This window comes from Chiroxiphia lanceolata, chromosome 10 (assembly GCF_009829145.1).
Source record: "Chiroxiphia lanceolata isolate bChiLan1 chromosome 10, bChiLan1.pri, whole genome shotgun sequence".
Lineage (NCBI taxonomy): Eukaryota > Metazoa > Chordata > Aves > Passeriformes > Pipridae > Chiroxiphia > Chiroxiphia lanceolata.
The window spans coordinates 2,249,732-2,321,397 of NC_045646.1; the positions used below are offsets into that span (position 1 = coordinate 2,249,732).

The 71,666-nt window shown below is 43.1% G+C and overlaps 2 long non-coding RNA genes across 6 annotated transcripts in view; both read left to right on the plus strand.

Moving 5' to 3' along the window:
- The window catches only part of LOC116791629, a 13,461-nt gene extending 8,998 nt beyond the window's left edge, over positions 1–4,463 (plus strand). For all 3 annotated transcript variants that reach the window (XR_004358800.1, XR_004358798.1, XR_004358799.1), the window contains 3 exons: positions 1,074–1,183; positions 2,750–2,855; positions 3,718–4,463. This is a non-coding gene — a long non-coding RNA (uncharacterized LOC116791629). The remainder of the gene's footprint in view (positions 1–1,073; positions 1,184–2,749; positions 2,856–3,717) is intronic.
- A 2,347-nt stretch (positions 4,464–6,810) lies between these two features.
- On the plus strand, positions 6,811–45,814 carry LOC116791902. Of its 3 annotated transcripts, XR_004358901.1 has the most exons (9): positions 6,811–7,524; positions 8,695–8,799; positions 9,716–9,782; positions 9,988–10,041; positions 11,540–11,668; positions 25,767–25,770; positions 28,467–28,629; positions 43,911–44,064; positions 44,432–45,814. It is a non-coding gene; the product is annotated as an uncharacterized LOC116791902 (long non-coding RNA). The 3 variants fall into 3 exon arrangements; XR_004358899.1 differs by having other exon boundaries at positions 6,811–8,799; XR_004358900.1 differs by lacking the exon at positions 9,988–10,041 and having other exon boundaries at positions 6,811–8,799.
- Positions 45,815–71,666: the final 25,852 nt, after the last annotated feature.

Here is a 71,666-nt window from a genome sequence, read left to right on the forward strand (position 1 = left end):
TTTTTTTCCCCTTTTGTTTCTCTGGTTCCCTGCTGGGTTCTGCCCTTCTGACTTGAATCACCTTGAAAATTTCTCCTCTTGCAAAGATGCTGAACTAATTTAAATTTTCTAGGAAAACGCAGGATTTATGCAAAGCCACATAATTATAGATGGATAACTTAACATGGACTTTTCCTTCTGTGGAGTCCTTTGCTGATTAAACAGACTTTCTACCCTTTCTAGTGTCAGGGATGGAAGGTTGGGGGTGGAACTCTGTCCTTTGCCCAGGCAGGGCTTGACAGCTGCTCTCAGCCTCCCTCTTTTTACTCTATCTTTCAAAATAAAACTTAATAAAAGCTTTCCAAGGGTTCTGATTACACTTGAGGTGAGTTTATCACTCCAACCTTCCCATCAGCTCTTATCCTGCTTCCCTACAGCCTCCAGTGAGGTTGAGATCCCTTTGCCATGGGAGCTTGATGATGGATAACAATTGCAGACTAAACATGTCACTATTTATTATTATTGTTGTTATTAATATGATAGTGGTGTTGTTTGGGGTTAGATTAAAAAGCAAAAGGGTGTTGTCCTCTCTGAAATTGGGTTTAGTGCCCCCTGGGCTTTGCAAAGCCAATAAATAAGTTGTTTTCCTCAGCCAAGCCTGTGACCCAGATGACTTGAGCAATCCTGATGTGTTGGCAGGTTTTCCTGGAGCACAAAGGAGCAGCAGAGGCTGGGAAAACACTGATCTCAGTGTGTCAGGCACTGCAATGTCAACAGGGTCCAAAATGAATCCTGTGGCACCCGAGAGTGGTGTCTCTGTGAAGGTCCCCACGCAAAAAAAATGAAAAGTGGGAGATTTCAGGGACACAAATGGGAGCTGAACTTTTGACAGCTGGACTTGATCTCTCAGAGGTCTTTTCAAATAATCCTGGGTATTCTGGATAATTTCCAATTATCCAAAAGCTGTTACCTTTTGGTGGGAGGTAGGTGGGAGGTAATTCCACATAAATAGGTTTTTCACTGGGAAAACAAGGGATAAATTCCCTTCAAAATACAAGTCATACTCAAATCCTGAATTCTGTTCCCTTATCCAGGTTTTCAGGTGCTAAAGGTGTGGTAATTAAACAGCACAACCCAATTTTCATGTCACCATCCCCAGGAAGCTCTGTGAGGACTTAAAACCTCGAGATGGGACAAAACAAAGGTGAGTTTATGATGTGTTGCCATGAAAACACCTGTAAAGATCCAATTATCTTTCAATTTCTTAAAATGGCTGAATTCTGAGGTGGAAAAATGGAAATTTTTGAAAAGAGAGGCTCGTGTCTTTTCCTCACCTGCATATTCACAATCTCCAGGGTCAAACTGTCCCCAGGCTTCTCATTCCTTTGGGCAGGGAGGTTTTTGGCCTCAGGTTTGGAAGATGATGGTTGATTTTTGGTGAATTTAGGTAGTGCCAAGGCTCAGGAAGGAATAAAAGCAGCTGAAGTAGAAAGAATTTTCATCTGTGTGGATGAAAAATCTGAGCCTGTCATTTCTGGGAGAACTTGTAATTTTTTGTGTGTTATTAAGATGCTCCTCTGGTCTTTTTGAAGTCCCTTGAACTAATAAACTCTGCCTCTTACTTAAAGCACAAAGCTGACAACATCAGTTCTGAAGAGTAGAGGAAGGAGGAAGCTGGGAAAAATATTCCCTGGTGAAGACATGTCTTTTTTTTAGCTTAAAGCCAAACACTAAGGCACGTATGACCCTGTGGAAAATTTTCTTAAAATGCTCCTTAAGATGCCAGTGTTTACAAACTGGCTTTCAGAAATAATTAGAATTAGCCCAGGGAATGGAATCCATGGGGATGGATTTAGGCAGGGAGCCCACATGGAGCCCAGTTGACTCTAGTGGTTCAAACAGACAATAAACTGGCCGATATTGGGGATGATATTTCAGAAATATGTTTCTTGAAGAAACCTCTCAGGTCTTTTGGGCACCAACAACATTTTAAAGTATTGCAGGTAGAGCATAAAAGAAGCTCTAATGAGAGGGCTTTCTAAAAATGTGCAGGGGATAATAAATGATCACCAGAAGAAAAAAGAAGTTTAAAATCACCTGAAGCGATTTTGCTGGAGAGCCACGTCTGTAGGTGATGTTATAAAATAAGTGATATAAAAATCTACTGAAGATAAATTGTAAACTTCTGGCATAGTGGTTTTTTTTTTTTTAATTCTTTAAGTACCATAAAAGCATCCTAAGTATAAATAGGATTAGAATTTTCCTGGATCCTCTGTTCCAGTGGGCCCAGAAATGAGCACACAACCAGTGATTGTCTGCTTCATCTCACAGTGGATGAGCACTGGGATATTCTAGATATTCTAGATTTTTTGCTGTCTGAATAATTCAATCTGGTGCTGCAAACACAGGTTATTCTGGTGTGTCAGGGCAGCAGGAAACCACGGTGATCCCAGACACTCCCAGTGTGCTCCTTGTAGGACAGGAAATGAAATATCCCCGGTGGAAGGATGGTGAGGGAAGGAAAACTTCTGTCAAAGGAGATTTGCACTTACAGTAAATCAGGCACTGAAGGGACCTCCAAATCCGTGGCAAAAATGAGGGAATCAAACTTAGTCTCCACATTGCAGGCTTCTAGAAGGGGTGTTTGTTTTTCCCTGAAGCAATGTTCAAACCAGCAGAGTGATAACACGATGTTCCAGGCAGCAATTCCACCTGCCATTTGGAATGCTAATTACTGCAAAACTTCTTTGTACCCCTGTTTAACTCCAAGGCTTGATCCCTGCCTCGGGAAAACTGGCTGGAATCCCCTGGGTCGCTGCTTGGACACGTCTGAGTCCATCAGCTGGGAATGAGCAGCTTTCCTGTGTATGGGGCAGGTATTTAGTAAGTCACAATTTCCCCAGATGAAGGAATTTTGCATGGGAATTTATTGCAATCAGGCTCCTTAAGCTGCTCCTTAATTCTCTGTATCCCATCAACAACCGCACTGATGGTTTGCTTAATAAAAGGAAAATTAGGATCAATCAATCAATCCATATTTTCCATTCACCACAGGCAAAATTTATTGGTATTAACACTTTTCCAATAGGGCTAAAAGAGATTTCACACAAAGAGAACTCAAATTGTTGTTTCACGTCTCTAAAAGTACCAGATTAATTTTTTTTTTGCTGCCTCTCAGTGTTTAAAACCCAGGAGAGGTTATAAAGCATCACACACATCCATGGGAAATGGGAATAAGGAATATTCTTGGACACACTGGTGTCCAATAAGCAAATAAAGCACTGAAATGAGCCCACAGTGTGATATCTCCAGAGGAGACACGAGGAAGGTTCAATGGGGGCGAAGATAAGAAAGCAAAACACTATTTTCCAGCTTCAAAGACAGTGGAACTAATGTTGCAGGGACATTAATTACATGGGAAAAAATTTAAAACTCTCAAAATGCACTTGACAGAATCCCTTTAAACTAATATAGTGTTAGAGCCTCCTAATGGGTTGTGGCTCCAATAAGTTTCCACGATTTTCTCTTTATTTAAGTCTTAAACTCCCCAAATGAAATGCAATTGGAAAATCAGTTATCTTGTTTTGCTTTATGCTCCTGCTAACTCAGCATCGTTCTATGAGCTTGTTTTCCACTCTCTGAGTTTTCCCTCTCTGTCACTGCCACAAAGTTGGGTTGAAGCAGAGCTGAATTAACCCTGGGTTGAAACAGGGTTTCATTCCTCTCTTCTGTCCACAGGCCCAACTCTCACTGAACTCCAGAATTTATCAACTACCACAAAATTATTCCTGGGCTGGGCCCAGGAAGGGGACTCTGAAGTCTCTTTGGAATGGGGACCACAGGGAAAATTAGAAAATCCAGAATGAGGGGACCTCAAAGCTCATCCAGTTCCACCCCTTGCCGTGGGCAGGAACTCCCTCCACTATCCCAGAGTGCTCCAGCTGGCCTGGGACACTTCCAAGGAAAATGTTCTGCTGAAGCTTGTTGGAGGCTGGGAATGTTTTGTGTCTGTCACAACTGCACAGTCCTTTTCTCACGTTGGTGTTACTTTTGGGACCTGTATTAACCATATTTCTATAACTATTAATGCTTAATTAAAGGAAAGCAGTGTCTCCATATGGGAATGTTCTGACCCATGGCTAATCCCTTTTTAGCTCAGAAAACAGCACTTAAAACTGCTGAGGCTCTTTTATACCTTCCCATGGGTCAGTTTTAAATCCATACAATATAAATCGAGATACTGATCTAAGAACTCATATATATATATGAATAGATGGGGAAAAATCTGTTATTTATGCTACCAGATGTGATCAACAGAAGCACAAGGCAGTGGGGCTGCCATAAAATGAAGTTCTGGAGGAAAATATTAGTCCAAAACCCAAAAGGGTTTCCAGCCCTTCTCTTGTCTTTACTCAGCAAGTGTCAAAGGGAAAGTTTGTTCTCATTTTGCAGCCCTGAGAAAAGGTACCTCTGCTGAGCTCCTGCTGAGCTGGAAAAGGTTATGTTCAAACTGCTCCACTGCAGAAAAGGCACATTTAATTGGGATTCTCCCCTCCTGGGAGCTCTCCCTCAGCCAGGGAAGGGAAATCTCTGCCTTTGCTGCAGCATCAGAGGCAGAGGGGGGGACACCCAGTGCTGGCACCAAGGAGGGCAGAGGAGCTGAGTCAGGGTTGCTCCAGAGGGTGGGAAGTCTCCAAGGACCTTCCTGGGAAAGGCCTGGCTTGGAAGATGGTCTGGGAGATGCTGAAGGAAGGAGGGATGTGCTCTAAGGCAGTTTCTTCCTTCCAGCTTGTAGGACAAGATGTAACACCCACAGAACTGGTGTGGGAACAGCAGAACTGCCTTAGTGGGGGTTTTCTGAGCTGACCTTTTGTTTGCTGGTGATTTTACTGATTCTTTCCTCTTTTTTCCCCCCAAAAAGCTATACAGCTCATTGCAGCAGTCTGAAAGTTATTTTCTTTTGAAGCATTTGCAGGGTGAAGGGCTCTGTGTGCTGCTCACAAGGCGTTTTCCTGATGGATGTCCCACATCATCTTACACATCTTCCCAGAAAATCTGGGAATGGCTGCCCCATTCCTGGGAGTGTCCAAGGCCAGGCTGGACAGGGCTTGGAGCAACCTGGGCTAGTGGAAGGTGTCCCTGCCCATGGCAGGGGGTGGGACTGGGTAAGCTTTAAGGTCCTTCCAGCCCAAAACATTCTGTAATTCTGTGATTTTTATCACTTATCAAAATTTAACAAAAACCTCAGGCTTTAACGAAATGGTGACCAATGATAATGTTTTAAACCTACATTTTCCTAGTGAATCATTAGTATGGATAGCAGTTTAGGACCCTGAAGTCAGAACTAAAAGCCTGGTCAAAGGAAGTGGAGGAAAGGCTGCAAAGTAAACCCAAACCTCTCAGAGATTCCGTGATCTTGGCGTGTTTTTTTGGACAAACAGGAGCTGCCCCCAACTTCTCCCCATCACAGAAAAGCCACAACAACATTAAAATTCTGCTGTTGTCGTGGGCAGAGTGTTCTGGAAAGCTGGGGAAGGAAGGAGCAGCTGTAATGAAGTGATATATTGTTGGTCTTGGGGCTACAGTGGTTAAGGAGAAGTTATAGCCCTGCCTAACAAGGAAAAAAGCAATTTCTTAGACTTGAACTTTGCAATAATGAAATGTGAAACCCTGTGTTGGAATCACTTCTGTAGCTAAGGGCCATCTGCTGCTGATGGATCAGAATGTCCTCAGCTCCAAAGACATTCACAGAAAAGCCCAGAATAGTTTTTTTGGAGTTTTAGAGCATCTCGGGGTTACTCATAACCAGCAATACCTCAAGCCATAAACCTGCTTTTATTTGCAGGAAAAATAGAAAGACCAACTCAGAAAGCAGAAAAGAAAAAAAAAAAGAGAAAAGGTGAAGTTGAATTCAAGTCTGTATTCGAGGCAGCAACACCAGGGAACGTGCAGAGCTGTGTGTGGCTCAGGGAACATCACGGCTGCAGCAAAAAAACAGGATTTTGCAGAGCTGCTTCTGCAAAACACGGATTAAAAATAAGAGTATCACCGTTTCCAAATGTTCCTTTTTACATCAGGCTCACCAGTATTTAAGTGTGGCCCTTGTGTACTCCCCCTAATGTGGCTGTAAGGGGATCTAGCAGAGTAATTAGAGATAAGCCACTTTTCAATTATCTGCTACCTGCTGCTACCCACTGGTGGACATCAATTCCTGGCAGATAATTTTATCCTTGTGTTACTTGAGAACCTTTGGACATCATGTGCTTGACCTAAATTTTTAATGACATTATGAAGGCCTAGTTAAATATAAAAATAAGGATTCTGGAGCACAGCTCTCTGTTAAAGTTCCTTGGGCTGTGTTTTTCTTGTGTTCGGCTCAGCATGGGAGTGTTTTTTGTTGTGCTTTGGCTACAGAAACTGGCTTTTAAACTTGAGCATGAATTGACTGACACAACCCATTAGAAGCTGTGTTGGAGAATGGGAGAGAGCACAGAAAACTCATCAAAGGGAGTTATGACCATGGTTTTGACAAAGGATAACAGTGAAAAACAAAGAATAACAATCCATGGGACTGAACACAGCCCAAATCTCACTCAGGATACATCATTTTTTGAAACCCTAATAGCCCTGAAATGCAGGATGTACAGTGTTTCCAGTGAAAAACCCAATATATTTCACTTTTTCTATTGAAATAATTATGAGGTGTTTTTTAAAATCAAATCTAAACTCAGTCTCATCCAAATCATGGAATTTAATACAGAACGAGGTTTCTACACTTAAACATTCTCAAATTTTCTACTTATAAAGTTCCAGCTAAGAAAGAAAATGTCACGTTTATAAAGCTGCAGCTGTATTTCTTATTAAATAACTTTGCCGGCATTTTAATATGCGATTAATTCGGTGTTAAAAGACCCGAACATCCCTCTGAGCGTTTCCATGGAATGCAGGAGCCGTGGTTTCGATGGATGCCGGAGGGAAAAGCTCCCTGAAATGCATTTTGTGAACACCAGATGGCACTTGGATCCCACGGACGGGGCAGGAGCCCAGCCTGGACGTTCCCTGCACCACGGGAGCATTTCAGGGAAGGATTTCATTAGAAAAGCAGGAGAAACCACAAGAAGGGAGAGGGAACCCCAGAGCTGGAGGCAGAACTGCAGGTGGAGTGTCCCTAGAGGGGACAAAAATCCATCCCAGGACACAAACCATATCTAAGGCCATAATGCTACCCAGTTCTAACATTCCTGCAAGTTTCTGTGGTTTTTTGCCATTAATACAAGTTTGTAAGCTGAATTTCCCTCTTTTTCTTATCCATATTATCTTGTCTATTATTTTCCATTCTCTTGTCCTGTTCCTGTTGCAGCTCTGAGCAGGTCCACGGGCTGGGGAAGGGCAGAGAAATCAAGTGTTTGTTCACAGAAATCCTCCTGGGAAGGGGCAGGTCTCCCATTCCCCTCTTGTCCTTAATATGAAGCTACAGAACTCATGTGAGCTGGAAACTAAACACGCTTGGAAGGGGGAAAATGCACTACAGATGGTTTTTAAAAGGTAAGTTCAAAATCTCTCTCTTGAAAAAGGAGGCAAAAGCTCTGCCTCGTACTGAGGGAAGGGTGACATGAAAACCAACTTGATTTCCCTCAAAATGCAGGATAAAAAAAGCCAAACATTCACCTCTGCCTGCTTTAAATAAATCAGGCTTCGAATAATAAAGTCATGATTTGATCTCAAACAAAAATTTAACTCGGAAATAGAGGAAACAAGAAGGGGAGTGATTTCCCATTCCAGTGAGTTATGACAGGCTCATCCATTACAATCAAAACACAAGCAGGGATGGGAAATGGAACTCTAAAAGTGGAAATGCCAGCCCCAAAAAATTGCTCCTCGGTGATCCCATTGTGCTGTAAATTTGATTGGGCTGTAACTTCTCGACAATTATGAACAACAATTATGCATTTTTATTAGTCCCTGTAAATTAGGGAAGGTTTTACTGTTGAGTTATGGGAGAGAGGGAAGCCCAAACATATGGTTGAGATCTTCAGAGTTCTCCACATCAGAGAAAGAAATGATCATCCCTCACTTAATTCATACCATGTTTAACAGTGGATTATTTTCCTGCAGAGATTTACCACACTCTCAGGGACAGCCAGAGGGGTAACCTTTCCTGGACCTTTGGGAAATATTTGCTTTAATCCTCACTAAAAAAACAAACTCTGCTTTAGTTTTCTGTCTTTTCTTCTTTTAAAATTTAGCTCGATTACTGAATATTGAAAATCTCCTTGTAAAATTTATGAACATCTCAAGATGAACCCTTCAGCTTTCCCAGCTTTTTAATTATCTCAGCTGCGCCTTTCCAGGAAACTTGATTTTATTCCTGAGCAGTTCATTGTTAGAAACCCAGAATTTTTCTCTGCAAACCTATAGTTTTCAGCTCCTTTTGTGTCCCTCTGATTCCTGCCTGGAAAAATAAAATTCCAGGGGACTCTAATTACCCTGAGAGGCATTTTCTTGGTGGAGGGATGAGGATGGTGATGACCAGCACAGCCATTCCTGCATCCAGCTGGAGGCACTGGGATGCAAATGGGATTTACAGAGGCTGTGCAGTGTCTCCTTCCACTCTCAGGGAAGGTGCCAGAGGTTGGGTAACCTTTCCTGGGCCTTTGGGAATAAAGGTGCAGCCAGGGTGTGATGATTCCTGGGAATGAGGTGCTTCCTCAGCAGGATTCTGCCAAATTCTGGGATGAGACAAGCACGAGGAGAAGACCTTCCTGGAGGGAACTGCTCAGGCCTCAGGAGCAACCACTGGGACAAATTAAATCTCTTATGGTGGCTCAGACTTTATTCTCCTCTATCCTTGGCAGATCCAGAATATGCACCCCAAATTTTAAAAGAGTTTCTCTAGATTTCCACAATCTGAAGCAGGAATTGATCTGCTGTCTGTATGCACTGTTGTTCAGGGGAAATCTTCCCATGGGAGCACCAGTCTTCTTCTGTGGATTTTGGGCTTTTGGGGGGTGGATAATAATATTTTTTTTTCACCAATATCCAAATAGAAAAAAAAAATCCCAAATATTTAGGGCTTTGGATCAATAATTAAAACAATAAACCCAAAATATTCAAGATAATTGGAAAATAATTAAAAATACAACTCCACAAGCTTGTTTATCCCAGGGGAGCCTTGTTCTTCCCCAACTCTCGGTGGTAACTGAGTCCAAAGAGTGATGGTGTGGCTGTTGATAGGGATCAGTCTTTCCATCAGGCAGAATAATCATGTCAAATGAAAGAGAAAAAACCCCAGCCTCTAAATGTTTCTCATGCATGAGGCACCTTGAGCCTGTCAGGAGAATAATTGCCAAACGATGCAGCAACACCGACTCGCTGGGCTCTGTGTCAGCTCCAACTGGGAGGGAAATAATACACTGAATTTAAGGGTCGAGGTTCCTTGAATTCCAACGTGGTTTTAATGAAATACTTCACCTGTCACAAGTGCCAAAACTTGTCATTATTATACAGTCACGTCAAGGGAGGGCTGAGCATCCTTTACCCAACTTGTTCCTGCATCCCAAACTACCCGGAGCAACCCTCTGTCAGAGGGAATCTGATCTTCCCAAAGGAAAAACAACAGTACTCCAAATAGCAGGAAAAGAGGAGCCTCAAAGGGAAGGAAGAAAGTTTTCTGAAGTGCCCGGTTCTTCCCCAAATTTATGGGCTGGTTTTAAATCTCACTTTTGTGCTGTTGTAGGATTTCAGTCCCCAAATTTGAAAACTCCTGAGGGATGGACACGTTGAAAACATTAATCCACCTACAGGTGAGCAAAGGTAGAGCTGGTTTGCAAGGGAGGAGATGAAGGGATGTCATGGGAAGTTATCCTATCAGGTTTTCCTATCAGGAATGATAAGTCAAGATTGTTTTTTCCCTGTTTGAAAATGAGTGCTGGGGATTTGCAGAGATGAAGAAATAAAAAGGTTCCCAGCCCTGACTCTCCAACCGATCACATTTTGTGCTTCCTGCAGGAATATGATCCTATAAATTTCAGCCTCGCAGGACAGGATCCTCAGACAGCATCAGTAAGGAAAACTCCATGAATATCGGGGAGATAATGTAGTTTTGGGCAGTGAAATGTCTGACAGAATTGATATTTTGATGTTCACAGATCTGTTGGTACAGTCTGTCTTCCCCTTAAAATCTTTGGGGCAAAACCAGCTAATAAAGGCTGCAATATTCACAATAATGGGGCAAAACCAGCTAATAAAGCTTGCAATATTGACAATAATGGTGCAAACGAGTCCTGTGCTGACCAGGACAGGGAAATCCAGCCCTCACTCCCTTGGGGAATATTTGTTCACCAAGAAAATTTCCTTGTAAACCTCTTTGATTGTAAAGCATTGCATCAGCCTGTCTGCTCGTCATTCCAATCATCAACTCCTCTGTTTCTCGTTCCAGAATCACTTTAGAGCCAAATAATGGGAATTACCCATTAATTTGCTCCACTTCTCCCACGCTCAGCACCAGGAGGAGTCCAATCCCCTGCATCAAACCACAGCCAGAGCAGAAAGAATCAGTTTTCCTTCTTTGGAAGCAGCAGTAACGATGGGAAAACAGGGAAAGGGCAGGCAGGGAGAAAATCTTTGGTAGTGAGCCTCCCCTTGCTACCATTTCCAGAAGGATCCAGCTGGAAGGTTTAGGAGCAGCAAATTGGCATTTCTGTGCTGTGGAGCATGTCCAGGGGGTAAATCCAGAGCCAAGTGAGCTCATTAGAGCTGGCACAGCATGGAGCAGGGATGGCCCTGCCCTGGGGCAGCAGGGAATTGGCATTTGGATGCTCCAGCAGAACTCCAGGGGCATCACTTATCACCGGGGGTGCTGGTCAGAGGTGCTACCTCGGGAAATCCGGGATGGATTCGTCTGGTGCCAAATTCCCTGGAGATCTGCAAGTCTGGTGGGAATGGAAAAATTCCATGGGGGGGATAAATGGAGATGCTGTGAGAGGAAAATAAGTTGGAGTGGTTTTGTGTGGTAAAACAGTTCACTTTGACTAAGGAACTTCATGATATATCTTAGTGGACTTGGTGGTATCCAGCTGAAGGTTGGACTTATCTTGGAGGTCTTTTCCAACCTTAATGAATCTGTGATTCCATAGCAGACACCAGCAGGGACCACACCTGGAGAGGTCTTTCCATTTTTTTCCGTTTTCCCTGGATAAATCTTCCTGGAGTGTCTCCATCCATGGAGATATTCAAAAGCCACTTGGACAAGGGCCTGGGCAGCCCAGTCTGGGTGGCTCTGGCTGAGCAGGGGGGACCTCCAGGGCTCGCTCTGGTGAGCCTGTGAAAGGCAGGGCCTCCAGGAATTCCCATTTTGGACTCCTCTGCCTCTCTGTGCCAAAAGGTCACACTTAAAATGCAGCTTTTGGTATCTTCCTTTTTGAGACTTCAAAATTCTTCAGGTCACTCCGTGTGAGTTATTAAAATGTGTGCTAAAAAGTGAAAGCCCTTACTAATTACGATGTCCTGATTAATGTCAGCAGACAAGTCTGGCAGTTCTAATGAATATTCATATTTTTAGACTGGGAGGCAAGAGTAGCAAGTTTTCCACCCGAGTAGAGACGTGGGGTGGATCAACATCTCCTTGGCTTTGCCTGGTGAGGATTTTGAGTCTTGTTGGAGGCATCAGTTCCCCCTTTACAAACTATGAGTAACCACACACGAGCTATGAGTGTTTATTGCCTAGAATCCCCAAAATTTCTGCCTGAAGGATGAGTCAGGGTTATATAGATATATAAATAGATATATAATATATAAAAATATAATGTATAATATTTAGTGTATGATATAATATATAATATTTAGTGTATAATATATAATATATATATTATATAGTATATAATATAATATTATATAGTATATAGTATATATTATATAAAATTATATATTATATATAATAATTTTATAATATTATTTACATTATACATAAACCTAATGTATATGATATGTATACATTTTTATATATATATACACATATATATACATATATATATAATGAGACTGTTCTTAGCAGCCTGGATTTGTTAAATTCATCCCTGATACAATGAAAATTAGCTTTAAAAATTTACGTGGAGTTTTCCTAATGACCAGTGCAAAATTCCAGCTATCCAAAGTGTAAATTTGGAAATTCCCAAGGTTTTCACCCCAAATCCGAGGGATTTGTGCCATCACCTCTTTCAGGGAGTGAACACCAGTTCATCCTGACAGGTATCCCTGTCTCTTTTCCCACTGGAATGTGCTTGCCAGTCATCTGGAGGTTTTCCGTGGATGTAAATAATTCCTATTGCTCCTGGAATTTGGATGTAGGGAATCCTTCTCTGGCTGCTCCAGCTGCCTCTCAGCTCCCAGAGCCACACGGAGCAATTAGGCTTTTCTATGGAGCCAGATGGATGGAACAGCAGCTCCCATCCAAAAACTCGGGCACATTCCATGGAGCAAAGTGAGACAGGAGAGGCTCCAGTGCTGGGGGAGGTTTGCTGGAAGGTTTTGGCTTTTTTTAATCAAAAAAATATGATTTTTATCGAATTTAATAGATAGCTAATGACAAACCACTCATCTAATTCATGTACATTGTATTAAAATAAACCCCAAATCACCTGAGGAGCTGCTGACCCTCCAGAAATCCTTGTGATTCCTTCCCTCCTTTCCTTCCTTTCCACCCTCTTCTTTAAAAAGAAAAAAAGAGCCACACTTTTTTTATGGGCCTTGAATTGAACCTGAACACTTGGTTTTTTATGAAATGGTCTTTGAGACAGAATGGCCTTAAAAAATAGAATAAAGAGTCATAGAACTGACTTTTTATAGAATGGGGAATTTCTAAGTCATAAAATGACTTTTAAAAATCCTGTAAGTTAAGTTATTTTTGAAAGGTTTTTTTGGGTGCCTGATTAAATATTCCATTTCTATGGATTATTCCCAGCTGTGAGATGTTTCCAGATTATGATCTTATTTCTATCAATTTTGGTTTGTTTTTTTTTTTTTTTTTTTAATTCCTTTGGGATTTGGAGACACTGAAGCAGCAACACAGGGAAAGCCAAACCCAGGAGCTGCAATAATTTCGCTCAGCTTTTTATCCTCACCAGCCTTAACCCACTGGAATGTGTTCCCATTTTTTATATATCATGGAATCACAGAATCATGGAATGGCTTGGGTTGGAGTGGTACCTTAAAGCTCATTCCAGTTGCAGGAAGGGACACTTTCCACTATCCCAGGTTGCTTCAAGCCTGTTCCAACTGGCCTTGGATGCTTAAATAGTAATATTATATTATTATATTACACAAAATAAGAAAAGAGTGATTTGCAGGCAGGCAGCTGCACCATTAATGCCCAAACTGAGCATTCCCTGCATGGAGCCTGCAGGTGATGGTGGTTGAAATGCTTGGGATGGAGGCAGGAATTCCCAGGAACAGGGCAGTGTGTGTCCACAGCGTGCTCCGGGTGAGGAGGCCTGGGGATTGTGCTGGTTATTCTGTCCCTATTCAGAATTCCTTTTGTTTCAGTCAGGCAAAGCTCCTGCTGGAGACAATAGGACTTTTTCTGGCAGCAGGGAATGCTAAACAGGCCCCTCACTGAGCAAACTGCAGCTCTTTTATTCCAACCCGGAGCTGGATGCCACCGATATTCATCGGGACCATAACGGGCTGTTCTTCCAATCACAGGCTTTATTTAAAAGAAAAAAAACAAGTTTAGCTTAAATATTAGCACTTCTTCCTCTCTTTATCCACAGCATCCCTGCAGACTGTGGGATCCAGGGGGGTTGCAGCCCCCGGCCCCTCTCCTGTGAAGTCCTCACCTCCCAGGCTGCTGGGAGAGCAGAGCAGAGATTTGCTGACAAACCTTTTCAGCCTAATCCTTTATTATCTGAGCACAGTCAAGAGCCCACTTCACATGAAATATTTGCTGCTACAGATGGCAGAGCCTGAGCCTGAGCCAAGAGCAGTGTAAAAATACATTTATTCCAACACAGAGCCCTTGGCCAGCCCCGTTTGCTCCATTTGTCGTGGTACAGGAGGGATCCTCCACCATGGTTCAAATTCATTAAAGGACCACATGGACAAAACTGGCCTGTTTTAATCAAATGTCACAATCACAGTGCACAATTTGTGTGCATAGAATAAGGAGAAAGCTGGTTATGGGCTCTTGGGTTGATTGATCTGTTGCTCTCCACCATGTTCTTGTTAAGCCATTCCTTTTTATAACTCTATTGCTGGGAAACTTTCAAACTTCCTCTCTCTGAAAACAGTCCTGATCCAGATTTGGAATTGTTTGTCCCTCTTTCCAAATCTGACTGATTTAGCAAACAATCTGGGTGTATTTTTCCCAACTGTAACCTTGTCTTTGGCCACTGCACTGAGACCTGGGAAGATGCAAAGCTCTCCGTGCCCAGCTTCAGGTAATTCCCCAATATCTTGCAAAACTGGAGCAGCTGAGCTTGGGGTTTCTCCCAACCCACCTGCACAGCCAAAATTGAATTTCCCAAGACTCTGAGCTGCATCCCATGAGGATGATCTTTTAATTCCTCTCTTCAGCTGTGTTGTTACATTCCCTCCTGCAGATCCATTGCTCTCACATTTACTGTCACAGTGGGTGGCTACAATGGTGACAAAGAACTGGGCAAAGGGAAAAATTCCTGTGTCTCATATTCCATAGGTGTGGTGCTTTGTCAAAACCCTTTCATTTCCAGAAGCAAAACACCTGATAAACGTGGTTATTAAAATATCCTCCAGGTTTGGGGTTTTTTTTCCCCCCTCTGAAGTGTTATTTCCACTTTCTGTCCCTTTAATGAAAAGCAGCAAACAGCTGTTGAGAGGTAATAACATCCCAGACCTCTGCTTTCATGCATCAGTGTGCCCAAGGATATGGAAATCTTTAATGGAATAAAAGATATTCTTAGGAAATGGACTCTCAGGCTTCAGTTATGAGAAAATTTAAAATTGCACCCATATTTTAACAGGAAAAAAACCACAAACTTTTTCTCTTCTTATCTTTGTGATGGTGTTTCTTAATGCCATAGGAACTCATGGTTGCTTTATTCCATAAAGTAATTACCTTCTGAAGTCATTCATATGTTCAGATAAAGACAAATAAGCATAAAATTGCTTATTATGTTGGTTTCTACAAGGGCAGAGTTCATGCCTTTCCCACTATCTCTACATTTTATAGGATCATAGGATGGTTTGGGTTGGAAGAGACCTTGAAGATCATCATATCCCAGCCCCAGGGACACCTTCCACTATCCCAGTTTGCTCCAACCTGGCCTTGGACACTCCCAGGGGTGGGGCAGCCACAGCTTCTCTGCCCAACCTTCTGTGCCAGGGCCTCCTCACCCTCCCACGGAAGGATTCCTTCCTAATATTCAATTTAAAGCTGGTTTTGACAATCCCACTCCTTGGAGTTGTACTAAGTTCCTTTGGAAGTGTAATTGTTGCAAAAAAAAGCAAAGGAAAAGGCCCCTTTCCAAATGATCAGAACAAATGCTCTGATAAACCTCATCATGGTTTTTTTTTCCCCCTTTGTATATTTAATTAACGATTTTGTCTGAGATGCTGATGGTTTGATTTAAAATCATTATGAGAAACTGAATACTTTCCCAAAAAAGAGAGAAACAACTCACACAGCTCCGAGAAATCCCCCAGGCAGGATTGGGAATGAAAGTGCTCCTGGATTTCTTTTCCTGAGGTACCTGAATGCATCCCAATAATTATGCCCTTTTCCCAACTGCAGCCCAGCCCTCCAGCAGTTTGATTAGAAAATAAAACAACTTGAAGGGAACAGACTGGAAATATGAAGCTGAGGGACACTGAGCTGCACGAGAGCAAGGCAATGATGGAGGAGGTTCCTCCTTCTTCAACCCTGGGTTTAATTCCAAACTCTCTTCCCAGAACAAAAGCACACACTTGACAATGATTTGTCTGATTTCTGCACCACCATATTCTGGGCAGGAGCCCAGCTCCTACTAAAAATGAAGCAGTAGCTGCAAATGTTCAGACAATGCAAATGTAACTTCTCCATGGCTTTATTTTCTCCTCTCCAGGTGAGAGGCAACTTTCAAATAAATTAAAATTATGACGTTCCAGGAGTCATCCCCACTGCAAACAGAATTAGACTGGCAGCAAATCACAGGATGCTGCTTTGGAAAAGGCCTCAAAAATGATAATTTCCCAGGAATTTTCTTCTGTGGGGAAGGCTGAGACTCTTTAATCAGCTCTGGGTTTCCCAGTTGCGGTTTAGTAAGAGCAGGATTCCCGTTTCTGCTGGGCCAGAATCATCCAGAGCAACTTTGCTGCTCTTTGGGGGGTTCCTTCAGCTCCCCAAAGCTTCTCACAAGAAGCAGAATTTGGCCCCAGATTGGCTGGAATTAATCTGGGATAATGTCAGTGGTTGGCTGTGATGATTTACCCCATAAAATGCAGCTGGTTGGGAATCAGTCACTAATGCAAGAAATCTGGGAATTAATGGAGGGAAAGCAAGGCCCTGCATTTTCAGCTGCTTTCACTTTTGGCCTAATTAAACGTCTGTAATGCAGCCCAAAATTAAAGGGAAACCTCATAATTGGTGTTTGAGACGAGGGGAAGTTTGAAGAAAAGGCAGGAAGGGTTTTGTGCTTCCAGCCCCAGCTCTCAGCTGGTGTTTTAGGATTGGAAAAATAGAGTGATCTGAGGAGTTTGGAGTTCATTTCACTCACAGCAAATAACAACTTTTGCCTGGTGCAGGAAGGTGAGTTGTAATAATCTTTCAGTGCTTTTGGACTAGAATATGATAAACTCATATTTAGCTCAATTAAACTCAAGAATGGGGGAATTGCTCTTCCAATATACAATTTTATTCAGATTTCTGACTACCTGACTCCTCCTACATCAGCTGCTTCATATTTTCTGTTGTTTGTTTGTTTGTTTTTTTTTAAAGTACAATTCTATTCCTTTTCAGATGTGACCTTTTACATTTTTATTGTGATTTAATAATAACATTAATGTGCTTATTTTACAAGCACCTCTCCAAGTGACATTGTGTTGCTGTAGTTGTTAAGAGTTGATTTAAAGAACAAGTTTTTGGCTTCAACTATTTATTTAAATGTCTCATCTTTAAAAGTTGTAATTTTTATAGAATCCAGGCCATCTTTCTAATAATTATATCCCAAATCTGCTGCCTTATTAACAGTGGGGATCTACTCAGAGACGTTCATTGTAAGGTCAAAAAACTGGGATCTTACTCTGGATCTCATTTAAAAAAAAATATCTGGAATCTTTTTTAAAAAATGCAAAGCTCCCTTATTTTTATAAACCAGGTTTTCCCTGGAATCCCAAATTGGGATTGACTACATTTAGTCATCTGCAACCTATTGGCCTTAAGTAAAATACCATTGTAAACAAATTTGGAAGGTTAATTTTCAGTTTGGAGTTCATTCATTGACTTTTCCAGACGATCCAATGCGGGAAACCAACCAGGAAATGTCTCTTTAATTTACTAGTTATTGACAATACTCTCTACATAATTACCATGGAAAATGTAGTGTTTCAGTATTTTTATTCTAAAGGAAAAGACCCCAAATTTAGATATAATTGCAAAGCTCAGTTGAGCATAAAAAATGGGGAATTTCTTTCCAATACACAATTTTTTTCAGATTTCTGACTACCTGACTCATCTCCTGCATCAGCTGCTTAACACTTTGAGTTTTTTTGAAGTACAATACTTCTGTGTTTCTTTCTCAGTATGACCTTTAACATTTTTATTGTATTTTAATAATAACATGTGGAGTATTGCAGGAGAACTTAACCAGTGGTGGTGGAATATTTTGCTCTCCTCTTTCTCATCGTGTTGTTCCATTTCTTTAATGCTGTAGCTGGTAAATCTTACCGAGATGTTGTAATTAGTAACGAGCAGTTAATGCATTGATTGAGGAGATGGTGTGATTGGAGAAGCTGTGCAAGCTCTGGGAGTGTTTATTCCCAATAATTGAAGGAGTGGGCTGTAATTTCTGGGAGAGATTTCCTGCAGAAACATCCCAGTGATCCAATGAAGGAAGTTGTGTCAGCTCGTGAATATTTACAAGACTTAAAGAATAAATTATAGAAAAAATAAAAATAAAAGCAAAAAAAAAAAATCCACCCTTTTGGATTCCCACCAACACTCAGTTTTTGGTTGTGTAAGAACAACTAGAGGGAAGGGTAAATAGTCTGGAAATCCAGATGGTGCTGAAGCTGCTCCCAAAATGGGTGTTTGTGTCTGTCATCTCTGCAGTGGTTATTCAGCACATCTGCTTTCTTTGGGAAGAAGTTGGAAGCAATTTTTTAAGGCTCCTGTTTGTAATTTCCAATGGAATTATTCCCTCTCCTGAGGGTCTCTCCTGCAGGACAGCCCAGCCTGAGGATGGTGGAAAGGAGGAGTTACAGAGACCTGGTGTGGGATATGTGGGATTTGGGGCTGCCCAGGGCAGAGGGAGTCTCTGGAAGAGCAGGTGAAATGGGTTTTGTCACCTGCAGCAGGAACCTGGATATTTTCAGGAAAAAAAAATAGTCTCTCTGGCAGCATTTTTAATTTTTTGGCTTGCTCAGGTTGCTATATTCCTGCTGATTTTTAGTCTCAATTCTTAAATTTCTATTATTTTTATGATTTTGTTAACAAGGACAGGGAGGTTGTCTGCAAATATCTGATTTTTTTCTTTTGCTGGGTGGAGAGAATGGAATGAGAGAAGAGCAACAACGTCCATGAGGGCTGAGAGCTGTTCATCTCCTTTTCCCACTCATTGTGACAAAAGTTTCCCACTCATCCCAACAAATCTTTGCTCAGTTACAGTTAATGCCAGGCTGGAGAATTACCTGGATAATCTCAGTTAATATATGAATTTATTAATATTTCAAAGGACAAGAAGGCAAAGAAACTCTTTTCCATATCCAAAAGTGAGACACACGAGCCCAACTCTACACAGTCCTCACTCCTACTTTTCCCACAAATGACATTACTGATAATCAGCATTATTTAAATTATTGATGTTCTACCTGAGGGTTTCTGGCGTGTGCAATTTTTGAGGGGTGTTTTTGAGCGAGGAGGAAAAGTCAAGCTGGAGATGTTTTGCAGCCAAACTTTAACTATGTGTCCCCAGCCAGCAAGAGGCTCTCCAGGTGAGGCGTAATGAGATATCTGAATCTTTTGGAATTAATAAATGCTCTGGAAGCAGCCCTTGTATAAGAGTAGAGATGGCTCTCAAGATATCAGAGGGGGAAGATTGATGGGCTATGCAGATGCTGCTGCCATTAAAAAGACCTTCAGAAAGAAACAAAGTAGGATTGCTGAAAGTGTGGTTTGAAAATTAATGCCTGACTTTGAAAACAAATTGATGCCCCCCCAAGATAATTGAAAAAGCTCGAAAAAACAATCAGGGAAGAACCAAGTGAGACTCTGGGAGGGACAAACAAAACCCCCAGATAGAGGAAGTATTTAAATTCTCTTTCCAGAGCACTGAGAGATTTCTCCTGTCTGAGGCTAATTTTTTTTTTTTTTTTTTGTTTTTGTGGTTTTTTTTGGGTGTGTGTGGTTTTGGTTTTGTGTTTTTTTTGTTTTGTTTTTGTTTTTTTGTTGTTTGTGGTGTTTGTTTTATTTTTGGTGTTTTGTTTTGGTGTTTTGTTTTGGTGTTTTGTTTTGGTGTTTTGTTTTGGTGTTTTGTTTTGGTGTTTTGTTTTGGTGTTTTGTTTTGGTGTTTTGTTTGGTGTTTTGTTTTGGTGTTTTGTTTTGGTGTTTTGTTTTGGTGTTTTGTTTTGGTGTTTTGTTTTGGTGTTTTAGTATATCAAAACTGCCAATAATCTTTATGTAATCAAACATTATTTGTGGCATTTAAATAAAATGTAGCCCTGCTAAAATGTCAGTTGACTTCAGCAGGAAGGGAAGGCTCATAAATTATGGGGTTGGTATAACACTCTCCTACTAAGACTGTCCACACTTTCCATGATAACTGGCCAGGAATTATTTCTACTTCTTGAATTCCCATCTTTTCTAACTTTTTTGGGGGTCAAAAGCCTTTTCCAGCCCAAAGCTGAGGCTTTCCCTGAGTCTCTGGAGAAGGGTGTGGGATCTGCAGGTGCCCATTGCTTTCCTGACAGCAGCTTCATGACTCCAAGTCTCCCCCGTTCCCTGGGTTTTATATTTTACATGTTTTTCTTAGTTCAGGCTGAGATTTGAGAGCATCAGCACATTTCCTAAAAGTCTGAGGGTTACCTGAGGCAGGGCTGAATGTAAAAGGGAATATCTTCATTTAAACTCTACACTGGGAGCTGATTTAGTGTCTGTAGTAATTTAAACCCCCTAAAAAAGAGAGAGAGCCCCCACTTTAACCTGCCCTTCAACACTTGGAAAGCCCTGGTGAGTTTTTTTTATAGATTTACAACAGGAGAAAAAACAATTTGCCACTCTGAGGATGCCCCTGGAAGGGGGAGCTGGGAGGGTGCTGGAGGCATGAAGGCAGTTTTAAGCTCGGGATGCTCTGGGGAATATTTTGAGCAGTGTCAGGGCAGCAGGAACAGGATCTGCTGAGTAATCCCCACAACAACTATTTGTGTACTTATTTTTAAATGCATTTCTCGCCTCAACCCCGACACCTTCAGGGAATCATTTAATTTCCTATTTAATTTGAGATGTTGCAAACGCCTTAAGGTTGCTCTAAATTATGTATAGAACTATAAGTTCCAGTTTCTCTCCTTTTGCTGGGCGTGGATTTCGTTTGGAACTGAAGATGCTGCAGAGCCCCAGTTGAGCAGGACACGGGCTTGTTTCCTTTGCAGGATTTTTGTTTTGCTCTCTGCAATCAGCAGCTCTGAAAGGTGTGAAATGTTTTATGTTTCACCGCAGAGTAATCTCCATGTTAAACAGCTCGTTGTGAAATCCTGCTCATTTGGGAGGCATTCGAACAGGGAGGCACAAAGTCCTGTATTTAGACTTTTACAGATGCTATTTCCATGAGTTCTTTGCTGCTTTTCTGAACTAATATTGTTAATGCCTATATTCTAATTATTCTATTATTTCTATTCTAATTACAACCCCAAATTGTGAACCTCCTGGGTTCAGAAATACAGTATATTGCATTTTATACAGGAATTCCACTGTCTTTTGATGAACTCAGGGTAATTAATCTCTACAAGGCTCACTCAAACAAGTTTGAGTTGCTGTCAAGACATTTAAACTGAAAGTTTGTTGTTTACAGACTCTTAGGGTTTTTTTCTTTTTACAAACCTTTTTTTTTACATATGATGAAAAGAGAATTAAACCAGTGCGGGTTTCTTATATGTGAAGGAAAACCTGGATAAACAGAGCTTATATTCTCTCTTCCCAATACTTAATGTTATCAGAAGCTTTGCAGACATCACAAAAGGAGCAATCATGAAGCTCTGGTTTATACCACTGCTAAAATAGCTGTAAAGACACTTTTTAATATCTATAAGTCAGTTTTGAGTCTGGATGTTTCCATGTTGTTTCCCTGCAGCTGGGGTTGGTGCCACAGGAGCACTTGGATGGAAACAGATCCCCCTGAAAGGCTGGAGGCATTAAACACTTCTTAATTCCAGTTTAACTGATCTTATAAACCATTAGCAAAGCCTCCTTATACTCTGGGATAATAGAAGTGAAGAAAAAGAATGTGTGTATATATATATATACACCCAAAAGAATGGAATGTTTTAGTGTGAAATGGCATCAAAGGCTGAAAAAATCACTTCTTAGTAGATGCAGTAAATAATCCTGAAGATGAGGCTGAGTGAGGTCAGGGGGATTTACTAAATCTTGCTTATTATTTTGATGAGATGATCTCAGGCAAGTGGAGCTGGTGAAGAGTCTGCACTAGTGAACATTGATTAAAAATGATTGCAGGGATAATACCAGTGATCATCATTAGCAGTGGCTGGGCTGTTACCTCGTTAAAAGCACTTTGTTTTTAGCATCTCCTACTTCAGTCACAGTGGTAGCAGGGAGAGTTGATATCATTTACTAATCAAATATCTGGTTGGTTCACACGCTAGGAGCTGTTCAGCAGCTGCAGGGTGAGAGCTGAGCAGCCTCTCTGCAGGCAGGCTCGGGGACTTGGCCTAATTAGCAAGGTGGAGTATTGGAACACCGAGGGCAATCAGAGAGGTGCTGCCTCAGGGATTGACAGGTAATGACCACGAGGAGATCGTTTGCAGCAGTTGGCAATTAAAGGGGGGATCTCCACCAGCAGAAAACACTGTGGGGGGATGAAAACACTTTGGGGATGAAAATTTGTAGATGACCCCAAGCTGTAGATGACCCCAAGCTGGGGAGGAGTGTCGATCAGCTGGAAGGCATGAGCCACTCCATGCAGGGACACTGAGGTACATGCAGCTCTGAGTTACATCAAAAGAAGGTAAAAAAAATAACTGCCCTGCAGTGGGATTTTCCTGACATCCTTATCTCAGGAAATCTTCCAGGTTGCTTTAGGATTTAAGACTTTGGTTGAGCTGTGCTGAAAACACGTGAGGCAGGTGATGGAACCACGGTCTTCTCAACACAAAGTGTGGGGCATCAACCAAAGGGCATCAGGAGTTTCTTCCAGGGAGTAAATTATCTTTATCCTCTTTTCTTAACGTAAGAAACACCTGGTGGGAGTGGGAAAAACATTGCTACAACGTTTGTACTCTGCTCCAATGATGTTCAGTAGGTATTTCACTAAATATTGTGATGTCGTGGTTGGTTAATACAGAAAGAAATGGAGATACAGAAGGAGGAGCTGTTTTTTTGGGGGGAAGTAATATTTTTAATTTGCATATAAAGACTTGCAATGAGTACAGATACACCCAACTTTCAGGGAGTGGATATGGAGGAATGTAGATTTGTTTTAGGTGATGATGTAAACATCAAGTCTCATATCTGATCTGGTTTTGAGTGGCTGGCAATTGGGAGTCCTGTGCAAGGTTCCAACAGACCACCAAGTATTTTGGCCCTCCCAGGAGCTTCTCTATTAACTAAAGAAATATTCACACAAATTCTGAAGCTTGAGGAGAAAAAAAAGTGTCCTTGTTTCAGCCATGAAGTCACGATGTAGTTGGTATGTCCACGTTTCAAATGGTTAAAACCTTCTGCCTTTGTGTTTTTCTGAAAGCAAATGGAATTTTCTAACGTCTGAAATCCAATATCTGAGAGGTTTATTAGCTCTTTAAAAATGGAGCAGCACAGAACCAGTTTTCCTTCTTAGATTCCTCTGCTAAGAAAGGTTAGAGTGAGCTCAGCTGCACAATAGCAGGGAACACTGTTCTTGCAAAAAAAATCAGCTTGAAAACATTTTCAATGTTTTCATCAGGCCAAGCAGCAGCCAAAAATAAATACAGCATCATTTTGCCTCCATTAGGCAAAAATCTTATTTGTTGCTGCCAACACAGGTTTGTGACTCTTAAATGCGAGGGAACCTTGGTCAGTGGAGAGTCTGGGGTCAAAACCAACTTTTTCTTCCATGTTTTATTCTGGTAGCCTTGTGTTTCCAGGGCTTCCAGTGCTGAGGCAAAACAAAGCTGCTGGGAGCAAATGCTGGAGCAACAATCCTCTGGTAACAGGAGTGTGACAATTTTTCTGAAGCCACAAGTCAGCCACGAGCCTTTTCAATGTTTGAAAAAATACATTTGTAGAAACCAGTGAAAAATGGAAGACCCCATTTCTCTGGTTATCTGTCCACCTATATTTATATAGATTTTATATAGTTTTTTTTTATTTATGTTATCTATAAATACTTAATAGCACAGAATTCTGTGATGCTGTGATATGATCTCCTGCTTGCTCCTTTTTAAGGCTGTAAATAGCATTTTTTGACCCGTGACATGCCACAAGTTGAGCCTGTTGGTGTGTATTCCAGATTAATGAGTCCTTTTATATCATATAAATAAACAGTCTGCTAAGATAGCTGAGAGCATTTGTTAGTTGTAAATGATTTAGACAACAATCTTTAGTGAATAGTTCTTTGGAATGCACTCGTGGGTTGGAAATATTCATGTTGATAAAGACCAGTGAGAGGAGCAGTTCAAATGGAAGGAGAGAGAAAGGAAATATAATTAGCACTTAATGATTTATTAATGGTTTATAAATATATAAACAAGATCATTAGACTAATATCAACAGTTGCAGGCAGTGAAAGGCAGAGAAAAGCCAGCATTGTGGATCTGGGTTAATGTTCCCACAGCTACTTTGGAGTGCTCCCAGTATCCCAGGGGGCCCCAGAGCTGGGTCTGGGGAGCTGAAACTCCTTGGGATGTGTTTCATGGTGTGGTGTGTCCTGCAGCCCAGCTCTGGTGGCCTCAGGGCAGGGGGATCACGGATTTGCAGATGACACTGAGTTGGGGGGGAGTGTCAATCAGCTGGAAGGCAAGAGGGCTCTGCAGAGGGACCTGGACAGGTTGGAGAGTTGGGCTCATTCCAAGGGGATGAGGTTCAACCAGGCCAAGGGCCGGGTCCTGCACTTTGGCCACAACAACCCCCGGCAGCTCCAGGCTGGGCCAGAGGGGCTGGAGAGCAGCCAGGCAGGAAGGGAGCTGGGAGTGGGGATGGACAAGGAGCTGAACAGGAGCCAGAGTGTGCCCAGGGGGACAAGAAGGCCAATGGATCCTGGCCTGGCTCAGGAACAGTGTGGCCAACAGGTCCAGGGAAGTGATTCTGCCCCTGGACTCAGCACTGGTGAGGCCACCCCTGGAGTGCTGTGTCCAGCTCTGGGCCCTCAGCTCAGGAAGGACATGGAGGGGCTGGAGCAGGTCCAGGGAAGAGCAACGAGACTGGAGAAGGGACTGGAGCACAAGTGCTGTGAGGAGAGGCTGAGGGAGCTGGGGCTGTTCAGCCTGGAGAAGAGGAGGCTCAGGGGAGACCTCCTCACTCTCTGCAACTCCCTGACAGGAGGGGGGAGCCGGGGGGGGGTTGGTCTCTTTTCCCAGGCAATGATCAGCAAGACAAGAGGGCTCGGGCTTCAGCTATGCCAGGGGAGGGTTAGGTTGGACATTAGAAAGAATTTCTTTCCAGAGAGGGTGATCAGCCATTGGAATGGGCTGCCCAGGGAAGTGGTGGATTCTCCATCCCTGGAGGTTTTCAAGATAAGTCTGGATGTGGCATCAGTGCCATGGGCTGGGAACCACAATGGTAGTTGATCAAGGGTTGGACTTGATGATCTCAGAGGTCCCTTCCAACCCAGCTGATTCTATGATTCTATGAATTTTGGAATTGTTCAGGTTGGAAAAGCCCTCTGAGATTGACTCCAACCACCCCCCAACACTGCCATCTTCACCACTACCCCATGTCCCCAAGTGCCACGTCCATGTGGCTTTTGACTTCCTCCAGGAAAGTTGACTCCCCCACTGCCCTGGGCAGCCTTTTCTGTGAGAACACAGAACTCTTTTGCCTCAGCTCCTGTACATGATGGATGTGTCCTCATTAAGTTAAGAACATTTAGGCAGTTTCCTGCACACCTGGGGATTGCCTTCCTAAAATAGAAATAACACTTTTCCTGTTGTTGGTGCTTTGGAGAATTTCTCAGCGCTGAAAATTCCTCCAAGACCAACTAAACAGTCTGAAAAGTAACTGAGTTAATTAAACACCTAAATGATATCCCACTTCTGCAGAAATACACCTCTTTGGGCATTAAAAATGGGCCTGTGATGTTTGTTTCAGGAGGATAGAATTCCTTGGATTTTTAGAGGCTTTGCAGAGCATCAGGTGACCAGGAGAGTGCTGATGTACAGAATAAAACATAACTAATTATGGAGTGTAGGTTGCTTAGTGAAGTAAAATTTCCATTTTGTGTAAGGTGGTTCTTGCAGGCCACATCAGGGGTGTGATGCAGTTGGGGATGACTCTGATTCTCAGAGTCACTGTGGGATATTTGACCCATCCAACAAGGCAGGGAAGGCATCCAGGATTAACTGGCCACTTGTTTCCATCAGATCCTCCCTCCTCCCTTTGCCTCCTTCACAACCTGGCCATAAACAGCACATCCCTGGAGTGGGGTGTGAGTGGGCACTGGGGGCCACTTCCCTGAAACTGGAATGGTTTGGGTTAGAAGAGACTGTAAAGACCAAATTGTTCCACCCCCTGCCATGGGCAGGGACACCTTCCACTAGCCCAGGTTACTCCAACCTGGCCTTGGACACTTCCAGGGATGGGGCAGCCACAGCTTCTCTGGGCAACTTGTGTCAGGGTCTCACCACCTTCACAGGGAAGAGTTTCTTCCCAATATCCAAGCTAACTCTGCCCTCTCTCAGTGTGAAGCCATTTCCCCTTGTCCTGTCACTCCAGGCCCTTGGAAATAGTCTCTCTCCACCTTTCTTGTAGCTCCTTCAGGCACTGGAAGGCCCTGAAGGTCTTTAGGTCACCCCAAAGCTTTTCTTCTCCAGGCTGAACAATCCCAATCCTCTCAGCCCTTCCCCAAAGGCTCACTAGGAAGAATTTCTTCCTAATACCTAATCTAAAACTCTCACCAAAAGGTTGTTATTTAATTTTAATTTCCTTGCAGGGTTAAGCCTGATACTTGGTGCTCCACCTGGTTAGTGCAGGGGTTTTATTACCTTTATGACTATATTTGTTCAGCTCACAGCCTGGTCCCCTTTTTGCCTGATAAAAAATGCAATGAGTGTGAATCCATCTGAACAGACATGAAGGGATCAGAGACAGGAGGGGATGTGAAGAGTGAGTGGCTGCTGAGGGCACTTGGTGTGTTCAGCTGGAGCAGAGGAGACTGAGGGGAGACCTCACTGCAGTTCCAACTCTCTTGGGAAGGGAGAGGAGGGGCAGGGACTGAGCTCTGCTCTGGGGGGACCGGGGACAGCACCCAGGGAATGGCTGGAGCTGTGTCAGGGCAGGCTCAGGTTGGATCTCAGCAAAAGGTTCTTCCCCCAGAGGCTGGTTGGCACTGCCCAGGCTCCCCAGGGCAGTGGGCACAGCCCCAAGGCTGCCAGAGCTCCAGGAGGGTTTGGCTGATCCTCTGGGGCACAGGGGGTGACTCTGGGGATGTTCCTGTGCAGGGCTGAGGGTTGGACTGGGTGATCCTTGTGGGTCCCTTCCAACTCTGGGATTCCATCACCCTTTTCTGAGCAGTCTGGTGCATCTGCTGAGTTTGTTATTCCCCTCAGCACGTACCAGAAATGCAGAGGAACCCAAACCCAAAGGGATTTAACTCTGGGACTGACGTCTGTTACTTCAGCTCTGCAAAGAGAAATAAAGGCAGACAGCAGGGACATGATTTGGTTCGTGATTAATAGGGGGAATCATTACAGAATAACCAGCCCTGTGTCACTTCCCTGGATTTAAATGCACCCTCTTCAGCCTAAGCTGCAGTCTGCAAGTCAGGTTGACTTAAACATTTTATTATTGTCATAAATTTAGCAACTAATAACTAGTGGGAAGCGAGTCAGAAACTGCTCCCGGAGAGGAAAAAACCCTCTGAGAATTTCCTTTGAATATTGACTTGGATTCTGATTTTTAAAAATAATATATTACAATTAATTCTGGTCATCTGTCCATATGTAATAAAATCTGAAGCCCAAGACATGAGACAAACTTTGGGGATTTTTGACAATACCCTCAAATTGATCTGAGCCACATCTCTAGTCACCAGGAGTGTGTCAAACAACTTAATGTTGTTCTGTTTGATGAAAATCCTGCTTGCTTACAATGAGGACAGTGGATATATCCTGGGGAATAAGGCTCATCATAAGATCCTACTGCAGAATTAAGGGTGTTCACCACACCTTGGTAGAGGGTTTTAGATCCTGCTTGATGCTGCAGATGTTGCAGTGAGATGAATTCATCCATTTGTCTTAAGGAATAAGCAGGGATCCATCATGTTTCACTGACAAAATTGCCATCTAAGGTAAAATAATAACATTGATTACTGGGGATGGAGAAGAACGAAGGAAAAAAATCGATTTTTAAACATCCCCCGTGCGATTTGGAGAGATTAAAGTTAGATAATTCATAATAAACATAGAAATGGAGAGAATAAATAAGAACCCTCTTTAGACCAATTACCCAGGCTCCATTTTCAGCCTGTAATAAATTCCAGATGACTCCTTAGCAAAAATATAGTTTATGGAGCTATAATATAGGAGCAAGTAGAGAGGCTGGATAAAAACCCTTCCTACATTTCAGCTGGGCTGGGAGGCTGAATAAAGTGGTGCAGCTCATTCTGAGTGTATTTCCATTTAAAAAATATCTGTGCCCTGAGGAGGGTTTGACTCGATGTGTTGCTGTGGTTATCACACAAAATGTCTGACAGGAATATTCCTGTAGCTCTGCCTAATTGCTGGGGCTACCTTTTGATGGAAATCTGAGCTCAAACTACTTGGAATATATCCATAGAAAATACCTTCTTGGGTAAAAAAAAAACAACTAAACACAGAAACCTAAATGCAGCTTTGGGAAATTAGACTTGGGTTTTTTCAACACTTTTTCATTTTTATATTTGTTTCCCCCAAATTAAGAGAGACTGGGGATGAAAGCCATGGTCTAATTTCATTCAGGCTGCAAAATACATCCATTTCTGAGGCAAACTCTCCATCTCTGTGAAGAGCAGATTGGTTTTCAGCAGCAGCTCGTTCCTGCCATCAGCAGAATTGTTGTCAAAACATTCCAGGAGATCATGGTAGGTGAGTCTGGTCATTTCAAGCCATCACTGAAAGGTCAAGGGCTGAGTGTAGAGCTGAAAAAAATAGCTGGATGGTGGATTTTTTGATGTGTATCTCTCCCAGATTGTGTGACACGAGCTCCTGGGTGAAGAGAAGTGACTCTCTTGGAGTTGTGGTGTCATGTGAGGTTTGCCCATCAAACTGTGTCGTGTCACATCACACAATGGGATGTGACAGCTCAGCTTGACATGGCACAGCTCTCCTGGGCCAGCTGGAAAACATCCCATTTAAACAAAGTTTGGGAGAGGCAGCAGGGAAGGGTGTGGGATGAAGGGGAAAGAAAGGAAACCAAGGAAATATTGTTGGAAGGCAGTTTTAATATTAGGATGAAGACTTGAATTTCTTTTTCTTTTTAAAACTCTTTTTAGTTTTTAAATTGGTTTGAGGCTTCCTAATTGAGCCTTGAGATCTGACAGGACAGAATTCCAGCCTTCAGAGTTCATTTAAACAGGGAACAAAAGGAGAGTGAGATACAAACCTTTGGCAAGTGGGAGGAAAATTTGGGAAGATCCTGTGTAAATCTGGAGTGGTTTTGTGGTGGGAGTAAAGAACAGAAATCTCAGGAGCCTCAGCTTGAAGCCTTTGGGAATTCCATCCCCTTTTACATCACTCTGGACACTTTTGTTACTTTTCTACCGAACCTCCAAATTTTTCAAAGCATCGCTTGAATGCAAATGTTGAGGAAAATGTCCTGAATGATCCTGATCATGTACAATTACAACAAACACACAGATGCAGCTGGAAGTTTGATTTTTCTGTTTCTGTGAGCTTCATTCCTCATTAAACCCCGAGCCCGACGTCCTTCGCTTCCATGGGTTTTACTCCGGACTTTACTGATCTTGCCTTTATTGGTTCCAGTGGAGTTCAACAGGCATAAAAAATGAAACTAGAAGGAGAATCAATTCCACATTAATTAGCCAGTGTGCATGATTTTCTGTGCTGCTTAATGACTCTTGTAATCATCTACAACTGTACAAAGTGAGCAACAATCCTACCCAGGCAGGACTAAAAACCTTCAGCAGTGAATTCACCCATTTTACACATTTTAGGGAGTGTAGAATTTTCTATGAAGTCAGATCTAGATTAGAAATGGTGACAGGGAAGTGGTGATTATAAACAGCCTTATATGAGTTCAGACTATTTCCTTTTTCCCAGTAAAAAGTGCTGTGGAAAAGCCCACCCAGCCCCTTCACGAGCTTTCCCAGTTTGGAAAGGATTTGCAGGATAAAGCTCTTGGAATCTCATCTAAAGACCCCTGAAACAAGGGAAAGGTTATTTACAGCTCATTTTAGTGATTGCTTGGCTTGTTTAGTTACTTTTCTTTTTTCCTTTTCAAACCAAAGCAACGCTGGGGAAGGTTTTGCTTTGCAGGAGGAGCCTCAGGGTTCCTCACACTGGGACAGTGGGATCTAAAATCCTTTGGATTTGGCTATATAAACAAATCAGTGCCTAATACACCAGAATTATGGCAGTGGGGGGCTTCTGCTTTTGCTTATTTGGGCCCTCTCTCATGATGCTTATTTTATTTGAGGGCTGGCCTTTATTTTTTCAGACTTTATTCCAAACATACTCCTTATATCAGTCTTCTCATTCCCTTAGTGTTGCAAGACTCATTAACCCTCAGGTTGTGTTCTGGTTTAATAACTATAGAAGGAAACTCCTTTCAAGCCTTTTCCATGCTCCTGTGCTCAGAATTCCCCTGGAATTCCCAGCTGATGATGCTGTTTCACTGTGGTATTCAGTGTTGCTCACACTCCCATCTAAGGGATCCTGCTCTGGGATCTTTTTGTGGCAGATGTGTGAAATGATCTAAAACTTTTCCTTACAGGGATGTTTGATTTCTGTCTGCAGAGTAGGTGTGACTCAGTATTAAGGGTTTGCCTTTGTAATCCATTCAAGATATGAATTGATAGACAGAAGTACAGTAAGTGAATGTATTTTGTAATAAAATATGCATTCCTGAATGAGGATAAAACCATAATCCTTTTTATGTTTAATATTTACCTCTCCTTTTATCCCAGGAACACAATGAGAGTGATTGCTTAGATACAGATGACATTATGGTCTGTCTTTGCAGTACTTTTTTTCCCCCCTTTAACTGTGCATTTACACATGAATGGGCCATTGGCTCTAAATGGCAATAAGATCACAGTGAATTATATTCACTTTGGTGATACACTGTCAAATTCAATCTTGTATAAAATTCCACATCCTTTCAAATGGAGGAAACCATTTGAATTTGTATCATCAGCAGCTGAACTTTCCCTTTCATGGTTTCACTGGTGGCACAACTAGCTGGGGCTGGGAAGTTCATACACAAAGTCTCCCAGACATCTCTGAAAAACAGAGTTATTTTGAGAGTCACTTAAATAATAGAAAGGGAATCTTCTTTTCATTATCAAAAATTAAAACAGAAGGAAAACTTATGTGCTCAATTGCAGGAAAAATCGAGGAAGTTGCTGCTCAGAGAATTTATCAGCAGGAAAAATAAAGAAACTTGTTGCTGAGAGTATTTACCAGTAACATGAGGCAGTTCTATAGAAGGTCTGGGATGTTGAAAGGCAGTTGTTTCATCTTAACACTGCCCCAGCTGTGATTGTTTCTGTGTGCCTGAGCATCTCAAAGCATCAGGTGCAGACTGAGGTCTCCTTCATGGGTGTGGTGTTCACTGGGAGACCCTGATGGTGCTCACTGAGAGATCCTGTTAAAACCTGCAGGTTTTAACATTTCTGAGGCCACTGGAAGGACCAAAATGTTGGATTCAACACTTGTGTAACCAAATGGAAACCAACAGGCTGCCTTTGGACTTAGAGCGACATTTATTTATGGACTTTGTTCTTAGTTGTGAGGTGGATAAAGAAATAAATGTGGGCCCAGTTTATGGTTATTTTGTCACTGCAATAGCAGTGGGATGATGCTGGTAGGTGTGACCCTTGCTGGCTGCAACCTGTGCCAGGACCTCTCCACCCTCCCAGGGTGGAATTTCATCCCAATATCCCACCCAACCCTGCCCTGTGTGAGTTTAAAGCCACTCCCCTTTGTTCTGTCACTCCCTGCCTTTGGAATTGTAGGGGAGAAGGAATTTGCTGGGAAACTCTGGCTGGAGGAAGTTGGCAAAGACTTTGAGATGGGAGAAGCAGTGTGGAGACAGGGAGAATGAGGAGAAGGAGCTAAAATATCCCAGAGGAAGTGCTGTTTTCCTGGAAGTGCTCTAGTGCAACCAGTGTAAGGTGGGTTTTGTCCCCACTGCCCAGTCCTGTGCTGTTTGCTCAGGTTTAGCTGCTCCTACAGGACTGACCTGGAGGTCATGGGCAGGTTTTATCCACAGGGATAGGGAAGAGGATGATTAGGTAGGTTGGGATAAAGATTTTCATGCTCCATGAAGCTGCAGTTAAGCTCATTCCAGCCTCTCACAGGGGCATGAACACCGTGGGTGGAGGCTGGAAACATCCCCCACATCCCTCACCCCGTAGCATTTGGGCTGAGTGTGTTTCTTACGATTTTGGGAGTTAAAACACACCCTGATGGGCATATATCCAGGTTTTTCTCTGGCATACTGACTCCACAGCCCTGGAAAAAAACAGAGGAGAAGGGAACTTCACCTGCACACGTTTAAGACTGTGCGTTACCCATCGTGTTGCTTTAATGCCCATTTCTCTCCAGTGAACTTCCCTTGGGGGTTTCAGGGATGTGTCACTCCTGTGACTCCTCACAGAGGAAAACAGGAGCCTTTGCTGTGACCAGGGATGGTTTGGGAGTGATTCGTGGGGTGGGGAGCCGGGCTGGGCACAGTTCCAACTCCAGAGCTCTCGATCCCATTGATTTTTGGCTTTGCAGCTCCGGGTCTTGCAGCTCTATTGTGGAGTTTTGTTTCATTTTCAAACCCATTTTTGGGCATTGATTTAACATTAGACAGCAGAACACCAGCACTGTTTTATCTGGATTGCTGAGACTCTAACAGCTAGGCTTCAGTGCTCATTAAAATTGTCCTAAACCCAAATAATTACAATTTTAATGCCCTAATTCTAATATCTTTTCAGTTTATTACATTTCTGTATTTTCAGAAGTAACCTCCAGCCCACTGAATGCAGGGTGAAGGAGAAAATAAGGCCTTGCTTTTACATTTTAATGGAATTATTGATTTTAGTTGTGTTGATACATATCCATTTATCCACTACACCCAAATATTCATAAAGACTTCTTAATTTTAAGCCTCTTCGTTTTGCCTTCATTTATATGTCATGACAAAGTGATTTATCAAGGAGGAACTTCACCAGCAAAATTAGGCTGTGGTACCACTCAAGTAGCAATTCATCAAAGACAAATACCACTCAATTTTTTCTCATGTCTGCAACTTCATTATCTGCCAAAATCCATTAGAAGTTTGTTTTCTTCTTATAGCTAAGGACTAACCAAGAGATTTTTATACTTTTACACCCTTGAGAACATCTATTCATCATTATCTTCACAACATTCTGGACAAGACATCTAATAATGTCTCCTACCATTTGTCTTGGCTCGTTGTTGAGAAGCATTAATGACATTTCAGTAATTTGAAAAAATATTAGTAATTAACCGTGCTATTATAAGACCATTAATTTCCTCCATATTAATATATATTTTTCAAAAATTAGGGATAAAAGGTATTTTTGGGCTCAGACCTTCAGCATAATATGCATCAGCTGCACTAAATCCACCAGGTTTGTGTTTCCTGAGATGACTCCATGAATGGGGTGGGATGTGAGGACCCTCATTTTCGGGATAACAGGAACACAGAGATAGGAAATCTGGGCAAAGAAGACCAAGTCCAAGCATTTTGGGCACCTCTGAAATAAGGTGTGCATAAATATTCCCGTTTCTGTGAGTCACCAAGATGGTTTCTCCCCAAACTTGCCATTTTTTTACTGGTTTGTGAACTTCCAATAGAGTCAATTTTTTTAATAACCATAATTACCTTAATTTCTACCTGAAATGCTGAATCTGCTCTAGGAGGGGATAGTGCTGCAGCTCCAGGCTCTCTGCAGCACCGACTGATCCTGATAAATTTGGCTTCAGCCTCTGGCTGCTGTTTTATTTTGTCTCTCGTGCTCATTTATTGTGGTACAGTCACTGTGGAAGTATCACTGCAATTCTAGAAAAGGCTCCCATTTCTGAATTTAGTTAAAAAAAAAAAGGGAAAAAAAGGGGCAAAAGAAGTTTTTTAAGTGTATTTTGCAGAGCAGGAAGGTTGTAGTTGCTAGTCTTGAGTTTAGGAGAAACATTGTCATGGTGTGTGTAGTTGGTGTTGTTCAGCATCGTTAAGGGAAGGCTAATTTAGCATAATAAGTATTTATGATGATTTAATGTTACTGGAACCCTAAATGGTGATTTGGTGTCACTGAATTTTCTCCCAGAGCTGGTCTGAAGGCATCATAGGAAAAGTCATGGATTAGGGACAGAGCTGTCAGATGGGGCTCATTTCAGCTGCCAGGACAAAGGGTGGGAAAAATCCCAGAGAAGCTTTCATTTGTGGGCATCAGCAAGAGAAATATATTAAATATATTAAGAGAAATATCTTAAATATGTCTAAACCCATGCCTGTGCTATGATTCTCCTGACCATCATGGCTAGGCTTCGCGAACGAAGATTTGGGAAGGCACTACCACAGTTGTGCAAAAAGAGCTTTTTCAGGATTCAGCTAAGGAGTGACACAGAGAATAGGAAGAAATGAATTTAAAAGGAAAGCCTTAGGTGAATATAGGCAAATTTGATATAAACTGTAAGCTATCAATGCCACCTTTTAATTGCTTCAAAATATGGGCCCATTTACATTATTAGGTTGATACCACATGTTTTCTCATGGAACTTGACGGTCTGTGGATTCGTTTCTGTGCCTTATTCCAGAGAATGAAGCAAAGAATTCACTTGTTCCTCAGTATTTATTGCAGGAGGTTTGATCAGCTGTCTCTCAGTTTTTCAGAGAATCTTGATTTTGGTTTTTTTTTTTGAAGGACGTTGCTCTGTGTTTCTGCTTTGAGACACAGTCTGTGTGGTGCCGTGTCTCGTGGTTCCCCAAGTGGGTTGTCTCCGACTCTCCATGAATTTTTCATTTGCCTTTCTCGAAGCCTTACAGACAAGACAGAAGTTTCTGGCTGCTTTCAGACAGCACAGAGGCAGAGATTGAAATATCTTGTGATGGAAAACTAAGTTTATCAGCCGTTTGATCAAGGACGAGGGAAATGTTCCTTAAGGAGAACACCTCGGTATTCCTGATTATTTGTAACCTTGAAAGACAGCACAGACAGAGAGAGATTGCATGGAATAATTTTTTTTTTTGAAGTTGTGACATTAAACCATTGTCTAGCTGTGACACCTTTTTCAGCAGGGTGGTTAAGAATGAACGTCAGTCACGGGAAGTGAATCTCTTTTACTCAATGTGGGATTTTGGGGAGTGGGAAATGGTGAAGTGCAATATCTATGGTATAAACTGTCCAAGATCTGCCAGGTTGAGCAGATTAAATGCTCAAAGATACTGACTGTGATTGCTGGTTTTAATAATGATGGATGGACATATTTATGCCCCATCCCTGGAAGTGTCCAAGGCCAGGTTGGACGGGGCTTGGAGCAACCTGGGATAGTGGAAGTTGTCCCTGCCCATGGCAGGGGGTGGGACTGGATTAAGATCCTTCCAACCCAGACCATTCTGGGATTCTGTGAACAAGTGGAGGAGGTTTCAGACAGACCAGGAACCCTTGTGATCCTGCTTGTTCAAATGAGGTGGCTCATGAGTTATTTATTAATAGAGTTGTTTGTATTTGTGTTTAATCAAAGTATAAAAACTGTAACCCATAGAGCTCAATAAAGTCATCCTGGTTTGGGCACAGTTGTGGGGTAATTTATTTTTGGTTCATGTGATGTTGGAGCTCTTGAGCAGATTGACAACTGTGGTCTTTATTCATCTAAGGTGGGTTTGGAGTCTGAACCCTGGTGAGGAATCCTGTGCCTGTGTGGCCTTGACTTTTCATGCCTAAATTCTCCAACAATTCTGCACAGATGAATTAAAAGCATTAAACTCTTAAAAAAATTGCAATTATGCCAGAAATATCAATCAGTGATGCGTGAGAATAAATATATTAAATGAAACCACTTGAGATCTTGAGATGTGAGCCAGTTAACACTGAGTGTGCTGTATGAGCAGGGCAGTGTTTGGGATCCACATCCACAGCAAACAGTGCAATCTGCTACATTTGGAATCAATGGATTTGCATTCCTTTCTCATTTTCTGTTGGAGAGTCCATCTCATTTCCTGATGTTTGAGGAAATCCATGCTATGATATGTAAACATCCTGAAATTTAATCAGATGGCTTTAGATTTGTTGCAGTAAACAAAGCTCGGCAATAATCATGGGATACTATGGATTTCTGATTATTTCTATCATTTAAATTTAGTTTGATGTTGTGCAGCTCATTACTGAGGAGAAAATGGTGATTTATTACGTGAGAGTTTATCCTGGCTTAGGACTAATCCCCACCTGTCCATTCTAGGTGGTATCTGGTGAGGAAATCAGAAGGAACTGGATGTGTTACTGGTAGGAACAAAGTGATGGACTGAAGTACACCTGGAATTCGTGCCAGCTCCCAGAGTACATCATGTATTGATTCAATCTGACATGCACACACCTTGCAATGCTCTTCTCCAGGGACTCACGAAATAAGGCTGGAAGAGATCTTTCCTCTTGCCCAAATTTGCAATTGAGATGTAAATCTTCATGTTCTCAACTCTCTCTGTAGTCAGAGAGTTTCTCCCAGCTCTGTCCAGTGTTGACCTGTCTGTGGGTCAGGAGCCATAATCATGAAGGCTTTATCCCAATTAACAAGGGAAACCAGCTGGAAAGTCAAACAGCCTCTCCTAAATTAATTATGTTTTTTCTATATGTCATAAAACACATTTTATTACACTGGTAATGGTTTGGCTTTTTAAAATCCCAGAGAGATCTGTGTCTGGAAGCAGCATTTCATGGGCAGGTTCAGCTGATGACTGAGACTTTGTTGAAAAGAGGAAGGGCCTGGGTTATTCCTGAGTTTCCCTGATAAATCCAGGTTCCTCTCTGTGCTGGTGAAGGCTGGAGGTCTTCATGGGACCACCCTGCACTTGGCTGCACCTCACAAGTGCTCTCCTCAGATCTGTGTTTGCCCCTGGGATAAATGAAGGTGTTCACTGAAGTCCAAGTGGAAATTTCCTCCTCCAATTCTTTCCTCCTCCAAGAGGAAAGAATTAATGTAAGTAAAAAAGGATTTTTTTTTTTAATTTGAGTTTTAAATGACACATTCAGACACAACAGTAATAATTTACAAGCACCTACAAGGAGATTTAAATTTTATCCCAGGTGCAGTGAAGTGCACGGAGAGGGCCTACAAGAGAGCTGGAGAGGGATATGGAGGGACAGGGCACAGAGAATGGCTTCTCAGTGCCAGAGGGGATAATGGGAAGGAATTTATCCCTTTGAGGGTGGGGAGGCCCTGGCACAGGTTGCCCAGAGAAGCTGTGGCTGCTCCATCCCTGGAAATGTCCAAGGCCAGGTTGGGGCAACCTGGGATAGTGGGAGGTGTCCCTGCCCATGGCAGGAGGTGGAATGAGATGAGCTTTAAGGTCCCAACCCAACCCAAACCATTCCATGATTCTGAGAAGGGAGAAAACCCCTCCATGGCTTCTATTCTGAAGTGTTATTAGTGTGACATTCAACTTAAAAAGGAGTTATTTAATTTGATTTCATCTGCAACAAGGAACGGGGAATGAGGGTAAAATAAACAGGACTAGAACAGAAATGGAAGGATCTGATTCATACTGTAGCCCAGAAAAACAGAAATTCTGAGACCCTGAAAAAAACTTTGCAGGTTTTTTTCTCAAGGCACTGAAAGGGAATAGTTATTGCTCCAGTTGGGCTGGTTTTTTGTCAGTTTTAGCTCAAGTTGTGTGTGGTGCATTTGAGAAGGGAGCAAGGTTTGTGCCTCTGTGATGCCAAAGAGAAGTAGGTTGTTCTTCATTATCCTCACAAGAAGTTTATTTTAATGGTAGGTTGATTTTACTGTGTGTTGTATAAAGTCCCTCTTTTTTCCCCAAAAAAAATTACCAACAGGAAAATGTCCCATTAAGTGAGGCATTAAATATTTAACCCATTTTCGGAGAAGAACAAACAAAAATTTGAAGAAAACTCGTGAACTATCATGCCTCAGATTTAAAGTTACCCCCTCAGAGTGACCAGTGATCTTTGGATATTGAAAAGGGAGGAATTCTGATTATTAAAATACTTATTATTAAGCACAGTATGATGGTGTTTAACTGCTGAGCACTGATGGCTATGCCAGAGTACACACAGGGATGTTTTCTGCCTGGGGAGTTTAAAGTCTGGAGCAGGAAATTTGAGCAATAATTTCAATAATTTATCCAGTGGGAGCCAAAGGAGCCTGGTTTCCTGTGGGAACATGTGCATTCCCAGGCACAGGGGACACGGTGCTGCCCAAACAGCTGCATTTCTCCCCTTGTGATGTGTTTTGATCAGAAGATGGCAGCAAAATCTTATTAACTGTATCACAGGCTCTCCTCAGCCGTTTCCATCCTCAGGGGTTGGAGATGCTGTGAGGAGTTTGCTGGAGCCAGCTCTGATTCCATTCCCTGCTTCAGCCACTCCAGACAAAGCCTGATGAGATCCATGGAATGCAGTGGGCTGGATCCTCTCCCTTCTTTCATTTTCCAGCCCAGCTGTTACAGAGGTGCTTTCACAGTGGCTTTCTTCACGCTGGCTGCAAAAAGCAGATTCCAGAAATATCACCAGCCTGGAGCCAGGCTCTTCCCAGTGGTGCCAAGAACAGGATGAGAGGCAACAGGCAGAAGCTGATGCCCGGGAAGTTCCACCTGGACACGAGGAAGAATTTTTTCTGTTCAGTGTCTGCACACTGGAACAGACCAGAGAGGGGGTGGAGTCTCCTTTTGGGGGGTGTTCCAGAACCACCTGGACACAGCCCTGTGCCATGTGCTCTGGGATGGGCCAGGTTGGACCAGGTGACCTGCTGTGTGCCCTTCCAGCCTGCCCCGTCCTGGGATTCTGGGAGCATGTGGAAGCCCTGCTGGCCCACAGGGCTGGTGGGCTCCTCCCAGCTGACTGGGGCAAGTGGTGCAGCTGGGAGGGCTCCACTCTGGTGCCGCCCTGGCCAGAACCACCCACCTGCTCAGGGCAATTCCTCATGGCATCGTGGAGCTGATGCTTCTGCACAAGTGGATGAAGGCCTCAACCAGGTTTCTGTCGCTTGGCTGGACCAGTTGTGCTCTGGATGGTCTGTCTTTGGTGGGATCACTCAGGGCGGGCCATTCCTTGTCCATCCAAGCCCTTTTGGTGTGGCTTTGTGGTGGCCACGTGTGGGTTTGTGGTGGCCATGTGGGGGTTTGTGGTGGCCATGTGGGGGTTTGTGGTGGCCACATGGGGGTTTGTGGTGGCCATGTGGGGGTTTGTGGTGACCACCTGTGGGTGTGGCTTTGTGGTGGCCACCTGTCGGTTTGTGGTGACCACGTGTGGGTTTGTGGTGGCCACCTGTGGGTGTGGGTTTGTGATGGCCATGTGTGGGTTTGTGGTGACCACTTGTGCGTTTCTGGTGGCCACGTGTGGGTTTCTGGTGGCCACGTGTGGGTTTCTGGTGGCCACATGTGGGTTTGTGATGGCCACGTGTGGGTTTGTGGTGGCCACCTGTGGGTGTGGCTTTGTGGGTTGCCACCTGTTCATGCCTTTGGCACAATCAGCCCTGGTGAAGCCCTGGGCTCCTTCCCAAGGTGTCTGGAGCCAAAGCCCAGGTTTCCACAGGCCCCATTCCCTCTTCCCTCTGGTTCTGAGCCACCAGCCTTGATCCTGCTCAACCACAACGCTGTGGCTTTGCATTTCTGTGCCTGTTGCCTCAGCACCCAGTGTTGGCTGCTGCCAGGGCACTGCTCCCATGCTGTGGGTTCAGCTGGAACCAGCACCAAGATCTGCTGGTTGCTTTAATCTCTTTAATCTTTCCTTGGCTCACAGTTGCTTTTTGGGAGCTGGTGTTAGAGCTGAGGCTTTCCTGGAGGGCTTTGGCTGCACACTGGTGTCTGTCCTTCTATAGAAAGAACATATCCAGAGGCACCTTTCATTCCTCTTCCTCCAGGAAAGGCCAACTCACAGCTCTGGCTGCTGGGGCCACACACAAGTGACATATGTTTCTATATATTTTAATAGGAAGTAATATTTGTGTACACTAATGTCGAACAGCATCTTAACACAATCACATGGAATTCATACAGGACTCATGATTTGATCCTAGAATTGCTCCTTTTCTTTTTTTTTTTTTTTCCCCCTAACCAAAATGCTCTTAGATTAACTTCAAAAATAGGCATTGAATTTCTCTGTAGCATTCTGGGTATTTTCTCTCTAAAGAAGTGTCTGTAATTTATGATCTGTAATTAGAATCCAATTTAATAATTACATGTCCTGCAAGGAAATGTTTCTTGAGCAGAGCTTTGTTCTTGTGCAGCTGCTGGAAGCACAAAGCTGCGGATTATAAGAAATAGTTCAGATGAAAATGGACTGTTGAGGGCAAAGTACCTTCAGAATTGATCAGAATTGCTGAATGACAAATCTAGTTGATCCAAATGACTTTGCTGCATTGTATATAGTGTCAAGATACCCATCTCATAAGCCTGCATGGCATAAATCACTCTGGATGCAAAAAAGATTAATTTTTGTGACTGTTTAATGACAGATTTCTATATGAAATTTAGCAGATCAAAGACAGGGTTTGGATGGTTTGTCTTTCCTCTAGGAAATGCCATCACAAAAAAACTTAAACTGAAAATTCCACAGCAGTTTTTCTAGGATTTCCTTCTTATGCTCAAAAAGATACACAAAAGCCTTTATCCCCCATATCATTAACTTAAGGCTAATTCAGAATTATTTTAGCCTTAAACATGAATAATTTCAGACTGACCTGATGACAGGTTGAAATTCTTTCCTAAACTATGGAGTTTAGCTAAAGGATCATATACTCATTTCATTAACTTCTTCTTCCAGGCAATATTGTACCTTGGAAATGACTTAATTAGTTGAAATTCATAGCAAAGGTTTTTTGGAAAGCTGCCTGCACTAGGAGATGGGGATCATCCACATACATATTTCTAGCTTGTGCTCTATGAATTGATCATATAAATTGGTCAGATCTTCAGAGAATGCTGTGAAGTTTTAAATTTAAGGAAATGGGCAGTTTCTATAATTGCTGGGGACAACTGGAGGCCTGATTTGGTGTCTCCTCACGTGCTTTATTCCCCTGCTGTGTTATAGTGCTGGTAAAAGAGTTGAAAGGAGGCAATGGGCTCAGGTGACTGGTAAAGGGTGGATAATTTATATTAGGAAATTCAGCTGGTTTAATTTTTTAACTGAAAAGACCTCCAAGGCCATTCAGTCCAACCTGTGCCCAGTGCCCACCTTGTCCCCCAGCCCAGAGCACTGAGTGCCACGGCCAGGCCTTCCTTGGGCACCTCCAGGGGTGAGGAGTCCATCACCTCCCTGGGCAGCTCCTTCCAATGTTTAACAACCCTTTCCAGGAAGAAATTCCTCCTGATGTCCAACCTGAACCTCCTGGTGTCCAACCTAAGCCTCCCCTGGTGCAGCTTGAGGCCGTTTCCTCTTGTCCTGTCTCATGGTGATTGATCTCCTCCCCAAAACATTTCTTGGCGTCGTTCATTGTTCCGACTGAGACCCCTCAGCACAGTGAGGGGCTGGTAGGTCCTGTGGGTCTGAACTGCAGAACTGTGGGCAGAGATGGACCAGGTGATGGGTGGAAGAGGTCAACACATGTTTGCAGCTGCAGAGCACAGAGGGACATATTTATAAAAAGGATGTGAAGCCATTAGAGAGTGTCCAAAGAAGGGAAATCAGGATGGGGAAGGGTCTTGATTTGAAGGCATGTGAGGACACTGGGGGCACTTGGTGTGTTCAGCTGGAGGAGACTGAGGGGAGACCTCACTGCAGTTCCAGCTTCCTGGGCAGGGGCAGAGGAGGGGCAGGGACTGAGCTCTGCTCTGGGGGGACAAGGGACAGCACCCAGGGAATGTTGCAGGGCAGGGTCAGGTTGGATCTTAGGAAAAGGTTCTTCCCCCAGAGGGTGGTTGGCACTGCCCAGGCTCCCCAGGACAGTGGGCACAGCCCCAAGGCTGCCAGAGCTCCAGGAGGGTTTGGCTGATCCTCTGGGGCACAGGGGGTGACTCTGGGGATGTTCCTGTGCAGGGCTGAGGGTTGGACTGGGTGATCCTTGTGGGTCCCTTCCAACTCAGCACATCCTGTGAGTCTGTGATTTCCACCTGTGCCTGGGTAAGAAAGCAGTTTAATGCTGGTTTTCCAAGTACACAGAGAGAAGTGAGTGGAAACTCTCTTGAAGGAGTAGAGATTAACTGTGATTTGAAATATTAATGCAACCTCATGTTCAGGCAGTGGGACTTCCCTGAGCAAAGCCATATGTTGAGGTCACTGGGGAGAGCAGGACACTCAGTTTGGGTTTAGATGAATGTGACAACACTGACCTCCAGCACTGAGACAAGTTCAGGGTCTTGACAGTTTTCTGCTCTGTCCTTTCTTCCTCAGATATTCCAGAAGGAGATGTGCAGCAAGAGCAGGCAGGTTCCTCTGTATCCTATCATGTGCTGAGGTGTCAAACCACATAGAGTTTTTTATTTTTTTAGGCAGCTGCTGTACCTTTTCCTGCACTTCAAAAGATTAAATTGAACTCCCCTTAAATGAAAAGCAACAGCCCAAGCTGATAAATCAAAGAAGATGTTACCCTGTGCTCCAGCATTAAAGATTGATGTGTTCGCTCTGAATCTCCTTGGCATGGAGAACATGTTATTTGGCCTCTCCTTGGACCTCTGTCCAGAGCTGTGACTGTGGGCTCATGGCATCTTGCCAGTCCAAGTCTTCCTGCAGCGATTCCTCTGACTGCAGAAGTAGATCCAGCACCTCCAGCCTTTTCTGGGCTTTTTTTTGGGCTTTACCATGGTGAAGGAGTGAGTGAGCCGAGTGTTATGTCCATCAGTGTTAGGACATCACCTGCAGCACTTGAGGTCTCAGCAAAAAGGAGGTGGCTGGTGTCTGTTGTGACTTTATTGAGGTGTCTGTGGTGTCTCCTGCAGGTCTGGCATCCAAGAGCTGCCTGTGGCATTTGGAGTTACTGATGGAATGGCTGCAAACTCAGCCAACCCTTCCCTGTCCAAACAGAGAGACTGTTCCAAGGGGTTTGCAGGGATAGATGTGGTTGGGCATCCCCAGGCAGTTTTGGAAGTAGGCTTGGTTTAGTGGAGCCACCTTTGGAAAATTAAGCCCGTTATCAAGCCCAAACTGGAGCTGCAGGTGGGTTGTGAGGACAAAAGAATGTTTGTCACATCAAGCACCTGCAGCACCAGCACTGGGGGACGTTTTCAGCATCCTGAGGGGCCCAGTGTTGGGAGAAGGGATCTCCTTCTCCCTGCTGGCAGCCAAATTACGGAGTGCCCTGGCTAATTGTGCATTCCAAGTGTCTCTAACATTGCATTTCCACGTAAAAAATTGCCATCCTTGTCCTGGGAACGTTACAAAGTGTCCCAAAACCACGCTCAGGAGTCCAGGTATTATTTTGTACCTGAACAAGGAGAGTGATGAGTTGCTTGTCCCCACACAGATGATGAATATGAGGTGGTACCACAGAGTGATTTTGTCCTGTGGGTGAAGATTGATGGATTTGGGCGATGCTGCTTTTTTTCTTTTCCCCCTACAACCAAATTCTATTCGAAATCCTCCAATTCAGCAACTCAGGAAAATTAATGGAGCTGCTTTATGTGCCTTGGACTTATTTCCATATTTTAGCTTACCCTTTCTAAAATAATTTAAAAACCTTTCAAAATCCCAACATGCAGAGGCTGAGAACCAACCAGACAGACATTCCAGTGTTATTCCTTTTAAAATATTTCATATTATTGCAATTGAGCAAGAATTAGGATAATTTTTAATAGTGACATATGGCAATTAATGCTGAAAATGTTTCTGAGATACTTCTGACTTGTTTATATATTGCTGCAAGTGTTATAAAAACAAGGGGAAATTCCTCTGGAACTGAATATTTGTTTATTTTCAAAGTGAACTGTTACATTAATCACACTGTGTTTAAAGGGCAGCATTTGCATTGGTCTGACCAATGAATCATAACCAACAATTTCCTTTTTTTAGAGCTGAAAGGAGAAGAGAACATACACTATTAGTAACTGATCCATAAACATCCCCTGCAAATGACAACTGTACATTGAAAATTTTCTTTGGAGAGTGAAAAACAAATCCAGTCGTGATGAGGGCTCCAGAAAAGTCATGACCCTTGTTCACATTGGTGAGTAATTTCAGCTTTTTTAGGGATGTGAAGTGGCTGATGTGGCACCTCCTGGCCTCTGGAAGTCCTGAAGTCTTGGGGTTTAGTGGATTTTTCGAGGCATTAGGTTTGTTTTTGAGCTAATTCAGCACCACTGTCTTTTAGTGTAATCTGGAGTTATTTTGGCATTGAAAAGAATATATTTGTGGAAGCCTTTGGAGACTTTCCCAAAAGAAAAAAGCAGCCATGTGAGAATGTGTAGTGAACAATATCCACATAAATTATGACTGGAGGGATCTTACATATTCTAATGGGCTCAGACCACGAACTCTTGAAATTCTGAATATAAATTCTGAGGCTCCCATTAATTATTCCCTTTCTTTTTGAGAGCTGGTGGTGGCAGCAGCATGAGAGATGTGCTGTGGGTGATGGTTCTCCCAGTGACTCACTCCTGGCCTCGAGCAAAGCACTTAATGTGTCCAGGGCTCACCTCAAAAAAGGGCCAGTGTTGCTTTTCTCAGGGTAATTCTCCTGAATTAACGTCTGAGAGATGCTTCCAGTTCCTAAAATAAAAGATGCCTCCAACAATTCAGCATTTGCTAGGGAAAATCAGGATTCCTACAGCTGATGCAAAAGGAGTTTGAGATCTTGCAGTCTCCTTCTGTTCCACGCAGAGAAACCCTGAGTTTCTTAAAAAAGGGAAGAGGGAACTGATTATATTTTTTTGGATTTAATGCTGCAATCAAAGGAGGATGACAGTGAATTTGTTATATTAGAGACACATTATACCTCTGATTTTCTCTGCAGCACCACCATTGGGAGCCTGGGATAAATGAGGACTTTTTAGTGGCAAATCTTTGCGTGTTGTGAAGGTTCCTGGTCACAGAGGTGCTGCTTTTCCAGGGATTTCCTTTCAGTAGGCGCAGCTGACCAAAGTGCCTCTCCAAATGCAGCCCCTGAGACTTCTCATCCCCTCTGGAGGTGACTCCAGTGAAGATCTCCCAGTGTTTCATGGGAATTCTGGTGCAGGGAGAGGCAGGGAACTGGCACTGGGGTGGTGGGAGGGGGGGGATGCTGACAAGTGCCAGGGAGAGGCTTTGCTGTGCAGAGCCATCAATCCTCCCGCTCCTGCTTGATTGCCTTTGGCAGAATACAAGGTTGGGAAGACTTCAGATAAATCAAGGAGCTGGTTGTCTCCTGGCTCTGCTTCCACAGGGATGTGGAATGGGTGAAGCTCCTGCCTCTGCTGTCCCCTAAGGTGGCCAAGCAGTGGCTTCCCAAATCAGTGAGGTGCAGTTTGTACCAGTGCCCAACTAACACCTAGAACCTGCATTTCCACTTTCTGCTTTTTGATTGTTTCTGATTTATTTTCCTGGGGTTTTGTGTTCGTTTTGATCCGTGCACCCGCTGGGGAAGGTGAGGAGCAATCGTGGTACAAACAGCTTTCCATGAGGGAGTGAGGTTGGTGCAGTTTTGCAAGTTTTATTGTCTCAACTAGATTCTGAAAGCACCAGAAGCAGCTCCCCTCTCAGCTTTCCTCCCTAAAAAAATAATAGGGAAAAAAACAGGATCATTTTTTCTCTGACCAACCTCCAGTATCTCTTAAAGAACTGAATTGTTAAAAACTATTAAAAACAGAGCAAAAGGAGGAAAATAAACCCCTGGTATTACTAAGTGAGTGGAAAACAGATCTATAGAATCTACAATGGTTTGAGTTGGAAGGGACCTTCAAGACCATCTCATTCCATCCCCTGCCACAGGCAGGGACACCTTCCACTAGCCCAGGTTGCTCCACCCTGGCCTTGGACACTTCCAGGGATCCAGGGGCAGCCACAGCTTCTCTGGGCAACCTGTGCCAGGGCCTCCCCACCCTCCCAGCCAGCAATTCCTTCCCAATATCCCATCTAGCCCTGCCCTCTGGCAGTGGGAAGCCATTCCCTGTGTCCTGTCCCTCCATCCCTTGTCCCCAGTCCCTCTCCAGCTCTCCTGGAGCCCCTTTAGGCCCTGGAAGGGGCTCTCAGGTCTCCCTGGAGCCTTCTCTTCTCCAGGCTGAATAATCCCAGCTCTGTCCATGTCTCCACAGACGAGGTGTTGTCAATTGTGGTGTCCCCAACACAACACCAAGGTCTGGTCCCACCACAGACCCCGTTCAACTCCACTGCCAAATGCCCATATGAATATTTTATATTTATTATCAATCTAGAGGTTCTTATTACAATACCTTGAGAAGGTGTTTTCCCAATAACAGAGCTGTGTGGAGCTGGAAAGGAGGAATATTGCACCTCTCTGCAGGAAACAAGGAAAGAGCAAGAGATGGAGCCTAAAAGGCCCTGAATGGCACTTTCAGAAACTGTTTCATTTGCAGCTGATCTGAGTTTGCTTTTCCCACATTCAGGGTAAATCAGCCCCACTCTCACAGGCAGGAGCTGACTGGCTCAGAAAGCTGAAAGTCCTCATTGGAAATTCCTGTGAGGTGTTAACTGAGCACATAAACTCTCCTTGGCTGTTCCAATAAAATATAACCCCCCCCCCAGATTATATTAAATCCCTGCCTTGGGATAAGGGCAGCCACCTGATTCCAAGCAACTCATGGTCAGGGTCATCCATTCCAATAGAGTGTTTGAGGAGCAAAAGTTGTGCTACTGCTAAAGCTAGAATTAAAATAAACACATGTGTATAGGGAACAGGACTGTATTATTTTAGCACAGACTTATATTTTTTGGATTGTTTTGCTTTTATTATCTTCACCCCAGTGCTTAGGCGTGACTTGGCAGTGTTCCTTCAAAATTTCTGAAATCCTTTTGGCCACGTGGGCTTTTCAATTCTGCTCAGAGTCCTTCAAACAGCATCAGCAGAAAGTGGTCCTTAGTGTTTGCCTCTTGTGGAGCTGGGGAAAAGCCAAATCCTGTCACTTCTGGAAGTGACTCTTTTGGCAGATCTTAAGGCTGAATACTAAAATATTGAATAATTGACATTCTTAGGTGCAAGTGGAGATTTCTCATCGATATGAGGAGGCTGCTCCTTCCAGTGCTTGTGGATCAGGGAAGAGAAATCCATGTTTGGGGCTCTGTTGGAGGAGCTGGTGCAGGTGGAGGGTGGGCTGCACACCTAGAAGGCAGTGATTTTATTTAACAAAGGGGAAAGGGACAGCAAAATATGGCAAAGCTGGTTGGAATTGAAAGTTATAATACTATTTAAACATTTTAATAGGTTATTTTAATGGTTTGGTGGATGGAAAGATTATGGGAAGCGATGCAAGTGGGCAGGAAGAGCTGAAAGGTGAGCAGGAGAGCAACGAGTGACTGTGGGAATTGAAAGGAATAAAACAGGGATGGTGGGGGGTGAATATTTGTGATAGAAACGCAGTTAAACGGAAGGAAAGACATGGAATAATCAGGTCAGCAGAAGCAGGGATAGAAGGTGGGTAGATTCTTTGGGATGTCTCCAGGACATCCCACCACACCCCAGCTGGGCAGGTCCCTCAGCCCTGCAGTGCCTCTGGTGGTGCTCAGGATGCAGATGTTGAGAGATGCTTTTAGTCTCTGATTTTGCTTTCAATTTTTGGAACAATTAAATTCATTTTGGAGAAAATATGTCTCAACCTGCAAAGCAAACATTGTCCAATCTAAAACACTGAAAGCCATTTGAGTGAAAATGTGACTCAATTTGCTTGCTCCGAGTGCCACTTCTTTACAAAGAACTAATTTGGATTCTAAATGCATCCCTTTTGCTTCTTAATTCATATATGGTGTAGCCAAAGCCACGGATATTGCAGATGATTGCCCAGTGTTTGGATTCTTTTAGTTTAAAAATCTGTTTTAATATTGCAGGTGGTGATTAAGCACAACCTCCTCCTGGGCAGAAAAGCAGAACTTGACAACGAATTTTCAAGTGATTTTTGTCTAGTTAGAGCTATTTAACTGGAAGTCAATAATATTAGCAGAATAATTACTAAAGTCTAGTTTTCCTGGCCAATTTTAACACCACCTTAAAAAATTGCCTTTGAAACTTTGCCCACACACTTGAAATTAGTCATATTTTGGAATAATTTATATTATTATATTATATTGTCATAATATTATAATAATCTATAATATTATAATAAAATACTATACAATATTATAATAATATTATTATAGTATTATAATATACTATATTATTATATTATTTTATATATTGTGTTACATATTATATATGTATTATAATATTATTATAATATTAATTTACATTTTTTTTACATTCCCCCTAAATGGTGTCTGGAGGTCCAGAACTGTTAGGAATCATTCCTTCTCTTGAAAAACAAGATTTTCCCTCTGAGCATCCCTCCAAACATCCCTCCCAGCATCCCTAAAAGCACTGGTAGATTGAGGACTGTAGGACACCACATATCCTGGGGTGACCTGATGTGATTGAAAAGCAAATATCAGCTTAAACAGCAGCTCTGAGCAATACCAAAGGGATAAAATAGCAGATCCTTTTATACAATCTCAGGCTTCTTGTCTCCTCAGCACAGTTTGGTATTTAAACCAATTTTTTCCAATAATTGAAAATCAAGTTGAGGGAATTCACTCCCATGTGCATGAAGAGGTTGTTGCCACGACCCAGCTGGCTTTGGCTGATTTCTGGGCTCCAGATCCTGCCCCAGCTGGGGAGGAAATCCTTCACAATCCTTTCTGATTGACAAAAATGATGAGTCAAAGCCCTACCAGAATTGGCTAAGGGGAAATAATAGCAGTGCAGCTCCAAACTCCCAGGCAAGGCTGACAAAGAAAGCACAGGGACAGGGGGGGTCTCTCGTAAGAGAATAAAAGGAAAATATTTTGTGGAACCCACACTGCTGCAGTCCTGGAGTCCTGAAACTCTTCAGCAAGGAAATAGGGAGCACATTTGAGCCTGAAAGCTGAAAAGTGATAAAAGCTAAGTTAGGAAATTACAGAATCGTTTGGGTTGGAAAAGACTTTGAGGTGGTTGAGTCCAACCTTTGGCCAACGTCCACCTTTTCAACTGCAGCTGAACACCAAGAGCCACGTTCAGTGAGCAAGGATGGGGACTCCACCACCTCCCTGAGCAGTCCTTAGAGGGGAAAAAAACCCAACCCAAGCCACTTAGACAACAACAACAGCCCTCCCTGTGTGGTGGCAGTGAGCAGATGGCATCACACCTCACAGCCTGTCCTTCCTGCGGGAGAGCTCCTTCACCTGCGACCTCTTCGTGACGTCCTCACTTCTCCACCACCTGTCCCCTCCAAGGCTGCTGGAGGTGAGCAGTGTGGCTCCTAATTTCGTTTATTTTCTCATGTAGCAAAGGGGGAAGGCTGAGAAAGCTGAGAATGGGTCTGTGCCATCTGTACAGACACGTTTGTAGAGAGGAGCACTCGCCTCCCGAATCCAGCTCGTTAATTCCCCGCTCCTGCTTTTCCTCTTTAACTCACAAACTGCAGCTCCTGTCAGTTATGATTCTCTTCAGGAAGGCTTTGAAACAGTCAGAGAAGAGCCTCTTTTCCCCATTTGCTCGACTATCAAGGCAGTTTGGAGGAGGCAGAAGGGGATTCAATTTAGCAAGCTCAGCTCCTGCTGCAGATGTCAAAGCACGGAGCTTGTTTGTCATCAGTGTTCGGCGGGGAAAGTTTGCTCTCGAAATCACTGCAGAAAACAACCTTTGCTTGTATAACAAGCTTGCTTGGCTCCTGTATTTTCAGACAGATGAATTCTTTCCCCAGATCAAACAGTTGAAATACAATCCCTCGCCAGGTAGAGGAAAAAAACGTCGTCGTCTGCATCTTTTTCAAATAGAGCTGAAAAACGCTTCGGGTTCTGTGTGGGCTTTTTTCCTTCATTTTAAGATCACTGACTGTGCTGCTCTGGCACTGGCAGGATCAATGATAACAAGCATGTCTAGATAAGACATCAAAATTCCCTTTTTACTGGTATTTAGGACTCGGTAGAGCTGCAGTGCTCCCAGGATGTTCAGCGGTATATATTTATTTATGGAGCATTTGTTTATTCATTTATATGCCCTAATGAAAAAAAACTGAGTGCATTTGGTAAAGAAAAAAAGTTTTCAGGGAGTGTTTCAAAACATAAGCCAGTACTGTGCTTTTTGCAGTGATTGTGGGTTGTTTCCTGCTGTATTTACAGAGTTAATTAAATTTTGACCTTTCATGAGGCTGGACTGGATCTTAGAGGTCTTTTCCAACCTAAATGATTCTGTGAGTCTGTGACCAGTGGGACTTTTTCCTGAGTAAGGGAGTGTTCAGGCAGCACATCTAGGGAGGGACTCTGGCTCTTAAATCCCATCCTTCATTTCTTGTGCTTTAATTACCTGTGATTCAGTGGCAGTTAAGAGAGAAAAGGTGCTTTATAAATAAGTCATTTTCCTGCTGAGAGTCCCAAAACATTGGTTTCACAGCCTGTTATTAACACAGGGTCATGCTGTTCAAACGAATTTTAAGCCAGACTGAATTTTATACCTTGTTGTTATAAAGATCATGAACTGCAGTTATTTCAGTTTGCAGAGGGTCAGCTCAGTAAGTTATTGGGGAACAATTTTATTTTAAACTGAGGTAAAATACAACCCAAAGAGGTTTCATTTGTCTCATTAAAGTCCATTTCAAGGTGTTATCTCAACAGGCCTTATTGGAAAAGGAGGAGTTATTGTTGTACCTTGGGGGAGGTGGTGCTGTCCAAACCATGACTCAGGCATGTGCTGAACTCTGACTTTTTTAGACATTAAGCTTGGAAGAAAAGGTGAAAAAAGTGAAGCTAAAGGTCAGGAGCAACTCCATTCCCAAGATGTGTGGTCATGGAGGTCCAAAGAAAAGCCAGCCCTAAAGGGATGAGTTAGCAGCATGGATGGAGGCTCTTTTTGCTACAAGCAACTTTGTACGTTTTCACTTTCGAATCATTAAATTTTTCTAATACCAAAATTCAATAAACCAAATCCTCATAAAACTTAAGGAAACCGAGTGCCTAGAGACAGATTAGGATTTATTGGACTGCTGGGCTGTCTGGCAGAGCAGCAGCTGGGAGGTCCAGATCCCACCTGAGCTCCGAGAGGAAACCATCCGGCTCCTGCTCCTGAGAGAAGGATCCCGAGCGTGAAGACATTTGCATCCAAGAAAATTAATTGCTGGCTATGGTTTTACTTACTGAGCTTCCCCCTGTGAGGTTCAGCAGTTTTGCAGCTCAGAGCCGTGGGATTTGAGTGACAAGCACTGGGAGAATTTTCTCTGCTGGGAAAACATCCCCACGAACCCAACAAACACCGGGAGCTTCCGACAATCCGTCTCCCTCGGCCCGTTTTGCTTGAACGCGGTTGGAAGGTAAGAACAAACTTCAAAACGTCCAAATAATCCTAAAAGCTTCTTACAATGGCTCACTGCAGAGTCCCTAAAGTCTTGATATAACAAAATTTATATTGGATGTCAAAGCCCAGCGACTGATTTGTAGTTGCATTAAATCTAGTGCAGTCCTAGAACAAAAATCCGAGGAACAGGCACTTGCTGCTACTGAGTGTTCAACCTGTAATGCAAAGATTTTCTTCCCTGTTCCTTTGGAAGTAAAAGGGCTTTTTGAGATAATTTTCCAAATGCTTCAATTAACCTCTCCCTTGTGCAAGTTGATTTAGAACTTCCCCTTGGTAATTAATACACACGTGAAGTACGTTGGGTAGCCACTGTTTAGCATTTCACCATTTCCAGCCCTGACAGAGGAGAGAAAAAGCCAAAGCAATTAATAATTCACCCAATTTAGAGTCAACTACATAATTTCCAACAAAAGGCGTTTAAATGGCACAATTTGGAATCGAATTGGCATCTCTCGTTTTCTAATTTGGAAATGGGTGAGGACTTTAAAATTTGTGATGTGTTAGCAAGGGATTGTTCGTAAGTGCAGGGGGAAGCTGTGGCTGCCCCAGCCCTGGAAGTGTCCAAGGCCAGGCTGGATAGGGCTTGGAGCAACCTGGGCTAGTGGAAGGTGTCCCTGCCCATGGCAGGGGATGGAATGAGATGGTCTTTAAGATCCCTTCCATCCCAAACCATTCTATGAGGATTCTAGGAAGCACTGAGAGTGTTGTGACATTTCCCACATCCTTATGCATTTTACCTTCATGTTTAATGTTGTAAACTTTGATCAGGAGTTAAAAGTCCACATGAGAGCCAAGAAAAACCCAGGAGAGCACCCAAGTTTCTTTGCCACTCTGAAAGTATTCCCAGCCAAACCATTGGTACAAACTTGGATATGAGGTTGGACATGAGGAGGAATTTCTTCATGGAAAGGGTGGTCAGGCACTGGCAGGGGCTGCCCAGGGAGGTTTGGAGTCCCCACCCCTGGATGTGTCCAAGGAAGGCCTGGCTGTGGCACTCAGTGCTCTGGGCTGGAGGACAAGGTGGGGATAGGGCACAGGGTGGACTCAAAGATGCTGGAGGTCCTTTCCAACCTGAGTAATTTAGGAATTCTGTGACATGAGCCTTCCTTCACAGCAGGCACATTTCTCCCACCACAAGCTCTGTTGGGGCTGCATTTGGGCTGCACAGGGTCTCTTAGACAACTAAGATCCAAACAAAACCAGCTTTTCCTGATGTTTTTCCTTGCTGGAATGGACTGCCAGCTTGGGAAATACAAACTGGTGCATAACACATTTATTTGCTTAGACTGGAGGCAAGTTTCTAACCTGGTGTAATGTTGTACAGATGCACTTTTCCTTTGATGCTCCTCAAAACCACAAATTGGGTTTTTTTCCAAGGCAGCAGCCCCTGAACCACAGGAGCCCCACACAAGGTAATACTTGCCCTCCCCCCAATAAATATTCATAATTCTGAAGTTTTAACTTTGACAGAAGATTCTTTTTGTCCATGTATAGATTTAATATATGATTTAATCTCCAACTACACTATTTTCTTTCTACCCTGCTATTTCCACAAAAGGACAGAGATTAGGAGGTCTGATTTTATTTTATTTAGATGTAAAAAAGGCAGGAATTGATGTGTTTTACCCAAATATGATTGAAGCTGTAGAGCAGAGCACTGTTTACATGCAGAAAAGCAAGACAGGAGTGGTCTTTTTAACAGAAATCAATTCAGAGTGGGAACCCAGAAACAGTTCGAGGAGGAAAAGAAGTTGTTTAGACCCTCATTTGCTGAAGTGGAGTGAGTTTGCAGAATAGAATTTATTTTTTTTCCATAGTGATGGGTGGAACTTTGCAAAATAGAATTTATTTTTTTTCCATAGTGATGGGTGGAACTTCGCAAAATAGAGTTAATTTTTACTACAGGGATGGGTGGAACTTTGTAAAATAGAATTCATATTTTCTGTGGTGATGGGTGGAACTTCTTGTTGCCAGATCACCATGCCTGGGAGTGTTCAAACCTGAGCAGATGTGGCACTTGGTGCCAGGGTTTAGGGGGCGTGGTGGCATCAGTCGAAGGTTGGACTTGGTGATCTGGGAGGTCTTTTCCAACTGGAAGGATTCTGTGAAGAAAAAACAAACATTTAAGGAAAAAGAACCCCCAAAGAAGCACAATACAGATCCTAATTAGCCACAACCTCATTGCCTTTGGGGAAAATTAAATAATCACAGAATCACAAAATAGAAGGGACTTTAAAGATCATCTTGTCCCAACCCCCTGCCATGGGCAGGGACATCTTTCACTAGACCAGGTTGCTCTGAGTTGGATGATTGTATTTTTAAATGGGTTTAGCAGGTTACATTCTAGTTAACAATGAGTTAGTCATGGTCAAGTGCCACCCAAACTGGGAGTAGAAATAAAAATTTCCTAAATTCCTCTACAAATACATTGTCCTAAAAAAGTAGGCTAAAACCCAAGGCCATTTGTACATTGGAAGGTCCCCTACCAGAGCTGCCAGATCACTATTAATTTATTTGGCAGCTTTTAGGCTGAGCTGGGATATTAGAGCTGTCATTGTAAAATACTTCCATTTTTCCTTCGACGCTGCTTTGAGATGCTCCTGCTTTGAAGTTGTGTCAAAGTAGCTCTGAATCAGGAGAAACTTTAAAATTTTTTTAAGTTGAAAGTCTGAACAGCCTCAATCTGCTGCATAAAATTGTTCAGAGGATCGAACCTCCTCCTCCTCCGGTCCCCTGGAGCATTCAGTCGCTTTCAATAAATCTCTTTTAATAATTTCTCACTTGTCCTTATTATTACTAACAGCCAGAGCATCTCAAGGCAATGTCAGAGTAAAGGCTTCTTCCAGATGCAGGAGTGAGGCTTATTTGAAAGTTAACATGAAGGCAAAGTAATCTAAACGTGAACTTTTGGGGGAAAGTGACTTTTTTATATTTTATTTTTTTGCCTGAGTTTACAGATGCCTGGTGTCGATCCTGTCAAAAAAAGTCTCTGTTGCTTTGATTTCCAGAAGTTACATTTCAGTTTAAGCATATTGAGAGCGGAGTTTTTGGAGGTCTGTTTGTCTCAAGTTTAAAGTTTTGCTTTTATTAGGCTTTTTTTGTTATCCAGAGAAGCTGCTTTCAGCATCTGCTGGGAGTATCTGCCATGAGATAATTTCTGAGGGATACAGATCCGGGCTACTTGGCTGTGTCTCAGTCCTTCAACAAAACATCCCTGACCACAACTTCCCATTAAAAACATTCTGTGAGCTTGGGGGAGGGTTTTGATTTAGTTTAAGTACCTTGAATTAGCTTTAAACCCCTTTATTGATCCCAAAAATGTGGATGGAGAACTCAAACTAGAGAGTGTCCCTTGTCTTCAGCTGGATGCCAGGCTGGGCCTGATTTCCAAGGAATTTATTCAGATAGGGATAGAAAACTAATTCCTAACTCTTACCTAACTTATTATCTGAATAAATACATGTAATTGAAGTGGATCAAAACAAAATTGAGATGGATCAAAACAAAAGTTTGGCCAACAGGTCTTTCAGCACCTCTTGTGGGGTTGACCCTTTACTGCCCGCACCACAAACCTCTTCCCTAATCCTAATTCTTGTGGGTTCTGTGATCCAAACAATATTCTCTGCCCCAAAATTCATTTCCCTGTGAGCTGTTTGTTTAAAAATGTGGCAGCTGAAGAGACACTCCCCCCCCAAAGCAATTGTAGCCAAAGTGAAAAGATTTCTTCTCAGGACTGTTCTGCTTCTGAATTTTCACAGTTGCTCTGTTAATAATGGGAACTACAGAGCTGGAGAAGAGGCAAGAATTTAATTTCATCAGTATATAAAATATATAAAAGTCAAATTTATAAAATATAAGTCTGAGATAATATTCTCTACCCTTCTTTCCCTGAAAACCCTTCCCAATCCCCAATGAAACCATATTATCTGCAGAAGATGGTACTTCCTGTAGGGGGGTATTTGATAAGGACGGACAAAATCAGGAAGAAATTGTTCATTTTTGGTGTTCCTATGGGGTTTTTTTTGTTGTAGGACTGCCAAGAAGTTTTCAAGCAAGGTTTAGGCAGAGCAAGAGAAGCCAATTCTCCCTTTATGGTTGCTTTTTTCTCATAAACAAACCCTCAGCTTTGCTCCCAGTCTATCAGAGGAGATTTAACCTATATAAAACCCTTGACAACTGCAGTGATAATTTCAGCCCCCTGCTTTATGAGATTATAAAAGGCACTTTACTCTCACCAGCCTGAAGAGCTGGGTTTGGACAAGCTGCAGTTGATGATCCAGAGGATTCATTTTGAGGCAAAGGGAGGTGCTGAAGCTTGGTGGGGTCTTGTGATTGAGTTACATGGTGTGGTTTTGAGAAAAAAAAACAATTTTATAGAACTCACTGGTGCTATAAACCAAATAAAAGAATCTTTTCACAGTGTAGCTTTCAAAATATAACTATTATAATATAACTATTATAATATAATCAGTGCTGGTGATTGCAGGGGTGGCAGGAGCACGGGGAGGGGAATCACCAGGCTGCATTTAATATCCAATAATATAAATTGCAGGTGTTTGTACAGGAAACAGCAGTTTCTTACCCACAATGAGCTTTTCCATCGAGCAGTTTGGGGTTTGGCCTCTTTGCCTCTGATCCTGTGGGTGAGGCTGTGGGGAATCCTCCAGGCTTGGGGACTCAGAAGATTAAAAGCAGAAATCCATTTTGCCAAGAGCCCTCAGGAGGGAGGACACCAAACATGAGGTGTCAGGAAACCTGGGGGGGAAACAGGGACATCTTTGGTCAAATTTGGCTGAGCTGGGTCAAAAAGACTTCAAAGGGAAGAGGAGGAGGCTTCTGGAGGGGGAGAGGGATGTCTGAGAGACTCTCTGTACCTCAGTTCCTCAGGAACCGGGGTAAAAACACATCAGGTCTCCCCTCAGGGCGTTGATTTCTCGAGGGGAAGGTAAAGTCTAATATTTAGATTTCTTTCTGACTGATGGGACTCTGACTCATAATGAGAAAAGACAGAGAATGGGAGGTCTTGGAGAAGCTGCAGAGGTACCAGGGCAGTTCTGGAGATGCTGCAGATGGTCCAGAAACACGACAATAGAGGCAGATAAATCTTTTAATTAAATATTTCACGTATCAGTCATAATTACTTCCAATTAGCACTAATGAAGTAAGGACGGTGCAAACAAGCAATATAATCTGGTGATAAGCATTTTTTAATTAATATGAATGGCAGGGATAGTACTAATTGAGTCAGTTTGGGTTTGGGGGTTTTTTTAATACTTTGCTGTTGAAAGAGTCTCTTATTTTTTTGAGCTATTCTCTCCTTTCCTCACCCATTTCCTCTCCCTTTTCCTCTCCAATTTCTTCTCCCCTTTCCTCTCCCCTTCCTCTCCCTTTCCTCTCTTTCATCTCTCTTTCTTCTCCCCTTTCCTCTCCTCTCCTGCATCATTATTTTCTAGTTGTAATTAAAATATCTTGAGTATTCCAAGCTCACTTTTATCCAAGACAGAATAGTTTCAGGTTTATATTTTATATATATTTTTTATACATTCTCTGTACTGATGAAATTAAATTTTTACCTCCCCTCCATCATTTTAGTTCCCATTATTATCAGAACAACTGAAAACTGGAGGTTTGTGAGGCATAACAGTAAATTCACTCTGCAATGAGGAGACAAGTTCAAATGCCAAAGCACCAAACAAAATTTGAAACCTTGTACTCTCAGATATTGACATTCTTTATCAATATTTAAGATTTCTTTTCAGGAATCCTGGGCAGGGAATATTTTGCAAATGGAGAATTCAATATAAAATTGTCTGCACAGGGTGGCTTTGCCAGCCCGAATAAAGCTTTCAAAATAATCCTAAATCACTTCCACAAGATTTATGTGATGGTTTTCTCTGTAGCCATTTCATGGAGTCCATGATGAAACCATCAGATTTTGATTCTGGGCTGGCCTGGGCTCTTTGAGATCCAGTTCAGTCCCTCACATACTATTTTGGCTTTCTGTTCCAACTGCTGATTTTTTACCAATCTAACCATTCTTTAAGATTTGGAGGGGAAAAAAAAAAAAAGCATGATTTTTACACAATTTTCCTGGAAGCTGATCCAGGAATTGACACAAGGAACTCCTCCATCTTTTGCAGAGCAGTGCAGTTGCTGGGAATTTTTAGGGAAGAAATCACCACGTCTGGGATTAGCCTGTAAAGTCTGAGGGGTGGGAGCACAAACTAGAAACCCACTCCTGGCAACCACAGTCCTCTCACTGGCAGCAGAATGAATTTGGTTTATAATTTGAAGGTCAACAATTTCCTTTGATTTAGTTTAATCCCCTGCAGTAGCTGTGGGACCTTAATGACTCCTGGAGGTGCAGGAGGTCCAGGTCCATTCCCTTCCTTATCAGCACGGGGGAGATAATGCACAACTGCATTAAAACTTGAGAAACACTGATTAAAAAGATTGTAATTTTTTTGGTGCAGCCTCATTTGCTCTTTTGAGGGTAATTCCATCAGACCCAGCCCCTGGATCAGGGTGACGCTCTAAATTCCCTTTGCTCTCTGTGGAATTTGGGAACATTAAGCCCATTTCGATATCAGCCCTCGCACAGGAGATCATAAGTCTTTCTGTTCCTAAACCCACCTATTTGAAAAAGGCATTAGGAGATGGTACTTGAAGAGAGGCAAAATAAATGAAATCATAAAAATGAGGAACAATTATTTTCTCAGCCCGTTCGAGGCGAGCGCTGTCATCATAAATCATCAAAGTGTCCAATTTTGGGAGCTGCAGGGACCTGTGAGCAATTCTAGGGATTTCAGGGAGCAAAATGAACCAGGAGAGAGCAGCAGTTTTATTAAAGTGCCTCCATTTCCAAGACAGATTGTGTGGTTAAGTGGCAAATTGGGGAGTCTATAAATAAAATATGTAAGAAGCAGCAGACTCCGAGCTCCTTGTTTTCTCCAGTTTGTCCCTCTCAGTAAATATGTTTTAAAAGCTGCCTGTAGGTTGATAAGAATTGTCTCTTTGAGTCAGTTTGAAATGATGTTGTGTCATCTCAGCACCAAATCTCATTGTGCTGGTCATATTCTATAATAAATCTTTGAATAAATGTATTTGCCCTGGTTTATACCTCCATGGGCCCATTGGTGCAGGTAATTAGACCTAAAATTCCCTCTCTTGATGACAACTCACAGCTCACAAATAGAAGATACAAGCAGAAAAGTGTGACTTTCATTTTGTATGTTGTTAAAAGGGCTTTATTTTACAGGAGATAACATCGACCTAAATGAAACAGGACTAGAGAGGAGGAGGAAAATGACTTTGAATTAGATTTATTGCTCTATTTTAATACTATAAGACTTTTTTTTTTTTTTCTTTCCCCCTCATGGGATTGATTAAGATTTGCTGAGAAACTTAGGGAGGGAACTGAGCCCTGTATGATCCACACAAACCTCGTGCTCAGAGCCCTTCAGAAAGAACCACCTGGATTTTTCCAAGTGGAAATCCCTTTGGGCAGGGCTGTGCCCAGCTCTGCGGTAACCATCACGTTTTCTGCTCTCAGAAGCTTTTGGGGAAGTTGAGATTTTGTACATCTTGGCCTTTTTAGAGCATTAAATGGTGTGAGATTATTGAGGGAGGTTTCCTCTGAGCTCAGGGTTGGAGCCTGGCTTGCCTTTAACTGAGGGGCTGAAAGTTCAGGAGAACATTTTCCTGAAAGTTCAGGAGAATATTTTCCTCCCAGTTCCTCTGAAGCCAAACCAGACCATCCTTTCTGGTTTGGGGATGTGAAAAGCAGAGGATCCTCTGGTTCTTAGTGATATTTATTGCCTCTTTGCAAAAGAGGAAGAACCACTTTTATACAGATAACCTGTGGATGTTTCACTCTGTGGAAAACTGAAAATTGTTGCCTCCTGAAAATTTCCAGCACCCCGTTAAACTTGATGGACTCTGGTTTGATCTGACTTCAATCCCAGGTTAGGGAGGTAGTGATGATAAACTGGTTTGATGATTAATTAATGAATAATGCAAAAATCAATATGTTTTGAGGCTTTTGAACCAATTCTTGTTTTCTTACAAGCTGAAAGCCAAGCACTGAATCAGATGCCCTCCTTTTCTTTTGAAAGGGTTAAATAACATCCTTATCTTTCTTCATTAAAGCCAAATTTTCCCTGCCCTTAAAGCTGAATTTGTTTGTTTCCTGCACGTTGGTCTTTAGTACAGGCAGGAAAAAAGCCCCAAAACCAAATAAAAAAAAAATTAATTAGCAATAGAAATCAGATTTAGGCAGAACCAGGAGATCTTAGACAATTTACCCCAGAAGAAGTATATCTAAAGAAGTCACTTGGTGCTGAGGGAGGGCCATTTAAAGATAAAATGAAGACTTTAAGTTACAAAACAACCCAGGAACTTCCCAGAGTCATCCCAACTGGGCATTAAAAGGTCCTGGAGAACTTTAATGTTTCTTAATAAGCGCTGGTGAATAATGAAAGGTTATTTTCAGGATAAGAAAGAGATTTCAGGATAAGAAACAGGAAGAAACAGATGAAAATGTCAAACAGGAATATATTTCACATGCTCATTGCACAGCGTCACACCCAAATGTGAGATTTTGGGAATGGGATCCTAAGATAAAGAGTAGATTCCCTGTATCTTTAGGTATAGGTAAATGAAAAACTTATACCTTAAAAACTTAAAATTTAAAAATACAGATTGAACCGAGGTTGAAGTTCTAGGTGGAGAAATTACAAAAAGAGAGAGATTTAGACTATGTAAGAAGTTGTCTCCACTGGACCTGATTTTCCAATTCTGTGCTCCCAGAACTCCCTTCTCCCTGTGTGTGCAGTGCCATGGGCTGCCACAAACCAGGGTGGCACAGCTGCAAACCCCTCTGGAGGGTGTTTTGGAGCTGCTGCTGGAGCTGCCCCTGCTCCTGCAGATGGGTCACAGCACAGCCCTGATGGCATCTGCTGCCCAGGGCTTGGCTTTTCCCTTCCTCCCCCGGCCAGGAGCTGCAGCTGGGCTTTGGGGGAGATCCAAACCTCAGGGTTTGGAGGCACAGGAGCAGAGTGGGAGTGTCCCTGGCACTGCTCCATTGCAGGAGGGTCAGTGCTGGAGCCAGAGCATCCCTCACCAGCTCTGCCTCGGAGGCACTGCTGCATTTATCCCTCTCTCCACCAGCTATTCCTGAACTCTGCAGTCTGTGTGTTAACAGGCAGTGCTACAAATGCTATAGAGGATCATTAAAATGGATTTGGAAATAGAAAATCTCCTTTCAGTGCTAGGAACGTGTTTGCCAGGTGAAAACTCTGCTGTGTGCCTTCAACTCTTGTGGAATCAGTTGTTTGAAAGAATCACAGAATGGTTTGGGTTGGAAGGGACCTTCAAATCATGAAATTCCACTCCCTGCTATGGGCAGAGACACCTTCCACTAGCCCAGGTTGCTCCAGCCTTGTCCTGGATGCTTCCAGGGATGGGGCAACCACAGCTTCTCCGGGCAACCTGTGCCAGGGCCTCCCCACCCTCCCAGGGAAGGATTTCTTCCCAATATCTCATTTTAACCTACTCCTTAAGCCCAGAGCCATTCCCCCTTGTGCTGCCACTGCATGCCCTTGCAAAAAGTACCTTTCTAGCAGAAAGGAACAAGGAAGAAACAGATGAAAGTGCCAAACAGGAATATATTTCAATTTGATTACGTTGCCCATATAGTAGCAAAATATTTATATATACACTATTAGGGGAAGGGCACCTACAACTCCTCTTTTACCTTTTTTACCTCTGTAAAAATCTCTATTTGATCAAAGAGGAGTGAAATCCTGCACTTCTGCAGGAATATTGAATAGTGCCAAGATTATTAGGAAATTTCTGTAAGAGATTCCTCCCGTAGAATTTGAAGGGCATAAATTCTGTAGGTTTTGTCTCCTGAAACTTCCAGAACTGTGTATTATGATGTGCAAAACACACCTTCAGTGTACTCACCACGTTCTCACAGCTCTCCTATGACCAGACCTTTCCAAAAGTCTTTCAGACTTCCAAAAATTAGGATTGAAAGCCGGATCCAGAAGATCTGAACTGATGGTTCTGGTCTTCTGATAGGGAAGGGATTTTCCTTATACTGGCCTAAACTGAGTGTCCCACAACATTTTTTTTGCAGCCCCAGGTTGGAAAATGGACCCGTGTGAGGTCACACTGTGATGCTGTTTGTTGTGTGGAAAATCAGACAAGGAATTACTTCATTTTCTGTTGTTTTAATCCCAAATTTTGCACCTTCACCAAACCCTGAGACCACCTGGGGTCAAGAGAGGTGACTGATAAATCAGGGTGGCAGAAGTGCATCACAAAAACTTTGAATTTCCAATTGCTTTTAATTAATCTAATTAAAATTAATTGCTTCTGCTTCTTTGGAGAGTCTAGACCAGGGTGAGTATTTTCAGCTCCCACATCCAGCCCTTCATCTCCCCTCGTTTGCTTTGAAGTGAGTTTTCACAGCACTGCCATCAGCTAAGAGGGACATGTTAAGGAAGTGGAAAAGGCTCTGCTTGTCTGTCACATCTCAGGATGTTTGGCTGGATTTTATAAACACAGAGTTACCAGAAAATTATTCACTGAGGGGAGATGAAATAAAAAAGGTAAAACAGGTGTGAAACCTCTCGGGATCACAGAACACTTCTCTTTCTTCATTAGTGATAATGTGACCATTGGCTTTCCACACATTTCTGGTCGTAGATTTTGATAAATTTTGGGTCAGACAGTGAGTGAAACTCAATATGTTTAATTTTGCATACGTTTTGCTGTTTGAGTCTGAAGTAAAACCACGACTTATTTAAAAATAGAGCTGTTCCCAATGATCGGCAGCTGCTCCAGTTTCCATGAAACTCTTTGGAAAGGCTGGATCTTGGCTGAGGACAGGATTGGCTGCAGTGGTGCCCATCAAAAGGCAGCGTTTGCCAAGAGCTGCCAAGTGTTACCCTCGAAGATGCTGCAGCTCCATGAGCAGTAGGTGATTTTTGTGGTACCTGTGCTGTTATTTAAGGCACAACAGTGACCTTGAACAGGGATTATTGCAAAGCATCTGCTCAAAAATGCCTCTCATGTGATGGAACTCTGTCAAAAACAATAATCCACCATCTACACAGCTTAATTGTCATTGAACAAGTTTTAGATATTGAAGGGTTCGATGACAAGATATTCTTTACAATTTTCTAAGGCTAAAAATCAAGAGGGTTGTCGGGGTAAGACTTGAACACCATAAGGAGACACAATAATTTAAAATTCATGTTCATTTGCTTTTCACTGCCTTTAATTGTTTTCTTTATTTGGATTATTATTAAAAGGGAAAAAAATCTGGTTTAAGGGCTTCTTCTTCTTTTCACAATCAATGTTTCGCCCTCTGTGGTCCTGCAGTGAATGAATTATTGTGGATTTATGAACATATTAATCATCTCCATGGAAACACTTGGCAATTTCACAGCGCAGGAGTTTGAGGCCCCTGCGTGGCAATGAAAAAGGGGGGATCTGAGAGGAGATAAAACACCCCTTCAAACTCAGGCTCAGTCAAAGTTATCAATAACCACTGTCTACTCCTGGTCTGGGGGAGAAATCAGCCCTTCACCTTTGCAATCTGCAGGCAACACCTCAGTTCATGTATCCTACAAAAGACTCAACCTGCCCTCCAGGAAGGGCTTTCTGAGGGTAATTATTATTTTTTTCCCCCCCTGAAATGGTGTCATTTGAGCAATCAAGTCTCTGGTTGTCTGTTTTGCAATGGTTTTGAACTGGGGACCTCAGCAAATGAGACATATTCACTGCAGAGGGAAAAGTGAAGGCTGCCCAGAAGAGTGGATCAATAAGACAAATATCAGGTGTTCAGTATAAGGGGAAGGAGACTAAAGAATAAAATTTTAAAAACATGCTGTAATACAGCAAACTTAAAGAGGGAGAAAAAATAGTAGGAAAAAAAAAACCCTCAAATTTTTTTAACCAAGACATTCTGGAATATTGGAACATTCTGGAAGATTGTGGGAACAGTGGTGTCCCTCCTCTGGACTTGCTCCAACAGGTCCATGCCTTTCCTGTGCTGGGGAACCCAGAGCTGGGAGCTTTTTGAAGAGCAGGGAATTGGACATGAAATGTGTTCTTCAGGGGTGTTTCCCACAGTGGAATGACTTCTCTTGGTCTGCACCTGCTCTTGTTAAACTTCATGAGATCCCATGGAATATCCTGTTATTCCAGGTAGAGTCCAACCCTTTATTTTTAAATAAAGTGTCCAGAGGGATGGGTGGGGGTGGTCCCTGCCCTTCACAGAGGGTTCCTGGCAGGTGGGTGTCTGGAATTCCCTCCAGCTGAAGGAATTCCATGTGTGTTATCCCTCCCACCTGTGGGAGATCTGTGCTGCAGAACAGGAACAGCTGCTGCCAGCAGAGCCCCTTGGGAGGGAGGGGGCTCTGGGGAGGAGGTTTATCAGGAAAGGAAGGCAGGAAGTAGGGAAAGAAGGAGTACAGCTCTTTGGTGGTGCTGTGGAGTCTGTGGGATGGAGCAAACAGAAGGTTTGGGTGTCCCTGGGAATGGGAAAACTGCTGCTTTCAAGGTAAGTCCAAGTTGTAAAAATCTCTCCCAGAGCAGGAGATTGAGGATGAGTTTGCTCCCTTGGGGATGTCACTGTTTTTTGGCTGCTGTAGGAGAGATGATCTCTCAAGAGTTGCTAAATTCAGTTTTTTCCAGTGGTATATGAATTCCCAGGATCTGTGTCTATACCAGGAGACCCAGCAGGCTCTGGTGGGAGCACAGTGCTGGTGCCAGGGTAGGAGCTGGCTGTTTGCCTTCCCCTGTGCTTTGGGAAGCAGTCCCGCGGGAATGAGGTTTCCCATTTGTGCCTCAAACATTGTGATGGTTTCCCACCAAATTTTCCTTTCCTTGATTGAAGGGTAGACCCCTCAGAAAACCCTGATAAATCAGGCAACAGCTGTCCCTGTAGGTGCAACACCAACCACTGAACTTCAGAGACAGGGAGGACAACGGGAGGCGTTCTCCCGGACACCGGAATTTAGCACGGAAAAACGTGACAGTTCCCTCCATCTGACCATGGATCAGGAGGAGAATGAGTGACACCACCATTGGTTGTGTTGTCAGGGAATTGTTCAGCTCCCTCAGGAGCTCAGCTGCACAATCAGTCACTTCCCACAGTTAAAACAATGCAGTTCCTTGGCAGCTGCCAACCCCAAGTGCCGGCTGCCAACTTCTCCGGCTCGGGGTTTTTTTGGTTTTCCAATTGCACATGGATTGGGGTCACCCAGCACTTCTTTCTTTCCATAATAACTTTGATTTCTGTGTCTCCCAGGGTGTGACAGGCGAGTCAGCACAATTGCTGGGATGAGAGCTCTGTTAACAGGGAAATCATAACTTTTGTTGGTGCAGCAGCACTTCTCAGAGCTTCTGAATGAGATGGATGAAGAGATTAAATAACAGCAGTATTAACAATTTATTTATTATATATATTACCAATTTTTATATTTTTGTGTCTTTCCTGTCTTTCTAGTGAGATAGCATTTGTCTTAGTATTTTGAGCTTCTGAGGAATATATGGGGATTTATTTAAAGCTCTTGGTTTAATGTTTCAAAAGTCACCAGCAACAAGGAGCTGCTGCACCTTGCTGCCATTGATCTTTGGGAATCAATGTTCCTGCTAAAAAATCCTCCCTGTGAACCTATTTCAGCAGAGTGGATATTTCTATACCATTTTTAATATACTTCTCTAACTAATCCAGTAACCATATATGTTATGATATACAGTGGGGATGGAGAAATATTTGTCTGGGATTCTTTCAACTTTGCCTTTTTTTCATATGCAGATGTTTTACTTGCAAAAAGGGGAAAAAAAAAAATCTGTGATGCAGTTGACTTCCCAGCTTTGATTAACACTTTGTAGGTCTCCAAAGAGGTCTCTATGTCATGTTTTCAGTGTTTTAGCAAGTGTAAATTCAACATGAAATCAAGGAGGGATTAGGTAGCCTGTGCTAGACAGGGCAGCTGTGGTGGAAAGGAGGCAGAGAGATGAGATTGAAGAATGTTGGTGATACGAAGGGTTATAAAGTGCCTTTGTGAAAATAAGGGGCTTATTTATGCCACATGAATATTTTGTAACATCAGTGTCTGCTTTAATGTTTAATATCTTGCTCCTGATGAGAAACACTTTTTAGCACAGGGGTTTTTGCCTGTGCTGGAGAGGGACAGTGAGGTTGCCTCGTGCTCAGGGAGCTCAGTGAGAGCTCTGGGGCTGTGATTCAGTGCTGTCTGTGCAGCCCTGTCTTGCCTTGTGGGCATTCCTGGCATCCCAACCCGGCTCTTCCCACCAGGAACAGCACTTCTAATTATGCCAGTGAGCAGAAGCAAGTCTCACACTGTGGGTCATGAATTAATCACGGGCTTGGGGGTGGCTGTTTGCTTCCCTGCTCGCCCGTGTGCAGGGGTGCACTGAGGGCTGGTAGAGAGGGAAGGGCCCTTGGCTGGCAGGAGTGCAGCTGTGGCTGCTGCCCAGAGAGTAGCTGTGGGGTGGGATGGGCTGGGAACTGCAGGGCTTGTGCTAAAATCCCTCAGTCTTGTGCCTTGGCACCACTTCTGCTCAGCCCTGGTCTGTGCTGGAAAGGGGCACAGCAGAAAAGGACTTGGTGGTGCTGGTTGGCAGCAGCTAAACATGTGCCCAGGTGGCCAAATGAGAAATAGTGTGGCCAGTAGGGTCAGGGAAGGGTTTGTCCCTCTGAACTGGGCACTGTGAAGGTCACACCTCGAGTCCTGTGTCCAGTCCTGGGTCTCTCATTGCAAGAAAGACACGGAGCTGCTGGAGCAACTCCAGGGGAGGGAAGGGAGCTGGGGAAGGGGCTGGAGCAGCAGGAGCAGCTGAGGGGGCTCAACCTGAAGAAAAGGAGGCTCAGGGGGGACCTTCTGGCTCTGCAACCCCCTGACAGGACGGGGGAGCTGGGGGGTGTTGGGCTCTGCTCCCAGGGAACAAGGGACAGGAGGAGAAGGAACGTTGCATCGGGAGAATGTTTACATTGGATATTAGGGAAAATTTCTTCCCTAAAAGGGTTGTCAGGCACTGGAAGGGGCTGCCCAGGGAGGTTTGGAATTCCCACCCCAGGAGGTGTCCAAGGAAGGAGTGGCCATGGCACTCAGTGCTCTGGGCTGGGGGACAAGGTGGGCATCGGGCACAGGGTGGACTCCATGATCTTTGAGCTCTTTTCCAATCTTAATGATTCTGGAATTCTGTGTCTGTTTTGGTCCTGGTGGGGATAAATGCTGTTGGTACAAAGGTGGTGACTATGCAGGTTTTTTTTCTGAGCTGACCAGTGGGTTTGCCCTGGGTACAGATTTACTCTCTTGAGATTGCTCATCCTTACACCGTCTTAACTCAGATCACTGGATTTGATCTGTAAGAGTTGGGGAGGATTTAATTGATAATGATGATCCAAATGGAATATGTTTTATTTCTTCTGCTCTGACTTTTTTGTGGCATCCTTCTTTCCCATTTTGATTATTGTGATTGGAAGGTTCTAAAATGTTGTTTCTCTGTAGATTTTAATCAAGTCCTTCCTACGTTGATGGCTTTCACTTCAAAACTCCATAACTGGGTAGATTTTGTGAAGCAACTGTAATAATTTGGTCACTGCAAATCCTCACAGAATGAAACCAATCTTACAGAAACATTCAATGACAAAAATCCATCTTCTTGCATTACTGTGTTTCAAGGTCTGCTTTTCCTCAGTGTTTCCCAATTTTGACAGCGTTATGCAAAAATTAGTGTGTGGAACTATATCTAGTGAATCTCCAATCAATGCATAAGTATCTTTAAAAGACTTTCCTTTTTCTTTGCTTTAACTGTGTTAAACTTTGCACATACTGATATTGAAGCTCAGTGTCTGCTTCCCTTGCCAAATGGACTCTGCATTCCATGACATGCCTCAAATATTTGTTCTTTAGAAACAAGGTGGACTTCATTTGAACTTGCCATTTAGTTTGTAATGCCAAGAGAGCTGTATTTTAAGGCATAATAAGGCAGTTGTGTACTTAGTTCTACCTTTGTGCCACAGCTCTCAGGCACTGATGATGTCCACTGAGGTATAAATGAGTTCTTTTCCCTAAGGAAACCAGGATCAAAACCTCATTTCCTTATCCAGGGCCTCCTGGGCAGGCTTTTGGGTCTGTGAAAACTCCATTGCTTTGGTCTGTTAGCGTGGAATTCTTTCAGGAGCTCGGAAGAAAAAAAAAACCACCAAAGAAAAGAGGAATTGGAGAAGTTTCCCAAGAGGGTTTTTTCTCCTTTATGTTCTTTCCAGCTCTTCTGAGCTGGATTTTGAGTGGCATCTGGAGAAGTGCTGCTCTTTTACTGGGATTAAAAGGTAGTTTGCACTTGGAAATTAAATATAAAAGGAGGCAGTTTTGGATTATAAAGAAGTGAGCTAAAGAAGCCAGAAACCCAGGAAGAACTCTGCAATAAATCCCAGAATGGTTCAGGTTGGAAGTGACCACTGGGGTGTCATCTGATCCAAAATCCCTGCTCCAGCAGGGTCTTCTTAGAGCACATTGCAGAGGATTGGATCCAGAATGTTCTGGAATACCCCTAGAGAGGGAGACTCTGTGAGTTGGAGTCTCTAAATAAGTTGGCAGAGCTTTGAACCAGAGCAAACCCACGAAGACCTGGAACAGCCTCCACATTATCCTGAGAATTTCTGAGCTGAAATCTCATCTCGCTTTCCTGGTGAGGACACAACAGAGTCACAGACAATAAAGCTGATTATACAAGAAACCACTGAGTTTATTCAGAGAAGGGCAGATGAGAATCTTTAACTTTCTTGTGATTTTTAAACTGCATGTTGCAAGTCCTTTGTCAGGACTGAGCTGCTGCTGAATGTCTGCTCAAGGCAAGAGGCTTGGAGGAGTTTTATATTTTTAGCTATTTTTCCATGCTCGTGGTTTTTATATGCTAATATGTTTGTTTCTTTGCGGCCTTTGGAATATTCATTTCCCAACAGCTAAAATTTGACACCTGCTGTAGCTTGTATTATCACTTTCACCCTCAGAAACCCAGAAATTATTAAGGTGGAGTAATTGCTACCCGATTATATAATAACTACTTTAATCTAGCAATCATAATATGATTTGAAATGAACCCTTTTGTGCCATTGATTTTGGAATAATTACTGTTATATAGTACTTCTGCAAGAGTTATTCTCAGTTAACCACTTGAAAATAATATGCTCTACTTATTGAAAAAAATAAATCTGATTATCCCCCAAAGCTCAATGTTCTTTCTCCATCTGTGCCTCAATTGTGGGGAGGCACAGAATTGTAAGGTCTGCTGGTGACCTGAGGGATGCTGAAATAGGCTCCTTTCTGTAACTGCTCTAGGAAATATCAATGGGCCCAATTCCTCATTCCCAGTAGCCTTTTTCCGTGGGGGTTTTTCCCTCTGAACCAGAGACGTGGTCACTGTTCAACCCTGATGGGTTTGACAACGAGGTTTAATCAGGAAAGAGTGATAAAGACATAAGGAAAGTATGGTTTTTGTTTTCCTGCCTGCTACATCTGACTGTCATTTGTTTGTCTGTATACATAAAAATGGTTAGACCATCAAATTTGGTCAAATTAGGCTGTTAGTCCATTTGTAGTCAGGCTGATCTAGAAGGAGATGGTGTCCACACTTCATGATTCCATTATTTTTCCTTATATCATGGAATGGTTTGGGTTGGAAGGGACCTTAAAGCCCATCCAGTCCCACCTCCTGCCATGTGCAGGGATGCCTTCTACTATCTCAGGTTGCTCCAACCTGGCCTTGGACACTTCCAGGGATCCAGGGGCAGTCACAGCTTCTCTGGGCAACCTGTGCCAGGGCCTCCCCACCCTGACAGGGAAGAATTCCTTCCCAACATCCAATCTAAACCTACTCTCTGGCAATTTGAAGCCATTCCCCCTTGTCCTGTCACTCCATCCCTTGTAAACGATCTCTGTCCATCTTCCCTGTGGCTCCTTTCAGGTTCTGGAAGGGCACAATTAGATCACCCTGGAACTTTCTCTTCTCTAGGCTGAACAACCCCAATTCTCTCAGCCTTTCCTCCCAGCAGAGCTGCTCCATCCCTCTGATCATCTTGGTGCCTCCTCTGGACTGCTTCCAACAGTATCCTGTGTTTTTCCAGAGGTCTGTGGCAGCATCCCCATTTTAAGTGCAGGGCCCTTGTGTTAAGTCTTTACAGAAATTGCAGGTTTTATTTTTTTCATCTCTAAAGCCAGTATAACCAACAATGAAAGAAAATGGGGTGACATCAAAGAGCATTTCAAGAGAGGAAGGAAAACTATCAAAATAGTAGTGAAAAGGAAAAGTCCTTGAATTCTCTGCCCTGCTGTGAGGGCCCAGATTTGGGTGGTGGTGTGATGCTGCCTGAATGATGGCAAGAGAAGCCAAAGGCTGTTGGTGGTGAGGAACTAAAAGGAAATTCGGCTACTTGTCCTTCTAAACTCTTAAATTCCTATCTTGCTGGTAAAGAGGATTTTCAATAGGGAAATCATGGGAAAAATGGTGTGTTCTCAGTTTTTTCTGATTTCATGGCTCTCGTGTGGCCTCTTCCCTGTTGTGTGACAGAGATGGAGAAGAGTCAAAGACATTTGACCATTCATTCCCTGCTGAGAGAGCAGGGAAGAGCTTTGCTGCTTTACTTATAGACAAAGCCTTCCTGGAAGAGATCATTCTTACGTTCTGTGCCTGAAAGTAACTTTGATGAAACAGGCAAATCAAACTGATAAATTAAAAATGTTGTAGTGGAAAGACTGACAAGACACCAATATTCTACTAAAACGTGCTTTTAGCTGTGGCATTTATTTGTGGCCAATAACTACAAGTTAAGAGCTCTTTGACCATGGAAGATCCAGAATTAAATCTGGGGTGTTCTTTGTTGAGTCACCTTTGTGGCGGCTACAGGAGAGGAGGTTGTAAAAAAGAGATCTGAGTTTTACAGCTCTGGTTTAAACGTGGCTGAGATTGTCACATCTTTTTGCTGGTGCTCTTTTCAGTGAGCTCCAGAATAGGGGTCAGCAAACTTGAGAGCACATGAGCAGGCTGATGAAAGCAGAGTGAAAGACTGACTCGTGTCAAGGGTTGATGTTGCTGCGAGCCCTCCCTTGTCTCCTGCACTGTGAGGGCTGAGTAAATAATTTACAAAACTCATGTTAGTCCTTGTGGTCATACTAAAGGAATTTTTCATGAATTTATAAGTTTCTTCTGGGAAGAGCTTTCAAGGGTTTTGGAGCTGTGGTGTTGAGACACAAGTTCCTCTGACCTATCTGGTTTTCCAGAAGTGATTTCCTCCACTTCTTCAAGGTGTGCAGAGCTTCTGTTTGCTATTTCTGGAAGGTCATGCTGAAAATTCCAGTTACTGGAGTAAAATGCAGCATCTTTTAAAGTACAAGTCACATTGTTATTGAAATGTGAGGTGAGTTATTACTGGAAGTGCAAAGCAAATGCTAACTGAGTCAGCTTGTATGTTTTTTCCCCTCCTGTGTGCAACAAAGAAGAAATATTAATCTCCTTCAAACCTCACAATTCTCTATGATGGACCTGTAACCCTTCACCCTTATTGCTGCAGCACTGGGGTGATGTTTTTAGGGCAGTTCTCCCATTTCCTTTCCTCCATTAGTCTGGGAAGTGTTGGTGTTCCCACCTGGTCCATGGGAAGTTCATGGTGGCTGTTGCTGCTTCACGTCACTGCTGACTGTCTGGAATGTGCTCAGGGTCTTGTTGGGAGGTCAAAAAGCCTTTGGATGTTTGTCCTGCTTATCCCAAGTGCGTGTCCCGGGTCACTGCCAGAGGGAGGTGTATTTATGGCTCGAATATTTAATGTTGGTGTTCCCTTCCTGAGGGCACGTCTGATTCCTTCGGGTTCATCAGGCTCCATGAGACTCCTCCTGGTTTCTCTGCTCCAGGCAGAGCTCCTTGACTCACTGCCAGTCTGCCCTTACAGTGTTTACAGTGGATTTTTTCCTTTTAAATATGCATTGCCCTTTGGATTTGATGTAGGAGCAGCACCCTCTGGTTCTGGCACTTTAAGATCCCTAAAGAATTTTAAGGAATGGCGTGTTTTGGATAATCTTTCTCCTGGTTTTTCCTAAAGCCTTTCTATTAAATTAAATAAATAGGTTATTTATAGCAGACTTTTTGGGCCAGGTCGACTTCCAGTGCTCAGAAATTATGGCAAAGCTGTTGTTAGTCCATGACATCAGGATTCTCCT